Below are 72,089 nucleotides of genomic sequence, written 5' to 3'. Positions count from 1 at the left end.
AAAAATTGACTGAAGAAAACAATTCCTTAAAAAATTCATTTGGCCAAAATGGAAAAAAAGGTGTGTAATCGCACTGAAGAAAACAATGCCTTAAAAATTAAAATTGGGCATTGGAAGATAATGACTCCATGCAACACCAGGAATCAGTCAAGAAGAATCAAAAGAATGAAAAAATAGAAGAAAATATGAAATACCTCATTGGAAAGACAACTGACCTGGAAAACAGATCCATGAAAGGCAATTTGAGAATCATTGGACTGCCTGAAAGCCATGATCAGAAAAAGAGTCTAGACACCATATTCCAGGAATTTATTAAGGAGAACTGCCCTCATATTATAGAATCAGAGGATAAAATCATCATTGAAAGAATCCACCAATCACCTCTTCAAAGAGACCCCAAATGAAAACTCCAAGGAATATTGTAGCCAAATTCCAGAATTATCAGGTGAAGGAGAAAATACTCCAAGCAGCCAGAAAGAAGCAATTTAAATATCATGGAGCCACAGTCAAGATTGCATGGGGACCTGGCAGCTTCAACATTAAGGATCACAAGGCTTGTAATATTATATTCCGGAAGGCAAAAGAGCTTGGATTGCAGCCAAGAATCTATTACCCAGCAAAACTGAGCATTCTCTTTTTGGGGAAAAGATGGACATTCAATAAAATTGGGGGACTTTCAAGGTTTCCTGATGAAAAGATCAGAACAGTATAGAAAATTCAATCTTAACATACAAGACTCAAGAGAAGTTTAAAAAGGTAAACAGGGGGAAAAAAAAGTTACTCAATAAGCTTAAACTATATACATCCCTACACGGGAAGATACTTAAAACTCTTGAGAACTGTATATGTATTTGGGCAGACAGAAGGATTATACACAGAGGGTATAAATATAAATTGTCTTTGATGTGATGATATAAAGAAAATTAAGGGGTTGAGTTTATGGGGAGAAGAGGAAAGGGGAGGTGAATGGGGTGAATTACATCATATGAAGAGGTAAAAAAACCTATTACAATAGAGGAAAAGAACCTACTCTCACTAGATTGATTCAAAGAGGGAATAACATATATATATTAATTTGGATAAAGAAACTTAGCTTATTCTTTAGGGAAGTAAAAGGGGAAGGGGAAATGGAGGGACTGATAGAAGGGAGGGTAGAAGCAAGGGAGGAAAGGGTAAAGAAAAGGGAGGGGAGTGATAAAAAGGGAAGGAAGAATGGGGAGGCAGGGGTAAGAAGCAAAACGTTGATGAGGAGGAATAGGGTGAAAGAATGGGGGGAAATACAAAGGGGATAAATAGAATGGAGGCGAACAGACAGTAATAATAACTGTGAATGTGAATGGGATGAACTCTGCCATAAAACGGAAGCAAATTGCAGAGTGGATTAAAAACCGGAATCCTACAATATGCTGTTTAAAAGAAACACATTTATATATATATGTGTGTGTGTGTGTGTATATATCTATATGTATATGTATATAGATATAGATATATAGATATAACCTATATCAGATTACCTGCTGTCTAGGGGAGGGGGGAGGGAGGGGAGGGAGGGAGAAAAATCTGAAATTGTAAAGCTTGTATAAACAAAAGTTGAGAACTATCTTTACATGTAACGGAAAAAAAATAAAATACCTTATATGTAAAAAAAAAAAAAGAAACACATTTGAAGCAGAGAGATACACACAGAGTAAAGGTAAAAGGCTGGAGTAGAATATATTATGCTTCAGCTAAAGTCAAAAAAGCAGGGGTAGCAATCCTTATCTCAGACAAAGCACAGGCAAAAATAGATCTCATTAAAAGAGATAAGGAAGGAAACTACATCTTGCTAAAAGGTACTATAGATAGTGAAGTAATATCAATATTAAACATGTATGCTCCAAGTGGCATAGCATCCAAATTCTTAGAGGAGAAGTTAAATGATTTACAAGAGGAAATAGACAATAAAACTATACTAGTGGGGGATCTGAATCTTCCCCTCTCAGAATTAGATAAATCTAGCCACAAAATAAATAAGAAAGAAGTGAAAGAGGTGAATAGAATGTTAGAAAAGTTAGACATGATAGATGTCTGGAGAAAATTGAATGGAGATAGAAAGGAATATACCTTTTTCTCAGCAGTACATGGCACATTTTCAAAAATTCACCATGTATTAGGGCATAAAAATCTCATAGTCAAATGCAGAAAGGCAGAAATAGTAAATGCACCCTTTTCAGATCATGATGCAATAAACATTACATGTAATAAAGAGTCATGGAAAGGTGGACTGAAAATTAATTAGAAACTAAATAATTTCATTCTAAAGAATGAGTGGGTCAAACAACAAATCATAGAAACAATCAATAACTATATCCAAGATAATGACAACAATGAGACAACATACCAAAATCTATTGGATACAGCCAAAGCAGTGCTTAGGGGAAATTTTATATCTCTAACTGCTTACATCAATAAAAGAGAAAGAGGAGATCAATGAATTGGGCATGCAACTTAAAAAGACAGAAAAAGAACAAATTAAAAATCCTAATTCAGTATTTGACAAAAACTGCTGGGAAAACTGGAAGATAGTATGGCAGAAATTAGGCATAGACCAACATCTTACACCTTATACTAAAATAAGGTCAAAATGGGTACATGATTTAGACATAAAAGGTGATACCATAGGTAATCTAGAAGAGGAAGGAATAGTCTACCTTTCAGATCTTTGGAAAGGAGAACAATTTATGACGAAACAAGGGATAGAGAATATTATGAAATGCAAAATGGATGATTTTGATTACATTAAATTAAAAAGTTGTTGTACAAACAGAAGCAATGCATCCAAAATTAGAAGGGAGGCAGAAAGCTGGGAAACAATCTTTATGGCTAGTTGTTCTGATTAAGGCCTCATTTCTAAATATATAGGGAACTAAATCAAATTTATATGAATCCAAGTCATTCCCAACTTGAGAAATGGTCAAAGGATATGAACAGGCAGTTTTCTGATGCAGAAATGAAAGCTATCTATTGCCATATGAAAAAATGCTCTAAATCATTATTGTTTAGAGAGATGCAAATTAAAACAAATCTGAGGTACCACCTCACACCTATCAAATTGGTTAATATGACAAAAAAGGAAAATAATAAATGTTGCTGAAGCTGTGGAAAAATTGGAACATGAATGCATTGCTGGTGGAGCTGTGAACTGATCCAACCATTCTGGAGAGCAATTTGGAATTATGCCCAAAGGGCGATAAAGCTGTGCATACCCTTTTACCCAGCAATACCACTTTTGGGTCTTTTTCCCAAAGACATCATAAAAAAAGGGAAAATGATCCATATGTACAAAAATAATTATAGCTGTTCTTTTTGTGGTGGCAAGGAATTAGAAATTCTGGGGCTGCCCATCAATTGGGGAATGGCTGAACAAGTTGTGGTATAAGAATGTAATGGAATTCTATTGTGCTCTAAGAAATGATGAGCAAGAGGAGTTCAGAGAAACCTGGAAGGACTTGCATGAACCGATAATTAGTGAGATGAGCACAACCAAAAGAACATTGTACACAGTATCATCAACATTATGTGTTGATCAACTTTGATAGACTAGATTCTTCTCACCAATACAATGGTACAAGAAAGTTCCAAAGGACTCATGATGGAAAACCTCTCCAAATCCAGGAAAAAAAAAAACAACTGTGGAATATGGATGCTGATTGAATCATACTATTTCTTTTTTTTTTTTGGTGCTATTCTTTCTCTTTTTTGAGGTTTTCCCTTTTTGCTCTGATTCTTCTCTTATAACATGACTAATGAAGAAATATGTTTAATGTGATTGTACACATATAACCTATATCAGATTACCTGCTGTCTTGGGCGGGGGAGGGAGGGAGGGGAGGGAAGGGAGGGAGGGGAAAAATTTGAAATTGGAAATCTTATAAAGTCAAATGTTGAAAACCACCTCTACATGTAACTGGAAAATAATAAAATATAAAATAATTAAAAAAATAAAAAAATAAATATTTATCAATTAATGCTGAAAAAAAAGTATTTTGCTTTCTACTGCCCCTCCCCCAATCTGCCCTTCCTTCCTTCACCTCTCCCCCCCATCTCCTTCCCTTCCCACTTTCCCTCAGGGCACAATATATTACCATACCCACTTGAGTGTTTATGTTATTCTCTTTTTGAGCCAATTCTGATGAAAGCAAGGCTCACTCACTCCCCCACTCCTTCCCCATCTTCCCCTCCCCTCCATAAGCTTTTTCCTTGTTCCTTTTATATGAGCTACTTTAGACCCTTCCACCTCTCCCTTTCCCTTTCTTCCAGTGCATTCCTCTTACCCCTTAACTTTATTTTACAGATGTCATCATGGGTCAGCTAGGTGACACAGTAGACAAAGCACCAGTCCTGGACCCGGGAGGCCCCAAGACCAAATCCAGCCCCAGACATAAGCCACCCCACCCATTTGTCCCACAAAAAACAAGAATAAATGCTTTACAGATATCATCCCTTCATATTCAAATCACATCTGTGCCCTCAGTCTAAATATAGTCCTTTCAGCTGCCCAATACTGAGAAAGTTCTTATGAGTTGGGAATATTATCTTCTCATGTAAGAATTTAAACAGTTTAACCTTTCAACGTTCCTCATGATTTCTTTTTCCTGTTTACCTTTTTATGCTTTTCTAGGGTCTTGTATTTGAAAGTCAAATTTTCTATCAGTTCAGGTCTTTTCATCACAAATAACTGAAAATAACCAAAAGTCCTCTTTTTCATAGAAGTCCCATTTTTCCCCTGAAAGTTTATAATAAGTTTTGTTGGGTCAGTGATTTTAGATTATAGTCCTAGTTCCTTTGCCCTCCAGAATATCATATTCCATGCCTTCCAGTCCTTTAATATAGAAGCTGTTAGATCTTGTGTTATCCTGACTGTGGCTCAAATGGATCTTTCTAATGCACAGATGTGAGCATGTCACTCACCTGCTCAATAACCTCCTGTAACTGCTCATCAATCCTAGCATCAAATACAAAAATCCACTTGGCCTTCAAAGCCCCTCACAACCTGACCCCTCCTGCCTTTTCAGGCTTATTATCCCTGACTCCTCTCTGCCCCACACATGTACTCTGTGATGCAGAAAAACTGCTTCCCTGAAGTCCCACCTACTTGATGCTCCATCTCCCAGCTCTGGGCACTTTCTCTTGTTGGCCCCTATGTCTGTAATGCTCTCCCTAACCATCCCTGCCTTCTGACTTTCCTGGCTTCCTTCATGTCCCAGCTAAAATCCATCTTCTATAAGAAGCCATTCCCAACCCCCCTTAATTCTAGTGCTTTCCTTCTGTTGGTTATTTCCAAATTATCCTGTGTGTGTGTGTGTGTATAGTTTGTACAAAATTGTTTTCATATTATCTACCCCATTAGACCATGAGCTTCTTAATAATTAGGAATTGTCTTATGCCTTTCTTTCTTATGCCTTAGGAGTAATTAGCAATGCCTGGCAGACAGTAGGTGATTAATAACTGCTCATTGACAAACTGTCTAGAGGTTTCACTTCTTGTGAATAAAGTCCCTGAACCCTGAGGAAAAGGAAGCAAGGGCCAAAGGAAGAGTTGTTTGGGATAGTAGCCTGAAATCCACTTTCACCTGCTGCTCATTTCTCTGAGGACCATCCTGTCCAAAGCCCTTCCTTTGGTCTGGACCTAGAGAGGAGAGTGCTCCCCTTGGCCCCCACCGGGGCTCTCTGGTAAGCTCCTGCTCTGTACTTACCTGGGGTCTGTCTGACTGCAGCCACCTGGGAATTCAGCAAGAGCAGGGTCACAGCCAGAACTTCTATCCAGATACCTTTGGGGAGCAAGACATACACCATCCTGGAGCCAAGAAGAGGATAAGGGACACAGAGGGAGATAACAGCCAGGATGATCCTCCCTTATTGAGAACTGCCCCCCACATCTCCCAAACTAATTTATAGACTCAGTTGTCTGTCACATGGTTGGGCAACCTGAGAGTTGAGAGAGCCAATTAGCATTAGGGATGAAGTGCATCATTAGTTCCCAGACAGAGGTTCCTTTTGCAGGATCTGTTCTACTAGTTAAATATTTTTCTGCTGGAAAAAAAATGGTCACAGAAATCCTAGAATCTCAGGGAAGGAAGAAGCCCAGAGGTCATCTCTTGCCTGGATTATTCCAAAAGCCAAATGTTAGGGCACTGAAGCTCAGCTGCTAGTGCAGATCAATTGAAAGTCTTCACTACTATAGTGAGACCCATAGAACTACAGAAGGACAAATGCATTGTTTTAAAAAGGGAAGATAGAGAGTCTGCAATCTGTGGTTCAATGAATTTTACTTTTGATCCCCAGAAAAAATTTAAAACTCACCATATAAGATACGGTTTGTGAGCATTTTGAAAGGGAAGAGTGATCGTATAAAAGCCACCAAGGCTTCATCAAAAACAGGTCATACCAGTCAAACCTTCCTTTTTTGACACTGTAGCTGAACTGAGAGATCAGGAGAATGTTGCAGATGTATTTAACCTGGATTCCAGCAAAGAATATGACAGTCTCCCTTGCTACCCTTAGGGAGATGTATGGATATGGACTACATGATAATGTTAACTGGATATGAAAAATGCTTGAATGGCTGGGGCCTAAAGATTGGTCCATAATGGGTAAATGTCAGATCAGAGTATGTTCCCTAATAGAGTATGCCAGGGATCTGTCCCTGGTCCTTTTCTTTCAACATTATTATCAGTGTTTTGCATGAAGACATAGAAGGCATGCAAAGTGAATTTTCAGATGACTTGAAACAGGGGACACATAGATAATATATTGGGTGACAGAGCCAGAATCCAAAAAGATATTGACAAGTCAGAATCATGGAGAATTGACATTCAATTTAATAGAAATAAATGGAAAGTTCCACACTTGGGCCAAAAAAAGCCACTTTATCAGTTGGAATGACTTTATGTGATGAAGAAACACCATAATAATAGCATTTATAGATTTAAAGTTTGCAAAGTGCTTTATAAATGTTATCTTATTTATTACTCTTCTGGCTCTTGGTTGATACAAAGAATGTGCTAAGTACAAAGGTGCCCACTTGGATCATAGACTTACCTCAATGGCTTCAGAGCCTTTAGGAGCATTATTCAGAGAGAAGCATGAACAGGAAACTCCAGGGTGTTAATGAAGAAAGACTTTGGAATGGCATATATATATGGAAGAGTAGCCCTATCTTGTCTTTGTACTTGCTTGAAATTCCAGAGACTGCTAAGAATAGACTTTCTTTGAGGGAGATTGTTTGAGCTCATTACTTGTTTGAACTGAAAACTTAACTTACTCCCAGATGAAGAGCTCATTTACTTTTGTGTATTTATGTCATATTCTAATCTGACACCTCTGATTCCTGTTTTGCTGTTTTTCTTGGATAAGTGGGTTCATTCACTATTTGCTATTTATTATGGTCTTTTGTTAAACAGCATTTTTAGGGAAAGGAACCAAGCAGAGGGATGTAAGCTTGGGACTTACCCTCCCCCTTTGAAAGTTATGAGGAACCAACCATTATGGAGAGCAATTTGAAATTATGCCCTGAGGGCTATAAAACTGTTATACACTTTGATTCAGCAATACCACCGCTAAGTCTATCCCAAAGATATTCAAAAAAGAGTGGGGGAGGACCTAAATATTTATTATAATAAATATTTGTTACAAAAATACTTATAGAAGCTCTTTTTGTGGTGGCTAAGATTAGAAAACAAACATATGCCCATTAATTGGGGAATGGCTAAATAAGCTGTGTATATGATTGTGATGGAATATTATTGTGCTATAAGAACTGATGAGCAGAATTATTTCAGAAAAACCTGGAAAGTCTTACATGAACTGAAGCAAAGTGAAATAAGCAGAACCAGAACATTGTACACAGTAATAGCAGCATTGCATAATGATTAAATATGAATGACTTAACTATTCTCAGTAGTACAATAATCCAAGGCAGTCCCAAAGGACTCTGATAAAGCATAGGATCTGCCTGCTGAGAAAGAATTGATAATGTCTGAATACAGACTAAAGTATGCTATTTCTCACTTTCTTTCATTTTTTTTTACAATTCTAATCTTCTTATACAAAATGACTACAATGGAAATGTTTTACATGACTGCCAACATTTTAAACTATATCAGATTGCTTACCATCTCAGGGATGGGGAGGGGAAGAATAGAGAGAGAGGAGGATAGAATTTATAACTCAAAAGGTTTTTTTTTTAATGTTTAACATAATGGGGGAAAATATTTTTGTTAAATAAAAGTAATTAGGAAAGCAGCTTTTGTTGTGAAGCTGTCATTCTCTAGTCCACAAATATTTGGAGGGGATAGTAGCACCAATTGTGTGATAAGGAATGACAAGGAGAGAGAGAGAGAGAGAGAGAGAGAGAGAGAGAGAGAGAGAGAGATTGAAATCTCACCCAGAGACAGACAATTGTCAGAAGTCTCTGGAATTTTCACTAAGTTCAAGGAAAGCATGGATCCAGTTTCCCATGCCTGTCTGTCATTCCAAAAATTTTTCTCCAGCACCTCTCTGATGTCCTCTGTCCATATGTCTCTCAGGATAATATCTCCAAAGTCTCTGAAACTAAATGAAGTAAGGCCCTTACACAGTTATGCAACATTATACTCAGTATTCTTTCCAGTAATCAGGAGTCACATATCCCTCTCCATAAGCAGCATGCAGCACAAAGCTGTCCCTCCCACACTTCTCTTTTCATGTTCATTGAAAGCTTCTTCTACCTGGGTGGGAGCCAGGTCACAATTATTATTACTGGAGTGTGCAGCAAGATCTAATATAGGGATGAACTCACCCATTAAATGGAAGGAGACAGCAAAATGGATTAAAAATCAAAATCATTCCAATATGCTGTTTACAAGAAACACATTTGAAGAAGAGAGATGCACATAGGGTAAAGTTGGGAGGCAAGAAGAAAATCTATTATGCTTCAGCTGAAGCAAAGGAACTAGGGGTAGATGTCATGCCTTCTAACAAAGCAAAAGCAAAAAGTAGATATAATTAAAAGAGACAAAGAAAGAATTTATATCTTGCTGAAAGGTACCATGGACCATGAAGTCATATCAATACTTAACATATATGTACCAAATGGTATAACATCTAACTTTTTGAAGGAGAAGTTGAAAGAGTTACAGGAGGAAAGAGATAATAAAACTATACTAGTGGGGGACCTTAACCTTCCTTTCTCAGAACTGGATAAATCTAAACTAAAAAATAAATGTTAGTGAAATAAATAGAATTCTGGACAAGTTAGATATGATAGATCTTTGGACAATATTGAATGGGAGCGGAAAGGAATAAATCTTTTCCTCAGCAGTAGAAAACACACCTACACGAAAAATTGATTAGATATTAGGACATAAAAACCTCACAATCAAATGCAAAAAAAAACCCCAGAAATAGTAAACACATAATGTTTAGATCATAATGCAATAAAAATTACATTCAATAATGGGGCAACGGAAAGATAGAATAAAATTAATTGGATACTAAATAATCTAATCCTAAAATATAAGTGGGTCAAAGAACAAATCATAGAAACAATCTATAATTTCATTAAAGAAAATGACAACAATGAGACAATGCATCAAAATTTATGGGATGCAGTCAAAGGAGTACTTAGGGGAAATATATATCTCTAATAGCTTACATCAATAAAATAGAAAAAAAAAACAGATAACTGAATTAGGCATGCAGCTAAAAAAAAACTAAAAAATGAACAAATTAAAAGTCCCCAATTAGACACCAAATTGGAAATCCTAAAAATCAAAGGAGAGATTAATAAAATTGAAAGTAAGAAAACTATTGAACTAATAAATAAAACAAGATCTAATGAGGGATGAGGAAACACAATACAAGGAGTGCTGGGGACAGAATTCCAAGCTTCATTGTCTCTTAGAAGTCCATAACTAATGCTAGGGTCTCTTCTGGCTAAAAGCCTATAATTAGGTTTCAGAACAGAAAAATCTGAGAAAATCTATGCTGAGACCTGCCTCAATCATGTGTCCTTTTAATGAAACATCTCTGCTTGAGGTCTTAAATGAGGAAGAGAAAGATCTGATGTAGGGAAGAGGGAAGAGTGTTTAATATGGCCTCTCTCAGTAGGAAGAATGTTATGAGTCTTTGCTGATAGTTATATGAATGTATACTCATGTCCTTTTCTCTCACCCTACTCTATTTATGCATGCCCCACTCCATCTTTCTTAACTCCTCCCCCAAGCCTTATCTCTCAGTGTCCTGGGGCCAATCTACAAAGCCTTGAACCCCAGTTAGGAAGGAAAGAACAAAGTAGTTTTCATTCAATTGAAAGGAAGGGCTGTTGGATTCTATGCTTCCTGGAGTAGGGGAGAAAGTTGCAGATTGCAGAACAAGCTTTGAGGAAGCTGTTTGGGGAAACCCCTCCAGTTTTATAAGGATACTGTTGTAGCCAGTGGGAGTAGTGTAATGTGTATCATCTTCTGTTTCCAGCATATGAAGCCTAGCAATAGGTCTGGTCTAAGGCATTAGAAAAATCATCAGTGTAGAAAGAAGGTATTTGGGGTAGTTGATTAGGGGAGACAGAGAGAGAAAGACAGACAGAGACAGAGATGGAGACAGAGACAAACAAACAGAGACAAAGACAGACACAGACACAGAGCCTGTACGGAGAGACCTGGAAAACAGAGAGCTTGGGATATGAGAGGGATCGGGAGCAGTGCAGAATCAGAAGTTACATATGTATAAAACAAAGTATAGACTAGAGATAACGAGAGATGGGGAAAACTGGGGGCACAATATCTGCATTACTCTGGTCAGCTCCAAGGGCAGGATGTGACTATAACATGGCCAGCTCCTAGTTGGCTGACTGTACGCCAGTGCTTGTGACTGAGCTAATGAAAAGTGTAAGAAGGATGAGGGGGCAGCTAGGTGGAGCAATGGATAAAGCACTGGCCCTGGATTCAGGAGAACCTGAGTTCAAATCCCTCCTGGGACACTTGACACTTACTAGCTGTATGACTCTGGGCAAGTCACTTAATCTTCATTGCCTCGCTTAAAAAAAAAAAAAAAAAAAAAAAAAAGGATGAGTCCATGCTCAGGCCTGCTCAGTCATGAGAGAGAGCTGGGTCTGCAGCCTAGCTTGTAGCAGTAACAGCAGCAGAATTAGCCATAGATTTACTACATGATGGGGTTCAACGACTCAGTGAGTCAGTGTCACTTATCACTATGGTGACTAAGGACTGAGGACAAAGATGGGCAAATTCTGACCGAGGAGTGGCCTTGAGGACAGAAAAAGAAGTCCAAAACATATCAAGAGCATGATATCATTCTATCCCAGTGACAAATTGAAGGAGTCTCATGCCCATTGCAAGCTTTACCCAAAGACCTGACATTCTTAATAGCTTCTGATGCCCATTTGGTCCTGGGCACTTTCTTCCAATTTCTCTTCTCATCTCTTGCCTTTTATGCTCCCTCTAGACCTATAGAAAATCCTTGTCTCTCCACAACTTCATGTTCCTCCCAGAATCAGCCCCTATTTTCCAAGTCCCCAGTTCTCTTTTGTTCATGGCTCCCCAGCCATTCATTTCAGCCTCCATGCTTCTCTCCTGTCAGAGCTGTCTAATGAAGATCTCATGGTCTAGCTGCCTCTGCCTTAAATGTTATATTCATTAAACATGAATTTATTATGTATCTACTATGTGCAAAGCTCAGCACTAGTGACTAGATGTACAAATTTGGGAAAATAGTCCCTGCCCCCAAGAAGCTTACATTCTACCAGGAGATACAGAATTTCCAAGTAGTCCTTGTGGCAACCTCTCTGTCTCCCTTTCACATATGAAATCCTCAGAATAATTGCCTCAGGCTCAAGGTTCTCTATGGGTTGACATCTACTAAAAATATGGGGCAGGTAGGTAGCACAGTGGATAGAGCACTAGCCCTGAAGTTGGGAGGACCTAAGTTCAAATGTGATCTCGGTTCCTTACTAGCTATATGACCCTGGGCAAGTCACTTAATCACAATTGCCTTAAAAACAGCCAAGGCTATATCCGGTAATACTGATACACACACACACACACACACATGAGGGTGTGAATTTGCATAGCCCTGCCTCACTTAAATCCAATTTACTACAAATCATAACATCATCTCAATGTCATGGTCCTCTTTGAGAATGAAGAACAAAGAACAACTAAAAAATATAGCTCACAAACCTCCACCAATGCATCTCCTTTTTTGTCTTAGGTATTTAGAGAAATAAGGTCTAGATAGAAATAAAAAATTAACCTGTGGGAGTTGATGAGATCACTAAGAGAGAGGATAGAAGGAGAGAAAAAGTCTCAGGGAACAAGTATGATTAGGGACCAGGACATGGACAGTGATCCAGCAGTTTAGAAGTGATCAGACAGGTAGAAGCCCCTGAAGAGAGCAGTGTCACAAAACAAAGGGAGAAGAAAATATTCAGGAGATTGGTTAACAACATCAACAACTACAGAGAATTCAGGAACAATAAGTATTAAGAAAATCCTATACAATTTAGCGATTAATAATTGGGGGGGGGACAGCTAGGTGGTGCAGTGAATAAAAGCACTGGCCCTGGATTCAGGAGGACCTGAGTTCAAATCCGGCCTCAGACACTTGACACTTACTAGCTGTGTGACCCTGGGCACGTCGCTTAACCCTTATTGCCCTGCAAAAAAAAAGAAAAGAAAAGAAAAAGAATTAGTGTGATAAATTTATATTTTATTTGTTCTAAAGATTGGATCTCTCCATCTCACTGAGGCTAGAAATACAGGGGCTACTCCCCTGAGCATTCCCACTACTGATCTGCACAGTTGTGACTGGCTCCATGTCTGACCGAAGCTAGGTTACCCCCTCCTTAAGTAAGCAGGTGGTCCCACCCCCCAACCCCAATCCTGGGGCTCACCATATTAATGTTGAACTTAGTGTGGACAATGGATCAGTCTAGCTCTCTACAGCTCTGAACTCCCAAGCTCTAGAGGTCCACCAGCTTCAGCCCCGTTGTAACTGGGTTTACAGGTGTGTGTCCCCATGCCCAGAGATTTGATAACTTTGCAGAGAACAGTTTCACTTGTGCGGTAGAGTCAGAAGCCAGATTTCAAAGGATTGAAAAGTGGCCACGACAATGAAAGTAGAAACTTTTTCATAGAGTTTCACTGTGAAACAAAGTAGAAAAATAAGATGATAGTTTGAACAGAGACATGGGAAAGTCAAGTCATTTTAAGTAAAGGCATAATGGGGGAGACATAAGCATGTCTGTAGGGAAGAGGCCTGAAAATAGAGAAAAACTGAGGATGAGAAAAAGAGAAAGGATTTTTCAAAAGAGCCAGCTCCCAGAGGAAGAGGAAAGGAAGGAGCATTACACCACAAGAAGAAGCCCTGGCATTGAGAAGGATCACCTGAAAGGCTAAAGAAAAGAAGGGAAGAATGGAGGATTACCTAGAGGGACATTAATGCAAGGAAAAGGAGAGAAAGGAAGCTTACAACAGATTGTCTTCATTTTCTTGGTAAGGCAGGAGGCATCATCTTATAGGATAGGTGTAGGGGAGAGAAGTTATAAGGAATGAAGTGAGAAAAGGTTCAAAGTTTAAAATCAAATGAGATGATATTTGTAAAAAATAGAAAAGCATTTAGAATAGTGTCTGGCACACTAAGGGCATTATAAAATAGTTATTCTCTTCCATTCCTATCTAGTAGGACAAGTGAAATGAGGAAACATAGGCTGGGGGAATTGAAATATCAAAAGTCAAGGAGGATGTATAACAGTGGCTGGCACATATTAACCTGTTAACAAATGCTTGTTAACTGACTGGCTGATTGAATGGGGAAAATAAGTCTGAAATGTGGCAGGGGCACTGCCACTAAATTCCCTGGGCACAAAATACCCATCCTGATCCAGAAAGTGGAATTGAGAGAGACCCCTGTTTTTTCTTTAGGTGAAAAAGAAATGAGGAAAGAGTTCATTAAAATATTGAATGGATGAAATCCTGTAGACCAGAGGGAAAACACTCCCTTGCTGTCTATGATGTTACCAAAGTGCATGGGGAGGACATCGAAGGCTCAGAGAATTGGGTATAGAGCACCAGATTCCTGGACTGCAGGGTAATGGAATGTGCACTGAATTTGGAGTCAACAGAACCAGGTTCGAGTTGAGATATTTCATTTGTCAGCTTCGTGACTTTGGACAAGTCACTTCCTCTCTTCGAGACTGTTTTCTCAAAGTAAGATGAGAATACTTACCAGCCTCACAGGGAATGGTGAAGATAGAACAGCATAAGGAGAGTAAAGCTCTCAGTAAATTGCACAGTACCATTGTAATGTAAAACAGTCATCAACCTCATATCTGTGGGCTGCCTGTGACCTTCACAATTCCTTGGTGGAACCAGATCAGATTAAAATGTGATTGGGAAATGTTTAATAAAATAAAATAAAAATACATTGAAACATAGATGATGTTAAATTGTAGTTCTCTAAGTCAATATGCTGCCCCACAGTACCTCTCCTGGGGACAGGTCAGTGGTCTTTACAAAGAAGAAGAGTTAGAGCCAGGCCTACTACCCTGGTTGGGGTGAGGCATATAAGAAACTGAGAGGGGTGGAGAGGAAGGTAGGAAAAAATAATGTTGGGGCAGAAGCTTTTTACAAGGCTCAGCAGCCAGGTGGAGGAGAAAGGCAACCCAAGGTGATCTCTTTAAGTAGGCATTTTACCTAGTAATTAATGACATCACTTATTCTTTGGCTGCTGGTTGGCCAGTTCAGTCCTTTGGGGAATTGAGGTTGGAAAATTCCCACTGAGCTAAGTTATATGAAAGAGAAGCTGAAAGCATGTAACCTTAGCCCAGGCTAAGTGGAATGGATGGAAAGGTGGTGACTCAGGTTCCTCAGAAACTTACCCCAACTTCTCCTTAACCCTTCCCGTGCACTGCAGTGGGGGATTAGCCCCATGAAAGAATCCATTCCCTAAAGGAATCCCCAACAGCTGCTCACCATGAACTGCAGACTTGGTTCTGCCCATTCTCCTCCCTCCCAAGACATTTCCTTAAGAGAACTGTTGGCCTTCTCCCTTCCTCTGAAAACACCCTTCTCCTTCCACCTTTATTCTCTTCCTGGAAGGGCGATCTTTACTCACATCTTGGACATTAGCTTAGAGCATCCCTCAAATTTGGTGCTGACACTGAATGAAGCCAGGGCCAGCTTGAGACTTGAGATCTCAGAGTTTACTTCACTGTCCCACCCCTGGCCCCGCTCTGTCCATATCTCTGTTTCTGTATGTCTCTGTCTTTCTGTATCTCTCTGTATATGTGTGTCTGTGCCTCTGTCTCTGTCTCTCTGTCTGTCTGCTTGAGCTCACTCTCAGATCTGTTTCCTCTGCTGAGAGGGAACACATACTTGAGATCTAGGTTGGAGCAACTAGGAATTCTTTCACACAGTATATAGGGTACCATGGGTTTAGCTGTTTAGCCAGATCACACAAGGAAATCTGACCTCCCATTCACCCTGTTACATAAGAGGAGATATGTGTGCATGTACATCTTCCAAGCCCACTGCCATATGCCTGTCCTTGACAACCTTGGGGACTTTCTTATCAATAGTTTCCCAGGGAAGTACATATGTACACCTGGCCTATCTCCTGCATGCCTTGTGTGCTCTTCCCTATAAGAGGAACCCCTCAGGGTGGGATAGTATGGCAATAAGAAACAATCCATTTCTGTCACTGGCCATCATGGACTCTTGTAGGATGGGAATCAGGATAGATCCAGTTATTTTCTGCCTGCTGTCACAGACCTCTGCTACCCATGTGTGAGTCACTTTTAATAAATCTTTCTTTATTATTTGCAATACTGGCTCTCCCAGCATCATTCTTTAGTATCTCTTTTATATCAGCTGATGGGAGAACTTACTCCCCCAAGCCTTTTGTGGGATCCAACAATTGGTGTAGTCAGCAGGATATCTGAAGAATGATGTGAGAGTCAGGAATGGGTACCACTCCAGGGGGAATCCCGGGATGGTCCCAGAGCATTGTTGTGCTTCTTGATCTCTGGGGTCAGCAGAGTGAGTATGGAGATACCCCCAAAACACTGATGGGTTTGGACTAGCTAGTAGCCGATTTGAGCAAGGGTGGAAGAGAATAGTAGCCATCTTGGGATGGTACCTTCTCACTGCCTTGAGGGATATCCAGAAGGCCTTATTGTAGAGTAAAAGCAATTTACTCCTGTATTTACAGGAGGACAAAATAGAGGAAAGGGAAATGGAAAGAGTCTCTTTCTCTCTCTTTCTCTCTCTTTCTCTCCCTCCTTCCTTCCCTGATGTAAACTACAGCAGTGTCAGGGGGCTGGATGAGAGAGAGAGAAAGAGAGGCAGGGGAAAATATGTTCAGTGAAGTGAAGATTATTTGAGATATGATTGGTAAAAGCAATTATAAGGAAAGTTGTAACCTGTTTGCACTGACATTGTACAGAGAATTTGGGAGTAAACAGTTTGGAAACTTTTGAGAAAAAAAGAAAAAAATAAGCTTACTGTCACTTTAAAGCTCCAGCAGTAAACAGCCTGCAGTTGCATGGTTATCTAGAGGCAGCTTTAGAAGCTGTGTCAGTGAAGGTTTTCAAGGTGAAGAGGGGAAAAAAGGCTTCTACGTTGTAATAAAACTGGTACTTAACCCTTTCTTGACTCACAAAATGAGAAAAGGTTTTGTGTGAGTTGGGGAACAACAAAAAGTATTTGGAGGTTTGATTGAAACATCTAGTTAGATATTTGAGCATCTACAAAGTATACTTAAGGTACTGATCAATTTGTAAAAGTAACTTTTAAATTGGTGAATGTGTGTTGTAAATTATATGAGACTCCTACCCATTATTGTAATAGACTATGTTGTATTTGAATTTTAGAAACTGTTTGGTTTCCTCACTAAAACAAAAGAGGAACTTATTTACGGGAAAAGGAGGGGGAAGCCCCAGCCTTTCTGAGAATTCCTAGAGCTTCATAACTTGGGAAAAAATCCTACCAATTAGGGTCCATTACTGAGTGATGAGATTCAGTAAGTCCTGGAAGAATCAAGGAACTAAGAGGAAAGTTGTTAATTACTTTATGAGAAAAGGCACAACAAAAGAGACCTTATAGACTCCCCTTAATTTGTAAACTTTCCAGGTTTCTGAAACCATTTGTAGGTGCAAGATCATACACCCTGAGAAAAGAGCTTGTTATGGGTTATGAAAATTTTTAATGAGAAATGTCTTACTGAGAATTTATGTTTGCTTATTATATAGAAATAATTTCTTTTTTTCTTTTTTTTTGGGTGAGGCAATTGGGTTAAATGTCTTGCCCAGGGTCCACACAGCTAGTAAATGTCAATGTCCTGAGGCCAGACTTGAATTCAGGTCCTCCTGACTCCAGGGCCAGTGCTCTATCCACTGTGCCACAGAGCTTCCCCTTTACACCAGGATAAGTTTAAACTCAAGAAGATGAAGAAAAAACAAATGAAAGATGTTATGTGAAAACTCTTAAATCTGTGTGTATCCTGGTAAACATTTATAGCTTTTTGCAACTCCATGAGAGTAGAAAATAACTATATCCAGGCCTAAGCTGTGATTGGTAAAACATGCTATTTAAACTGATAAGAACAGATACTACACTTGATGTTAGCCAAAAGACCGAGTTGTGTAACTAGTTGTGTGACCCTGGGCAAATCACTTAACCCTCATTGCCTACAAAAAACAAACAAACCCACACACAAAAGTAAACATTTATTAAGCACCCGCTGTGTGTTAGGCAGTGTGGCAAATCCTGGCCATGCAAGAAAGGCAAAAGATCGGCTGCTTACAATCTAATAGAGAGAGACTTCCGGGGCAGAGAGAAGGATGGTCAGAGGAAAGGCAGTGAGCTCCCCAACTCATGACATGATCACTCCAAAAAACATCCAAATAATTCCATAGGAAAATGCCCAGAGCAGCAAAACTCACAGAAGAATGTGCTGAAATCATCCTCTAACCAAAAACATCTTGGAAGGTTAGAAGGAGGGAGCTGCTGTGCTGATACAGGAGTCAAGCCCAACCCCACAGTCACCCTGACACAGATCCAGTTCCAGGTAGGCCTCACTAGAGAAGGAGACCCCCAGAGCTCAGAATCAGCTGAAACACCAGTGGTCTTCTGAAAGTAAGCTCACAGTCTGGTGAGAGGGCTGAGCCCTGGGCAGGGGGGAAACTACAGGGGTCTATGCTGGTGCTGAGGCCAGAACTTGATTTTTCACCCCTGCTGAAACCAGAAGGTAGGCTTGAGTAGCAGTGGCCCAGGTGGGGGAGGGGGCACAGGCTCATCAGAGCTAACAGCCACAAACACACAAGAGCTGGTTGATTAGCAAGTTGGCCTGGGTCATCTACAGACCAGGGAACAGGCCAGGCAAGTGAAGAACCTGATCCTCCTTAAATCATACCACCTGGGACTTCTTAAGCCTGGGACACTGCAGCCCAGAAACAGTGCCCCACTTTAAGGAGCTAAAAGTCAAGTAAAAGAAAGGCAAGATGAGCAGACAGAGAAAGGTGAGGACCATAGAAAAAGACCAAGGTACACCCTCAGAAGAATATGTCAACATCAGGGCCCCTATATCTAAAGCTTCCAAGAAAAATATGAATTGGTCTCAGGCCATAGAGGTGCTCAAAAAGGACTTTGAAGGTAAAGTTAGAGAGGTAGAGGAAAAATGGAAAGAGAAATGAGGTTGATGCAGGAAAGACATGAGAAAAAAAATCAAACAGTTTGAAAGCCCAAATGGAAAAGCTCTCTGATGAAATAATTGCCTAAGAATGAGGATTGAACAAATGAAAGCCATGTGACTTTATGAGAAACCAAGACACAATAAAGCAAATCCAAATGAATAAAAAAATTGAGGGCAATGTGAATTATCTTCTGGGAAAAACTGCTGACCTGGAAAATAGGTCCAGGAGAGATAATTTGAAAATTATTGGTCTACCTGAAAACCATGATCAAGGGAAAAGCTTAGACACCATCTTCCAAGATATTCTCAGGGAAAATTGTCCTTAAATTCTAGAAGAAGCCAAAATAGAAATTGAAAGAATCTACTGATCACCTCCAGAAAGAGATCCCAAAAGAAAAACTCCTAGGAATATTATAGTCAAATTCCAGAGCTCTCAGGTCAAGGAGAAAATATTGCAAACTGCCAAAAAGAAAGAATTCAAGTACTGTGGAGCCCCAGTCAGGATAACACAAGATCTAGCAGCTTCTACATAAAGGACCAGAGGGCATGAATATGATATTCCAGAGGGCAAAGGAATTGGGATTACAACCAAGAGAAAAACCTGGAAAGACTAATGAACATTGTAGTATAGTGAAGTGAGCAGAGCTGAAAGGACATTGTGCATAGTGACAGCAGTATTGTTCAATGAGCAACTGTGAGTGACTTAACTACTCTCAGCATGCAATGATCTAAGACATCCCAAGGAACTAATGAGGAAGCTTACTATGCACCCCCATAGAAAGAAATGATAAAAGAACACTTGTGAATTGTACATAGATAACCTGGTTGCAATCTTGTGGAGGGGGAGGAAAGGGAGGGAGGGAGGGAGAAAAATTTGGAATCTAAATTTTATGACAAGTTAATGTTGAAAACTACCCTTACATGTAATGGGACAAAGTAAAATAAATGTTTGTTGCTAAAAAAAACAAAAAACAAAAAACAAAACACGTTGCTATTTAACGATAACTCATCTTAGGACTGTAACTGATATTGTTTTGAGTTTTGAATCAGGTATAGCTGTCTCATGGATCATTATTCCATAATCCACCATTTGAGAGAAATGCCACAAGTACTCAGAGGCAATGTGATCCTGACTTTTACAGGGTAGAGGTCTGCATCTGGGAAAAAGCCACAGAGGATTACCTTGGCCCTACCTAAGGTAGGTTCCTTCTGGCTCAGTTTCTCCATGTGTTCCTATTGATGGAAATGTTTCCCACCTGGCTATTCCTAAGCCTGGTTATGAGGTAGAATCATTACTGCATGACTGGTTATCACTTGTGACTCTTACCTGAAATCAACAGGCTAAGTATACTTTATCCTGCCACATATGTGTCCTTAGGATAAACCTGAAGGATCAATTTGATGCTGTTATAATTATGTCCCTGCTTTTTCTTTTATAGCAGATTTCTAAAATCAGAGCAAGTCGTCAGCACAATGCAAGTGTGTAAGATCTTACTGCTTCAGTTTAAATGTGTAATCATTCCATATCCCAAACAACTAAGTGAATTCATTTGTGTAACCACTGAATCTGGGGGTGAAAAGCCTCCCCCTGCAAGAATATCGTTCATGTTTTTAATGTATAGGATTGAATCCTCAATAGCATCTGATCATTTGACCTTAATGTTTTTTCAAATGTTTACTCAGTTCTTTACAATTTTTAATTGTTAAGCATTTTAGAAGTCCAAATACCCCTTATTTTAAAGTAATTCCAATTTAATTCAATCAATATTGCATGTTAACCTCCCTATGAGAAAACTGATTGCATCAAAATTCTTTTCTTCAAAGCAAATTTAAGATGGTTCAGATTCAGTTTTTTTGTTTTTGTTTTTGTTTTTTTGCAGAGCAATGAGGGTTAAGTGACTTGCCCAGGGTCACACAGCTAGTAAGTGTCAAGTGTCTGAGGCCAGATTTGAACTCAGGTCCTCCTGAATCCAGGGCTGGTGCTTTATCCCACTGCATCACCTAGCTGCCCCTTCAGATTCAGTTTTAATAATTAATAGAATAAATTTAGCCCCCAAACTATTGCATCCATACCCAATTATTCTTACACCAGGAATATATATGAATATATATAGTATATATATTCATATATATAGGGGTGTGTTTGTGTGTATATGTGTGTATGTATATATGTGTATATATATATATATTCATTTGACCTTAATGTTATATATGTATACGTATTTTTGTATGCATACACACATATGATTAGATAGAGACAAAAATAATATATATGGAGATAGAAATTGAGATAGGTAGATGTAGATATGGATACAGATATGGATGTAGATATGGATATGGATGTAGATGTAGAGATAGACATAGACATATCAACTTATGAGCTGGTTTTCACCATGTGAATTAGTTATTGGAGAAGTAAAATTTGAGAGACTGTACCAATTTATATTGAGATCTGTTTCTCAAAAGATTTTAACAGGAGTATTTGAGGAGTCTCTACAAGTAATTTGGAACCAGCAAAGTAAATCTACTGAAGAGGTGCCCTGAAGACAGGACATTTTCCAGATTGCCCCAAGAAAAGAGGTTCCAAAGACCACACAACTACATGGGACATCTGACATCTAAGATGAATTTGCTAATGGTGTGGTAAAAATTATTTGTGGTAAAAATTATTAGTGGAGTTTTAGCTGACTCATTTGGGAGGGGCCACACCTGGCCCACTCTGAAGTTACATATGCTACTGAGGTCAGAAGGAGAACTCTCCATAGGCAGTGTTTGAAGGATCTCCCCTTTTGGGGGGATGAAAGATTGAACGCTCCCTGAAGGGAAGTGGAGGCTTCTTGTGGAACGCGAACTCTCTCTGACTTCTGCCCTTCTGGTGGCATGAGCAGCTGTAGACTTTCCAGGTGCTGGTGAGTGAACACAGAGAACCCTAAATTCCTTTGAATTAGCTTAATTGGAAATGATCTGGGGATTGCATAGGCTAAGTTTAGAGTTAAGAGTATTTATCTGTATTTTTTTTCCTGTTTCCTTATCTTTGATTTTTATTAGTTTCACCTTTTTTTGTTTAAGTAATTCCCAAGTAATAAAATCTGATCCCTTCTGTGAATTAAAGCTGTAAGGCTCCTTTCTTATTGGCTGGGGAGAAATATCTAAAAAAGGCAGTTCAGAGGGGAAGGTGAACCTAAAAGGTCCCTCATTTCCAGGACCCCAATATTCTGGTGAGTCCACCCAATTAATGCTCCATATATCAAATTTTGGCCCTCACAATGGACATTGAGAATTGGTAACTAAAATTACCAAATGACTTGCTGTTTATACTCTTAGAAGTTATTGGCATTTGTTCTTTGTATTGCATCTGTGGCTTGGTATTACTATGTGCCCCCATCCCCTTCTGGTCAATGGCAACTAGGGAACGTCAAGGAAGATAGGTCAGAAAATATGTAAAGGCAACCCAGCCATAGGGTAGATTGTGGTGTACCATGGTTTCAGCTGTATGGCCAGTACACCCAAGGAAATCTGATCTCTCATTCACCCTGTTGCATAAGAGGAGATATGTGTGCATGAACATCTTCCAAGCACACTGCCATATCTTTAGCCTATCCTTGATAGTCTTGGGGACTTTCTTATCAATAGTTTCCAGGGAAATATATAGATATATACATATATATCTATCTATCTATATATGTACACCTGGCCTATCTCCTGCATGCCTTGTTTGCCCCTCTCTATAAGAGGAATGACCATAGGGTGAGATGGTACAGGGATCAGAGACAATCCATTTGTGCCCACTGGCCATCAAGGACTCTAATAGGACAGGGATCAGGATAGATCCATTTCCTATCTGTCTGCTGTCACAGATCTCTGCTACCCATTGTGAATTGCTTATAATAAATCTTTCTTTATTATTTGAAAAAAAGATTGTTCCAGCACTACTCTTCAGATCTCTTTTATATCAGCTAATGGGGGGAATTTACTCCCCTGAGCCTTTCCTGGGATCCAACACGGTGGACAGTGTGGGGTGAGGGTTGTTGGGAAAATCATGGAAGAAAGAATCTCTCAAGACCAAGATCTGTCACACAGTGAAAAGAGATGGGAGTGTTCCAGAGATGGAGCCAAGATGGCAGAGTGAAACCAGGAAGTTTCCTGAGCTCTCCCAAATTTCAGAAACAATGTTAAATTAAGCCTCTCAACAGATTCTGCCTGCAAAAAAGAAAAAAAAAAGTGAAAAAAAAGAATCTTCTTACTTAAGATAACCTAGAAGATCTTCAGGAAAGGTCTATTTCATCTGGGCAAAAGAAGAGCACAGGTCAGCACAGAGGGTGCCTGGGCAAGCCAAAGAAAGGCTCTTAGTCACAGCACAGATCAGTACCTGAGGATTGAGGTCCTAGCTCAGCAAGCTAATGGCACAGCAAGTCAGTTTTGAGGCCTCCATCCCCAACCCAACCACTGCTGAGCCTCAGAGCAAGAAACTGGTGACTCAGTCCCCAGGCCAAGCAAAAGAAGCTCTGAACAGTGCACGCTGTACCCCAGGAGCAGAAATCAATCTTAAAAGGCACAAAAGAGGCTAAAATAAAAATTTAAATATGAATAAGAAACAAAAAAGAACCCTCACCATTAACAATTACCATGGTGACAGAGATGATCAAAACATAAACTCAGAGTAGGACAACAATGATAAAACTCCTAAATGTAAAGCCTTAAAGGGGAAGAAGAATTGGTCTTGAGACCAAAAAGCCCTCCTGGAAGAGCTCAAAAAGGATTTTATAATCCAAATAAGAGAGGTAGAAGAAAAATTGGGAAAAGAAATGAGAGATATGCAAGAAAATATCTATAGCTTCAAAAAAGAAAATAATACCTTAAAAATACAATTGGAAAATAGGAAAAGGAGAATAATTCCCTAAGAAATAGAATTGAGCAGATGGAAGCTAATGACTCAAGAAGATGACAGGAAGAAGTAAGCTGAATCAAAAGAATATAAAAATAGAAGAAAATGTAAAATACTTCTTCAGAAAAACAGCAGACCTAGAAAATAGATCCAGGAGGGACAATATAAGAATAATTAGACTACCTGAGGACCATGATGAAAAAAAAATACCTAGAGAGCATATTTCAGGACATTATTAAGAACTTCCCCCAATGTCTTACAATCAAAGGAAAAATTAGTCTTTGAAAGAATCCACCAATCACCTCCTGAAAGAGGCCCCCAAAAGAAAACACCAAGGAATATGATAGCTAAATTCAATGACTATCAAGTAAGAAGAAAATACTGTAAGCAGCCAGAAAGAAACAATTTAAATATCAGGAACAACAATAAGAATTACACAGGACCTGGCAGCTTCAACATTTAAGGACAAGGGGGCAGCTAGGTGCGCAGTGAATAAAGCACCGCCCTGGATTCAGGAGGACCTGAGTTCAAATCCAGCCTCAGACACTTGACACTTACTAGCTATGTGACCCTGGGCAAGTCACTTAACCCTCATTGCCCCACAAAACAAACAAACAAACAAAAATAAACAACAAAAATAAACATTAAAGGACAAGAGAGATTGAAATATGATATTCTGGAAAGCAAAAGAACTGGTATTAAAACCAAGAATGTACCACCCAGCAAAATTAAGCATAATCTTTCAGAGGAAAAGATAGAAATTCAATGAAATAGGAGATTTTAAAACTTTCCTAATGGAAGGCACTGAACTGAACGGAAAATTAAATCTACAAATACAAGACTCAAGAGAAAAGGTAAAAAGAGAGGGGGGAAATATGTTATTCAATAAGGTTAAAATGTTTGCATCCCTATATGGGAAGAAGATACTTGTAACTCTTGAGAACTGTGTCTTTATTAAGGCAGATAGGAGGAGTACACACAGACAGAAGGTGTAGGTGTAAGTGGATCTTGGTATGATGATATTTAAAAAAAACTCAAGGGGAAACAAAAAGGATTACACTGGGAGAGAAGGAAAGGGGAGGCAAAATGGGGTAAATCACATCACATGAAGAGGCACAAAAGACCTATTATAATAGAAGGAATGAAGGGAGGGGTGAGCATTGCTTTGACCTTACTCTCATTTGATTTGGCTCAAAGAGGGAACAACATGCACACTCAATTGGGTATAGAATTCTATCTTACCCTATAGAGAAGTAAAAGGGGAAAGGATAAAGAAAAGGGTGGGGTATTAATAGAAGAGAGGGTAAAACTAGAAGGGGAAAGGACAAAAAGGAGATAAGGTTGATAGAAGGGAGGGTAGACTGAGGTGGCTAGAAATAAAACGCTAGTGAGAAGGAACAGGGTAAAAGGAAAGAGAAAAATACAAACAAGGAAAAAATAGGATGCAGGGAAATATACAGTTAGTAATCATAACTGTGAATGTGAATAGGATGAACTCTCCTATAAAACAGAAGCAGATAGCAGAGTGGATTAAAAAACAGAATCCTAGAATATGTGGTTTACAAGAAACACATTTGAAGCAGAGATACACACAAAGTAAAGGTTAAAGGCTGGAGCAGAATATATTATGAAAGCAGGGGTAGCAATTCTTATCTCAGACAAAGCAAAAGCAAAAATTGACCTAATTAAAAGAGATAAGGAAGGAAACTACATCTTGCTAAAAGGTACCAGAGACAATGAAGTAATATCAATACTAAACATGTTTGCACCAATTGGTATAGCATCAAAATTCTTAGAGAAGGTAAGTGAGTTATAGTAAGAAATAGATAGCAAAACCATATTAGTGGGAGACCTCAACCTCCCCCTTTCAGAACTAGATAAATCTAACAACAAAATTAACATGAAAGAAGTTGGGTAGATGATAGAATTTTAGAAAATTAAATATGATAGACCTCTGGAGAAAACTGAATGGGGATACCTTTTCTCAACAGTAGAAGGCACATACACAAAAAACTGACCGTGTATTAGGGCATAAAAACCTCACAGTCAGATGCAAAAGGGCAAAAATAGTAAGTGCAACCTTTTCAGATCATGATGCAATAAAAATTATGTATAAATAATGGCAAAGGGAAGATAGACCAAAAATGAATTTGAAACTAAATAAGCTCATCCTAAGAATGAGTGGGTCAGAGGCAGGTAGGTGGCACAGTGGATAAAGCATCAGCCCTGGATTCAGGAGTACCTGAGTTCAAATCCAGCCTCAGACACTTAACACATACTAGCTGTGTGACCCTGGGCAAGTCACTTAAACCCAATTGCCTCACTAAAAAAAAAAAAAATAATGAGTGGGTTAAACAACAATTATAGAAACAATCAGTAACTTTGTCCAAGAGAATAACAATAATGAGACAACATACCAAAACTTATGAGATACAGATAAAGCAGTTCTTAGGGAAAATTTATACCTCTAAATGCCTACATGAATAAAATAGAAAAAGAGGAGATCAATGAACTGGGAGTGCAACTAAACGAACTGGAAAAAGAACAAATTAAAAATCCCCAATTAAACACCAAATTGGAAATACTGAAAATTAAAGGAGAGGTTAATAAAATCGAAAGTAAGAAAACTATAGAATTAATAAATAAAACTAAAGAGTTGGTTCTATTAAAAAAAAACAATAAATAGATAAACATTGTTTACTTCGATTTAAAAAAGAAGAAAGCCAAATTACCAGCATCAAAAATGAAAAGGGTGAACTCACCACCAATGAAAAGGAAATTAAAAGCGATAATTATTTTGCCCAACTATATGCCAATACATTTGACAATCTAAATGAAATGGATGAATATTTACAAAAATTTAAATTGCCCAGATTAACAGAAGAGGAAATAGAATCCTTAAACAAGCCCATTTTAGAAAAAGAAATTCAATAAGCCATCAAAGAATTGCCTAAGAAAAAGTCTATAGGGCCAGGTGGGTTCACAAGTGCATTTTACCAAACATTTAAAGAACAATTAATTCCAGGACACCTAGGTTGCACAGTGGATAGAGCACTGGCCCTGGATTCAGGAGGACCTGAGTTCAAATCCAGCCTCAGACACTTGACGCTTACTAGCTGTGTGACCCTGGGCAAGTCACTTAACCCCAATTGCCTCACCCAAAAAAAAAAAAAAAAGAACAATTAATTCCAATACTATACAAACTATTTGGAAAAATAGGTGAAGAAGAAATCCTACCAAATTCCTTCTATGAGACAAATATGGTGCTGATACTTAAACCAGGAAGAAGAAAAACAGAGAAAGAAAGTTGTGTGTGTGTGTGTGTGTGTGTATAGTCAATGGGAAATTTTATGTATATGTGTATATGGGAAGGAAATTCCCATCACTACCCAGGGGCAAAGCTCTGGTTGCCCCACCCTTGTTATACTTCTAAGATATAGTTATGAAAGGAAAGAGTTAAGAGGATTTCTCCAGATCCATTTCAGCCCCTATAGTTTGTTATGAACAGCAAGAAACAACTGGGGCATCACAATATTACTACAAATTGTTTGAGTGACTCCTTCATCACTGTCCCTTGTTTTGTACTTGCTCCCTCTGGCCCCAGTTTCCTCCAATTCTTACAGGTGAGACAACCTTTCCTATCTGTAAGGTTTCCTCCAACTCTATCATTCTATTGAATTCAAGACTGCTTTAGAGTCCACTGTGTGAAGAGCACTGTATTAGTGTCTGTCTGGAATCATGTTTTATAAAGCTATATAGGATAATATGTCATGTAAACAAAGAACTGTATTTCCAAACTATGCCTGACAATGCATCTGAGAGGCTTGAAACTAAGTGTCAATCAGGAGAGGTCCAAAGGGAGGAAAAGTGATTCCTGATGTGGTGGATGGGAAGTCTGCCTACAGGAGATGGCATTTCACCCACCAGGATTTTTTTTTTTTGGCGTGGCAATGGGGGTTAAGTGACTTGCCCAGGGTCACACAGCTAGTAAGTGTCAAGTGTCAGGCCAGATTGGAACTCAGGTACTTCTGACTCCAGGGCCGGTGCTTATCCCACTGCACCACCTAGCTGCCCCTGCACCAGAATTTTAAAGAATGAAAAGAAATTGTGATGAATAAACCCCCTGAGAGAGCCAGTGTTTCCAGGTAATTAATTATCAATTTACTGATTGGACTAGCTAATAATCAACATTGATGGTCAGTGGGTTTCTCTCAGTAACCAAAGATGCCAAGGGAGACACCTTAAATCAGATATGTACCTTCTAGCAGAGAACTCCCCTGAGAAGTGAAACTCAGTACTGATTGGTGGACATTTAATTGGGAGGGGACTTCAGCTCCTCCTGATGAGAACAGGCTTGATCATGAGAATCAGCCACCTCCAGAAATCTGGACAGAGGAAGTAATCTCCATCTAGACCTCTCTGATTGGTATTCTCCTTCATAAGCTGAATCACCTAAATTCTAGGATCTAGGACAGGATAAGGGCTCACCCAAACTGGATTCTGTTTATAATCTACTTTGTTGGGGTCCTGCCCAACCTGGTTAATGAGCAGGTACCTTGGGCACCAGGAGTTATCTTATTATCACTCAGCCATGCACTTCAAAGATACTGGAATGGTTTGCCATTTCTCTCTCCAGCTCATTTTATAGATGAGGAAACTGAGGCAAAGAGGGTTAAGTGACTTCACCAGGGTCACACAGCTAGTCAGTTTCTGAGGCTGCATTTGAATCCAAGAAGATAAGTCTTCCTGATTCCAAGCCTACTGCTCTATCCACTGAACCACCAAGCTGCCCCAATAATAATTATAGGTAAAGCACTTACTAGGTACAGGACACTGTGCTAAGCACTTCACAATTATTATCTTATTTGATTCCCACAACAACTATGGAAAGGAGGTGCTATTATTATCTCCATCTTACATATAAAAGAAACTGAGGTCGAGAGTAAGTAACTTGCCCAGGGTCACACATCTACTAGTATTTCCGTCTGAAGTTGAACTCAGTTCTTTTCTGACTCTAGATCCAGTGCTCTATCCTCTGGGCCACCTAACTGCTTAACTCCTCTGAGCATCAGTTTTCTTATTTGCAAATTGGGGATAATGATATTTGTACTACCTATCTGACAGGACAGTTATACACTATGAAGTCCTATGTAAACCTGAGTTGTTTTGCTGGATAGCAACATACCCACATCCCCCACTGGAAGATTTATGGAAAGACATGCACAGCAGACACATCGAATGAAAAAGTAAAGGTAGGTTGCAATCTGCACTTTGAAGCATGGCATAGATCATTAAATTTTAAAACATTCAAATCCTGCAGATTCTCCTTTCTCTCCAACTCTCCTGCCTCTCTGTTGCCAAGGGCCAGTTGGATTCTCACACTTCTGAATTACTTCATGGATTGGGGAAGACCATTTGGAAAAGCAAGACAAACCCTGTTGAGTACTAAGTGAATAGGAACGTTTAATAATACCTGCGAAATTATTTTGTTAAATTTTGCATAAATTATTATTTAGGGTCAGTAGGGATTTTTACTTGTATGGTTGCAACTACATTAGATGATGCTACATTGACTGAGATTCTTTCCTGTATGGCACTGGGCATGCCAATGAAAGGACAATACATATATCTGTCTCTGGGAGCCCAGAGGAGGAGTTTTTGGGATTGGAGACACGGATTATGTGCTCAAAGTGCATCCTGGTAGATTTGCTGAGGGATGCCAACTTTTTAATCAGGGAGAGAGTATAATTTAGCAAGTTCAATTGATGCAGTCCCTCATATGGGAGTGGCCTCAAAGAGCCTGTATCCAGAAAGTCATGATGGTATGTAATGAAAGTGCCATGGGAAGACCTGGAGTGCATGCAGACAGTCTGTAACTAGTTTGGGGGATACTGACCACATGATGAAGAAGAGGAACATTTAGGATTGGTTGCCTAGTTAGAATTGGAGTAATTCCGAAGGAAAGAGTTAATCAGAGCTTGTCCCTCTTTTGTTCCCGCTCCTGGCCTGGTGAGGTTCTGGTGAGAGACAATTGTGTAAAGGAAAGGCCTCTGACCCTCACCTTCTGAGACTGACATGTGGCCTAGGACCACTGGCCTCTGCTCCTTGCCTCTTTGTATTTATTTTTCCTGCTTCTAGGAGAAAGACATTGGAGGCCACAAGTTTATGGTTTTCAAGATGTCAGAAAAGAGAGTCACCAGGTGATTCAGGGGTGGAGTCCATGCTGAGGTTTGTGGGCAAATAGTCCAGCACAGAGACTTTGCAGAATGACCTTCGGGAAGTCAACCCATCAATAGCTGAGATGTGGAATTATCCAGAAGAAATGCTATATTTGGACATCAACTTGGTGGGACAGATACTATGTAGGAATGGTGAGACTCTCACCATACAACAATAATAACTATAATTGCTAGCATTTATACAGTATGTACAATGTGTGAGACACTGTGCTAAGCTCTTTATAAATGTTATACAATTGTTATCCTCACAACAATACTGAGAGTTATGTGCTATTGTTCTTCCCATTTTACTATTGAGGAAACTGGGAGAAACAGGATAAGCACCTTGCCCAAGGATACACATTTAATTAAGTGTCTGAGGCTGGATTTAAACTCAGGTCTTGAATCCAGACCCAACTCTCTATTCACTTCAAAATCAAGCTGACTGAAATGGCATATGGAAGACTGCCTCTCTCTATATTTTTTCCTATATTTTTGAAATAAGTAATATTTTGTAGAAAGCTAATAATCAATGTTAATAAGTTAGGTGGAACTGAAGGATAAATCACTAGAAGCTAGCAGCTGGGGAACACAGAAAAATGGGGGTTTGAGTTGAAAGCATTAAAGAGATACTGTAGAACTCTAGTAGAATTGAGGAGAAGGTAAAACCTTCTTACCTCTCAATGACAGAATCCAGATAATAAATACAAGTTAATCAAGAGGAGAGGGGATCAGGTAGCAGGTGATATTTGAACTGAGTATTAAATGAAGAAAGGAACTGTATGAGACCAAGGTGAGGAGTGAGGAGACAGCAAATTTTAGGCATGGGGGATGGCCATTGGAGAGGAGGCAGACCATCAAGTACCCTGTGTGAGGAATAGAGAGAATGTCAATCTGTGTGTGTGTGTGTGTGTGTGTGTGTATGTGTGTGTGAGGGTAGATAATAGGTCACAGGCAGTGGTAGGATGGCTATTAAACAATGAGGCTGAAAAGAAAGGTGAGACCAGGAGTGAAGGGCTTTAGAATCTAAACAAATGAGTTTGATTTTATCCTACAGGCCATTGGGAACCACCATAGTTTATTGAGCAGGAGAGTGGCATGTTCTGCTCTGTGCTCAAGGAAAATCCCTTTTGTGGCTATAGAGGATGTATTAGTGTAGATATTGACTTGAGGCAAGGGAAGCAGGAGGCCATTGCAATAATGTAGCTGAAAAGTGAGGAGAGCTTGATTAAGATGGTGTTTGTGTGAATGGAGGAAAAGGATAAGCCATGGAAGAAGTAGAAATGGTAAGGAATGACAACTGATTAGATACATGGAGTCAGGAGTTTAGAATAATGCCACATTCTAACTTGGGAGTCTGGAAAAATAGTGATTGCTTGGATGGATAGGTTTTGGGAAAGATAATGAGTTCTGTTTTAGTCATGTGGACTTGGAGATGTCTCCAGGACATTCCTTTTGAAATGTCCAAAATGTACATGGTAACATAGGACTGAAGCACAAGACAGAGAATGGGACTGGGGATATAGATCTGTGGTTACCCATATAGAAATGATGATTAAACCCAAGGGAGATGATGAAAGATTATAGGAAGAGAAGAAAAAGGGAATAGGAATAAAACCTTAATGAACTCCTAAATTTTGGGGATGATGTGTCAGCAAAGGAAACTAAGAAGGAGCAACCAGACAGAGAACCAGAAGAGAGCAGTGCCATGAAAACACAGAAAGAGGAACTCTCCAGAAGGAGAAAGTGGTCAACAGAGTCAAATAGATCAAGAAGGAAAAGGACTCTGGAAAGACCATCAATCAAGGGACACTGGTAACTTTGCAGAGAGCAGTTTTATTTGAGTGAGCCTGATTACAAATGGTTAAGTAGTAAGAGGAGAAGAAGTGTAGACAGCTTTTTCTAGGAATTTGACTTAGAAAAGGAAGAGAGAAATAAGAGGGTATGGTAGGGTCTACTGAAAGTTTTTTAAGAATGGGAGGGGCGGGGCGGCTAGGTGGCACAGTGGATAAGGCACCGGCCCTGGATTCAGGAGTTTCTGAGTTCAAATCTGGCCTCAGACACTTGACACTTACTAGCTGTGTGACCCTGGGCAAGTCACTTAACCCCCATTGCCCCACAAAAAAAGAGAAAAAGAATGGGGGCAACTTGGGCCTCTTTGAAAGAAGGCAGGAAAGAAATGGTAGATAGTTTAAGGGCCAAATTTAGTATGGGGATAGTTAATTGGGTGGCTTGCCATAATATTTGGGGTAAGAAAGGATATTAACAGCCTCTTTTAAAAAACAAACAAACAGGTTTTATTAATGGGAATTAGACTCTAAATCTCTGGGGCAAAAAGGCCCCAGGCACCCTGAACCTGCCTCCAGCCCAGCTAGCTCCAAAGAGCTAGCCTCACCTCAACAACGCAAACTCACCACCACCCAGAATCCATAGGTCCAAGGAGAACCAGCTGTGCAGTGTTTCCAGCCCTGTCTGAAGGTCCAACACACCAGCATCTCTCTCCCTCTCTCACATGAGCAAGAGTGAGTTCTCTCCTCCCTGACTTCCTACCGAAAACCTCCACCAAACCAGAAAACATGGCTGACCACACACACAGCCCCAATCTAATTGACTGGCAACTTTGACAAAACTAACAGGTGGCAGGGCAGCTAGGTGGTGCAGTGGATAGAGCACTGGCCCTGAAGTCAGGAGGACCTGACTTCAAATCTGGCCTCAGACACTTAACACTTACTAGCTGTGTGACCCTGGGCAAGTCACTTAACCCCAATTGCCTCACCAAAAAAAAAAAAAAATACAAACAAACAAAAAAACCCTAATTCACATTATGGTGTTACAATGTCAAGATTTCCTTTAATCCTCTTTTCAATAAAATAAATATTAAAAAAAAAAAACCTAACAGGTGGCTCTACGATACAAGCCAGCCAACTTCTGGACACTGAAGACCACCTGACTTGTCCTCATTATAATTTGGCCAGGCCCATGTAGGTGTGCAGGTGTCTGGCATGAGGTCAGCGTGCACAGGCGTGTGCCAGGGTTTCTAATTTTAGCCAAAGATGGGGTCATAGAAACCCCAAATCACAATTAATTCCTTACATTCCCCCCTGATCTTCATTAAGAAACATGGGTTGTTTCCTTGATGAAGCAGTAAAAAATAACAGAATATCATAACCCATGCTAACAAACAATATGCTAATAACAATATAGTAGGGGGAGAAAGGGAAAATTTTGTCCAGAGGGGCAGTTCCTCATGGATTCATGCTTTGACAGTGTCTACAGAGGGAAAACCTCTGCAGAAGACCCCATATTACAGATGGTGTATATAGTAACAAAAGGGAAAAAAAAAAACAAAAATTTTCATTTGGAATCCTTGAAATCTTGTCTTCTTTGAGTATTAAGATGTCATCAGAGATTCTGGATTCTGGTTGTCTCTGGATACTTTTACTTCTTTAGCTGTTTAACTGCTGGATTTCCACCAATCTTTAGTATAGCATTGTCAGTGATCAAATTAAGCAGTGAGAGTTCTTCAAAATATAACCCATATAGAACAAATTTAAACTTGATACATACAGCATATTACATTCCCCCCGTGGAGGATACTTATACCCATATGCAGTATAGAGTTGAGGCAGCTGGGATATCAATTAAGACAAGGATTAATATCCTGATTTTTAACAATTTTTACCACCATGTGTCTGGATCAAGGCCAAATTTAGTATTGTGTGATGACACCTGAAAATGTTATGGGAAGGTTACCATACCACATCTCATGGTTCTGTAGACATTCAGTAATTGTGCTAGGCCCCAGGTGGTTGGATTCCGACCATGCCACCAGACAGAGTGACAAAGTCAGTCAAGTTGAACCAAGTGCATGTGTTGGAGCTTCCATGACACCAGGCCATTTTTGAAGGGAAAGAAGAAGAAACTGAACTATGTCCAGAGATTGTGCTCTACATACCCACTATCATCAGCAAACTATGGACTTCTTGAATGGATTCAGACCAAGGGAATCCTGCCTCCAGGTTTCACTGAATGGCTGTTCTCTCAGCCTCCATCAGGGCATCTTACGTGTACCTGTCTCTCCTCCCGTTGTACATATATCCTGTTCAGGGCCTTCATCATGGAGTTGAACCGTCTCTGTTAAGCTCAGTGTAAGAGCAATTAGTGTCTTAAATGGTAAGTTTCCATAATTCATAGATCCCATGTTAATTTCATCAAAGACAATATGATGGTAAAAATGCATGTTATGCTGAATAACTCAAGATATACTTGTAATTTATACAATAATCCCAAACCATAGCTAGAGTCACAATGACATATAAATGATAAATGAATGTAAATGGATGATGATATTAAACATTATTACAGAATCTTCATTAAGTAAACCACATCATCTTGTCCATTAATTCTCTATCTAGTGTAATGACAATAACAGATACTTGAAGTAATAATCAATTTATAAAAAAGGAAATAAAACCTCAATCAGGGAGAGAGCCATGTGCTCTTGGTGGAGAAGGTTTTGTTTTTTTTTTTTTTTTTCCTGTAGAAGGAAAAGCTTGTTTAAGGTAAGAGCTTATATTGCTAGAATTTGGGGTATACCACATTATTAAAACTGGTTCCCCAATTCTCTGTATGCCAAAGTGGCACGGTTTCTGAATTACCATTGATTCTTCTAATGCTGTCCAAAATAATTCTTATGGTAGAAAATATGGAGTTCTTTAGCATTGGCTTTGTCTGTACCGCAAATTTGCCACAGGGTTTATTCAGCTGATGAATGGTTACATTCAGTTGGTTATGTTTTGCAAAGGTTACAATCACATCGTTCCCAACAAAAGTACCAGCTTTTTTCAAATCAGCAATATATTTTTCAAAGGGAATATCATTGCCTATAAAAGGCTCAAAGTCTTTTTTTATGACTGAGCATATAATTAGCAGTTTCTTGTCTGTGTTTGATATGGTTTTTAGATGACCTTCTAACTGGTCTCTAGGGGCTCTGAAAAGACAATTTCTATGTCCTGATACCTTATGGAGTTTGAGTCCCAGGGTTTTCAACTGAGCGATAAGGTTTGCAAATTGGGACTGTCTATTACCTCTAGACACTATTTGGCTTCTTTACTCTTTAGCTTCTGGTTGAGTTTTATATGAAATTTCTTTACCTACAAGTGGTGCAGGCTTTACATGGGAACAATGAATTCGAGATTCTTTTTCTCCAATTTTAATAGCAGTAGGAGTTGTTAATAATACTTAAAAAGGTCTCTCCCAAGCAGGCTGGGTCCCACTAGTCTGTTGAAAATTCTTAATATATACATTGTCTCCAGGACTTAAATCAAGCAAGGAAAAATCTAAAGGCCCAGCTTGGAAAGCAACTCCTGCCTCATGGAGATCACGTAGCCTAGTTTGTAGTTCCTGTATATAGGAAGGGTAAGGGCCAAATTTAGTATGAGAAGCGTTTAATTGGGTGGCTTGCCTTAATATTGAAACAGCCTCTTTCAAAAACAAAACAGGTTTGTTAATGAGAACAAGTTTAAAACAATATCTAAATCACACAAGTGAGATTAATAGAACTAGAAACAATGTATAAATCTCTGGGGTAAAAAGGCCCCAGGCACCTGAACCTGCCTCCAGCCCAGCTAGCTCCAGAGAGCTAGCTCTGCCTTTAAAAAAAAAAAAAAACAAACTCACCAATACCCGAAATCTGTAGCTCTAAAAAGAATTAGCTGTGTAGTCTCTTCTGTTTTTGTCTGAAGGTCAAATACCAGCAGCTCCTTTAATTGTCTGCCTTCCTTCCTTTCTCTTCTCCCTCAAAACACACACTAACTGCCTTCTCCTCTCCCTCTCTAACTGACTTTTTTTTTTTTTGCAGGGCAATGGGGGTTAAGTGACTTGCCCAGGGTCACACAGCTAGTAAGTGTCAAGTGTCTGAGGCCGGATTTGAACTCAGGTACTCCTGAGTCCAGGGCCGGTACTTTATCCACTGCGCCACCTAGCTGCCCCTCTAACTGACTTTTAACTGTAGCTAAGTGTATCTTAACTGACTCTCTGACAGGAAGGGGAGGGACAGTTCTTAGTCCTGCTGAGTCTCCAATTGGCTTAGCACACCCACATGGGCTGTCCCCATCATAATCTGGCCAGACCAGTTGCTTAGTTTCAATAAATGTTCTGTGGTAAAAATTATTTGTGATAAAGTTATTACTGCAGTTTTTAGCTGACCCATTTGGAAAGGGCCACACCTGGCCCACCCTGAGGTTACATATAGTACGGAGGTCAGAAGGAGAATTCTCCATAGGCAGTTTTTGAAGGACCACCCCTTTTGGGGGAGGAAATATTGAATGCTCACTGAAGGTAGGCAGAGGCTTCTTCTGGAATGCTAGAGGACTTCCAGAACACTAGTTCTCTCTGTCTGGTGACTCCCCTTGCAGTGGTGCGAGTTCTCTTTGTCTCGGGCGGCAGCTTTTCCTGGTGGTGTGAGCAAATGTAGACTGTTCGGGTTTTGGTGAGTTAATTACAGATAACCCTAAATTCCTTTGAACTAGCTTAATTGGAAATGGTCTGGGAAATGCATAGGTTAAGTTTAGAGTTAAGAGCATTTATCTGTATTTCTATTTTCCTATTTCCTTATCTTTGATTTTTATTAGTTTCACCTTTGTTGTTTAATTAATTCCCAAGCAATAAAATCTGATCATTTTGTGAACTAAAGCTTAAAGGCTCCTTTCTTATTGGCCTGGGAGAAATATCTAAAAAGGGCAGTTCAGAGGGGAGGATGAACCTAAAAGTTCCTTCTGGGACCCCAATATTAAGACGAGTCACCCAAATAACACTCCATATATCAAATTTTGGCCCTCACAGTTCCCTGTGGTCAGAGTTCCTCTTGTTTCTTCAATTATCTCCCAAAGTACACACCCAAGCTTACATTTTTTTTTCAGTCTGACCATAATAAAGCAAAGATAGGGTTATGAAAACCCCAAATCACAATTAATTCCTTACAGAAGTATCACCTCCCACCAGTGATGTATAGACTGGGAAAAAAGTTTTAGCTTGGATAGGAGGGTGACCAAAAAGCAACTTTCAGTTCTCCTCTTGGCCTAATGAATAAATAGAATAATGCCAAGGGTAGAACATCAGGCCATTTTAAATGGGTTTCAGTACATAATTTGCCAATCATGCTCTTAAGCTCTTTATTCATACGTTCAACTTGGTCTGAGCTTTGAGGGTGATAAGGGGTATGAAATCTAGGAGTTACTCCCAAGAAAGGATAAATCTGGAAGAGAATTGAATCTGTAAAATGTGTACCACTATCAGAATCAATTCATGCTGGTGGCCCAAAGCATGGGACAATCTCTTTAAGGAGCACTTTGGCCACAAAGGTAGCAGTTGCTTGTGGGGCAGGAAAAGCAAGTGAGCTGGTCAACAATAACAAGGAAAAATTTATAATGTCCTGCTTTCATCATAGAATTAAAGTCAATTTGTCGATGTTCAAAAGGTGTATATGCCAAAGGGTGTCCTCCATATGCTTTAGCATGGAAGGCATGTTGATTGTAAGATTGACATGTGGAACAGCCCGAGCAGATTCGAGATGTTGTGTTAGTTATACCTGGTGCCATCCGGGTCCTCCTAACTGAGTCCACAATGCCTTGTGTGCCAAAATGGCCTTTCCTGTGAATAGAGAGGTATACCTGGTGATGGAATTTCCAAAGGAGAAGTGGTTTTCCCTCCGAAGACATCCAGGCTCCACTGACCTGTTTAGCCATAAATTTCTTTTTCTACTTTTCTACCTCAGAATCATCATAAGTTAGGTGGAGAGAACCATCCTCAGAAGGTGAGAGGTTAAATACATGTTCAGGGGCTTCTAAAGCAGCAAGATTGGCTGGAGAATCTGCTCATGTGTTCCCCTTTGAAACAGGATCATTATTCTCTATGTGGGCAGGGCAATGTACAATGGCTATTGCAGAGGGAAGTTTCAGAGCAGATAGGAGGTCCTTGATAAGGTCTCCATTAGCAATAGCTTTGCCTGAGGGTGTTAGAAAGCCTCTCTGTAGCCAAAGCATGCCTACATCATGGCAGACACCAAATGCATATCTGGAGTCAGTATAAATGGTAGCACTCTTTGGCCATGTTACTAGCTTGTGTGAGAGCCACAAGTTCAGCAGCCTGTGCATTAAAATGTGAAGGCAGAGAAGCTGCCCAGATAGTATCATAATCAGAAACTACAGCGGCCCCAGTGTAACAGGTACCCTCTTTTATAAAAGAAGATCCATCAGTATAGAGGACAATATCAAGGTCCTCTAAAGGTGTATCCAAAAGATGATCATGGGGTTTCTCAGACATATCACCTAAGGAAGCACAATCATGCAAAGGCTCCCCCAAGAGTGGTAAGTTAGGGAGCAGTGTTGCTGTGTTAAGGACTGTACAGTGTTTTTAAGTAATATTCTCATGGCCTCGCAGGGTTACTTAGTCAGCCTTTGATCTGAAAAGGCTTGTGTTCTATGGCATAGTAAGAGGGCCTCTACTTCCTGAGGACATTGTATTGTAAGAGGATTACCTAGGACCAAATCAGATACTTTTTCTACCAAAAGGGCTGTAGCTACCAGTGCCCTGAGGCAAGGTGGCACCCCAGAGGCCAAAGAATCTACTTGGCTGGAATAATAAGCTATTGGGCACTGGACAGGTCCTAATTTTTGAGTCAGGACCCTAGAAGCCAATACCTTCTGTTCATGTACCAAAAGGGTGAAGGGCTTACTGTAATCTGGGAGGCCTAGAGTGGATGCTGATAATAAGGCCTGCTTCAATCCTTTTAGAGCTAAGAGATGTTGGGTTACTAGCTGCAAAGGCTCTGGGACATTATTTTTTATTAAAGATATCAGGGATTTAGTGAGCTCCCTGAAAGACGGGATCCACTGTCTAGAGAACCCCATAGCCCCCAAAATGGCTCTTAACTGCTTCTTTTTTTTTTTTTTTTTTGGTGCAGCAGTGGGGGTTAAGTGACTTGCCCAAGGTCACAGAGCTAGTAAGTGTCAAGTGTCTGAGGCCGGATTTGAACTCAGGAACTCCTGAATCCAGGGCTGGTGCTTTATCCACTGCGCCGCCTAGCCGCCCCTTAACTGCTTCTTAGTAGTGGGGGCAGAAAGTTGTTGAATAGCCTGGACTTGCTTAGGAGAGACAGAGTGAGTTCCAGCAGCCAGAATGAAGCCCAAATATTCTATCTCAGGTAAGCACCATTGTACCTTTGACATAGAGACCTTGTGGCCTCTCTTGTGTAGTTCTGATAATAAATGGCAGCTGTTTCCCTGACAGGTTTCAGCATTAGGGGAGGCTAAAAGTAAATCATCAGTGGGCAGCTAGGTGGCGCAGTGGGTAGAACACTGGCCCTGGATTCAGGGTGACCTGAGTTCAAATCCAGCTGCACACACTTGACGCTTACTAGCTGTGTGTCCGTGGGCAAGTCACTTAACCCCCATTGCCCTACCAAAAAAAAAAAAAAGTAAATCATTAACATACTGTACTAAAGTGAAGCCTTTAAAAGTAATAGAGGGGGCAGCTAGGTGGCACAGTGGATAGAACAACAGCCCTGGAGTCAGGAGGACCTGAGTTCAAATTCAGCCTCAGACACTTAACACTTACTAGCTGTGTGACCCTGGGCAAGTCACTTAACCTCAATTGCCTCACCAAAAAAAAAAAAAAAAAAGTAATGGAGACCAGATCCTGCTGTACAATTTGAGAAAATAATGTATAAATAATGTATAAATCCCTGTGGGAATCTAGTCCAGGTCCACTGTGTATTTTTCCAAGTAAAGGCAAATAAATATTGGAAGTCCTCATGCACTGGTATGGAGAAAAAGGCAGAGCAGAGGTCTATCACTGTGAAGCATGTAGCCTCACATGGGATTGAAGAAACTATGATGGCAGGATTAAGTACTGGGGCTTGTCTAGGTATAACATAAGAGTTAATTGCTCTAAGATCCTGTACAAAATGATAAACAGGTTTTCCATCTGGCCCAGGCTTGGGTTTTTTCACTGGCAAAATGGGAGTATTACACGGAGAATGATGGCATGGAACAATAATACCCTAGCTTTTCAGAGTCTCAATTATAGGGGTGATTCCTTCTATAGCTTCTTTAGACAATGGATACTGTGGAATGGATGGAGGTGGTCCCCCTTTAACTTTAAGAGTAACAGGCATAGCAGACTTAAGAAGCCCTAGAGGGACTCAGGAATGTCAGAGGGGATTTTGGTTGTATCCCCTACTGTTCCTTGAGTGTCTGTAATCAAAATTGGTAATGAATGAACAGTATCCTCTGGCATTTGTAGGGAGACAGCCCCATCTGGAGCACAAGATATGGTTGTTCTAAGTTTACAAAGGAAATCACGACCTAATAAATTTACAGGGGCATGCAGCATAAATAAAAATGGATGTTCTACTGTTAAAGGCCCGATAGATACCAATATTATGCTATTTTTTTTTAATAATTGAGGAATTAATATTCCTAGCCAAGGAATCTTAGTGTACTCCTTTATTGATGTCTGTTTTGCAAGGAGTTTTGAAGAGCTTACTGAACTTTCACCACCTAGTACCCTAGTCTAGATCTTAGAAAAATATGTAATTATGCATCGATTAAATTCTGGTTCATTTCTGTATATAGTTTTCTCTCTGTGTTCTGATGAGTAAGGGGAATGTAAAATAGCATGGTCTCTGTAGACATCTAGTGGACAACGTGAGAATAGCAACACCTTTATGTGTGTCGGATTTTTTGTTTTAACATGAAGTCAGTCAGTGGTGCTTAATATCAACATCTCTTTACAACCAAATAGGAAATTGAATCAGTAAACGATTTCTTTCAGAAGTTTGTTAAGTGAAGGAAACATCTTAGATGAAATCCCACAATTCTGTGTTTTTCTTACACTTCTGTGTATTTGTTCTGTTTCTGTAAGTCAAACTAATTTTTTTCCTGCAACATGATTGGCCAAAAACATTTATTCCCGAGGCAGTTAGGTGGCACAGTGGATAAAGCACCCACCCTGGATTCAAGAGGACCTGAGTTCAAATCCAGCCTCAGACACTTGACACTTACTGGCTGTGTGACCCTGGGCAAGTCACTTAACCCCGATTGCCTCAAGAAAAAAATTTTTAAAAAACCAAATATTTATTTCTTCTGAAAGATTAAATCAATCTCTCTCTCTCTCTCTCTCTCTCTCTCTCTCTCTCTCTCTCTCTCTCTCTCTCTCACTCTCTCTCTCTCTCTCTCTCTCTCTCTCTCTCTCTCTCTCTCTCTCTCTCTCTCTCTCTCTCCAGTCAAGTCAAAGAGGAAAATAGGAGAAATACAGATAAGAGGGAGCCTTTGTTTTACAGTGTTGTAAACTAATTCAAAACTATATTTATGACTGAAACATAAATTCTTTACTGTGAATTTCCAAAAGGTGTTTTGAATGTTTTTTTAAAATAAATTCTGAAATATTTTGGTGAATCTAGGGTTAATATTCTTTGGAATTTCTGTTTCTTTTGCGGGACAATGAGGGTTAAGTGACTTGTCCAGGGTCACACAGCTAGTAAGTGTCAAGTGTCTAAGGTTAGATTTGAACTTTTGAAATCAGGTCCTCCTGAAACCAGAGCTGGTTGGTGCTTTATCCACTGTGCCACCTAGCTGCCCCCTTGGGATTTCTTTTAAGGGAATTAAGAAAGTAACTGTGATTGTTAAATACAGATTTATTGGTGTACAGCTAGGAGAGTAAGGTCATTTCATAGATTAGAAAGAAGCAAATTTGTAACTGATATCAATGAAGTTTCGAAATGAGAAAAAAACAATTGAAGTAGATTTTTGACAATTTGTCAAGGAGAAACTGAAACTCCTACCCATTTTTATGATCAGTTATCAATAAATCAATATAGTATGATTGTTAAAGGTAAATTAATGGCAAAGGTGCGAGAGTTAAAATAAACCATACAACTTAGAATATAAAAGTTTCATTATGTCATTGATTTTAATTAACAAAAAGGAATACAACAATTATAAGGAGGAATTGAGTAGAGTGAAGATTAGTTTTATAAATAATATGAGATATTATTGAAATATAGAGCATTTAGGAATTTGGCAAGTAAAGACAATTAGGGAAAGATATGAAAGAAATTAGAAAGATGCGGTTTTCAAAACAACTGGAAAGATGTTTATGTAGAGAAATGGAGTAGTTTTAATATGTTGGGAAGAATAGTTTAAGGAAAGTTTTTAGCTTTGCTCAAGTAAGAAGGATGTGAGGAACTTTATTGTTTGTTTTATGGGAACTATAGTAATAAAAAAAATTCATGAGTCAGGGAAACTTGAGTTATATTCTAGTCCCAGAAAATTTGTTAACCACATGATCTTAAACATGCTACCTCAGTTTACTAATGTGCACAGGAGATAAAAATAGCACCTGCCTCCCAGGGTTCTTGTGAGGATCAAAACTGATATAGTAACTGTAAAATGCTTAACACAAGACCTGACATCTGGTGAGCACTGCATATTATAGCTATTTCTTTGATTGAATGCAATGATTCCATACTAGATTACTCTATATTGGGTTCTAACTTTAATTACTATAACATGCTAAGGGTGGTAAAATGAATAATTTTCTATGGAAGATAATTTGATATGAATGTATATGTGTATATAGCTGTATGTTTAGGTATCTACATATGTGTATATATAACCAAGCTTAATTGTAGCTTTCTTTAGGGCAGGGGAAACAGGGGGGAGGATAAACTAAAAAGTGAACATCAGAGAACAAAAGAAAACTTACAAGGAAACAAAGGAAAGCTGGGCAGCTTTGAAAACAATGTGTAGTATTTATTATGTAGGTTTTCTTAAAATGGAAATTTATTGTTTTATAGTGAATCCTCTCATGTTCTTCTACATAAACAGCAATGTTTTTTCCTTTTATCATTGTGTATTAAAGTTTCAAATAAATAAGTTAAATTGCAAAAAAGAAAGATAATTTGGAGATGCATTCAGCTGAATTGATGTCAGCTGACCAGAAATAAATTCTCTTTCATGCTTTAAATGCATAATATTGCATGTATCATTGTTGTTTCTAATTTTTGATTGTGAATTCTGAGAAACTATTATATATGAATTACTATGGTTGATGATGATTGCTATGATGATGAAGACTCTTTTTTTATTTAGATACTATGACATTATTAATTAAACTATTAGAGGCTATTATAATGTTAAAGCCTATCATGTATGTAATTGGGTAAATTTTAAAGGGGAAAATAATAACTACTTACTTCGTGATAAAGAACATATGAGGGGCAGCTAGATGGTGCAGTGGATGGAGCAGTGGCCCTGGATTCAGGAGTACCTGAGTTCAAGTCTGGTCTCAGACACTTAACACTTACTCACTTACTAGCTGTGTGACCCTGGGCAAGTCACTTAACCCCAATTGCCTTTCTTAAAAAAAAAAAAAAAGAACACATGATAGGGAGAAAAACTTTGTGAAACTCTCCTTATTTGTAAACTTGCCAAGTTTCTTGAGGCCATCTAGTTGATTAAGATCATAAAAACCTTATCTACCCTTTGAAGGAATATGTGAGTTACTTAGAAGAATAGGATCCTCTCCTCCATTCCTTGGCAAATGGAGGAGCATTTAAAAGTTTGTTTATAGTATGGAAATACCTTATGTAGTGATTTGTGATTGTGAAAATTAAGAAGTTATACCTGTATATTTACTGGTTTGTTTTTGTTTTTTGTTCAGGCAATTGGCATTAAGTGACTCGCCCAGGGTCACACAGCTAGTAAGTGTTAAGTATCTGAGGCTGGATTTGAACTCAGGTCTTCTTGAATCCAGGGCTGGTGCTCTATCCACTGTGCCACCTAGCTGCCCTGTTGTAGATTGACTGTTAATGGGGGCAGCTAGGTGGCACAGTGGATAGAGCACCAGCCCTGGATTCAAGAGGCCCTGAGTTCAAATCCAGCCTCAGATACTTAACACTTACTAGTTGTGTGACCCTGGGCGAGTCACTTAACCCCAATTGCCTCACCAAAAATTTAAAAAAAAAATTTTTTAATTAAAAAATATTGACTGTTAATATGATCATATGGATCACCTGGATTTGATGGAGATACCTTATTATCCAAGGGGAGTTTTATGAAACCCTGGATTAATAGGATTAATAAGAGTAAAATGTCCTTCAACTGAACTCTAAACCTGAACCCAGATAGCTAGCAGATAAAATACCCTACCTAGTGACAGCTTTTCCTTCAGCATGGTAAGTCCCTATCTTATGGTAACATCTGGGTGTCCTCATCCTTGCCAAACCCTTTTTGGAATCCTGTAGTCTTATCATGATGCTTTTGTATTTCCTCCATACTTGTGAAACGTAAATAAATATTAGAAGATTATCCAGGTATAGACCTAGCTCACAAACCTGTGTTTGCCCCCTCTATGAACTCCCAGATGTTTTCTGTGAACTCTAGCTATAGTTTCAAGTGGGAAATCGCCCCTGTTTTGACCGAGAGTGGGAACGTAAAGGAGGATATCCTGCTGGGATCTTGGCCAGGTCCCTTCTAGGCATATCTCACTGATTAACTGCCTAAGATTCCTAGCAACTAGCCATTCCTAGGGACTATAAACAATTCCAGGAGTATGTCCTGAGAAACTAAAAGTTTATTCCAACTTCTCTGGCAGTGATCCTAGGCAAACTCACTTGGTGTCAATCATAAAGTTAGCTCATCATACAAGCCGCTATTGGTGACTTCAAGCCACTTTTGTTTAAGGTACTATATAAGTCAAAGTAAGCCCCCACCTCTTTGGAGTCTCACCCGTGGAGAGGATGCATTGCCCGGGATATTCCCAATTGGGACTCGGGGATGCTGTACTGGGACCCCCAGACAAATGGACCCAGGAGTTGTTGCTTCCCTGATTTGATGATGTATTTCTCTTTAAATCTCTATATATGTTATAATTTCTCTGATCTGTTTATTAATTTGTAGGATAAAGTAAACATTATTTCTCTGATCTGTTTGTAGGAGACAGGCAGATGCAAAAAGTATATTTTAATATTCAACATGACATTACACCTCGAAGGAACTTAGTCTTAACAGACTCCAGTCTTACGGATTTAATTTTGTTCAAGGAGTTAATAATGTAAGTTATATTAAGGGATGAGAGATTAATGTCAGTGTTTTCTGAGGGACTCTTTTTAAGTAAGATTATATTCACTATATTCGTAGAATTACAGACTACAATTAGTTTGATTTCTAATGCCTGATTTTTTTCATACCAGGTTGAGTTTAACCTCAAGAGGAAGGAGGAACAAAAGAAGAAAAGGGTGTTACGTGGAATCTTTTTGTCTTCTTATGAGGTCTGATACATGTTTATGGTTAGTTAATTTATTGAAACAGTTTGAGGATGTTAACAATCCTGTCCAGCCTTATGCTGTGATTAGGGAGATTTTGCTGTTTGAGAAATCTCAGATATGCACATACATCATTATATTCCTAGCAACACTTTGTGGTAGCAAAGAAGTAGAAACAAAGTCAGTGCCCAAGAAAGCTGGGAAACAATTGTTATAGCCAGTATTTCTGATACAGGCCTCATTTCTAAAATATATCGGGAACTAAATTCAATTTATAAGAATCCAAGTCATTCCCCAATTGAGAAATGGTCAAAGGATATGAATAGGCTGTTTTCTGATGAAGAAATCAAAGCTATTTAATACCATATGAAAAAATGCTCTAAATCATTATTGTTTAGAGAAATGCAAATTAAAACAACTCTGAGGTACCATCTCACACCTATTAGATTGGTTAATATGACAAAACAGGAAAATAATAAATGTTGGAGATGTGGAAAAATTGCAACACTAATGCATTGTTGGTGGAGTTGTGAACTGATCCAACCATTCTGGAGAGCAATTTGGAACTATGACCAAAGGGCTACAAAGCTGTGCATACCCTTTGACCCAACAAAACCGCTACTGGGTCTTTTTCCCAAAGAGATGATAAAAAATTCCATTTTGAACTTTATTTTCAGTGTTTCATCACTTCCAGAAAAATGTCAGCAGCTCAAGGGGAGTGTGGTTTGTGACCTACTGTTGGTGGATAGCTCTCCCTGGGAAACAGTTGAAAGGGCAACCTTGGGAAGACAGAAGTAAGACCCTCTTCACTCAGGTTGCCTTTCAAGACATGTCCCCACCTGGTTAATTCTGAGCCTGGCTGTGACATCCTGAAATACCATTGACTACGTACATGACTTTTTTTTTTTTTTTTGCCTCCATGACTATTTTTTTTTTATTTTTTTGCGGGGCAATGGGGGTTAAGTGACTTGCCCAGGGTCACACAGCTAGTAAGTGTCAAGTGTCTGAGGCCGGATTTGAACTCAGGTACTCCTGAATCCAGGGCCGGTGCTTAATCCACTGCGCCATCTAGCCACCCCCTCCATGACTCTTAAAATTAACTCAAATATAACTGAGGATACTTTGTCTTATTATACAGGTCTGTGCTCTTAGGCTTAGGAGGACCAGCATCAATGTCTTGTCCCTGTTCCTTCCTTGCTTACCATGGCAGTTATAGCTGTAATTGCTTTAGTATAATGAATCTTGTTATTGTAATAATTTAGCACCTTTGCAATTATATAAGATCTTACTGTTTTTCATATGAAATTATGGTAGTTTCCATATCCTAATCAACTAAGTAGATAAGTGTTTGGGCTTGTCATTTGCCTGCTAATAATTACATATTACCATATAAGATAAAGTCCTTGTAATCTCTTGAAATTGAATGATAATGATTAGACAATGATGCAAAAGTTGTGGGGCCATTATATAAATGTATTCATCAGTAAGGTTGGAATTTTAAACATCTTCTGCTTTATTTTGAAGATAGGTACTTAGTCCAATCAGCTATCTTTGGAAGAGAATAACTTACACACGGTCTTGCATTACCTCAAAGGGAAATCTAATTTTAGTTAGGTTTATTATTTATTTGGAGATTGACACCTCTGTGTAGGGCATACCCTGACGTGCAAGCTATTCAAATGTACACTGCTCCCTAGTGACAGCTTCCCTCCTTCCCTCTGTACAGGGGTAGACCAGAGCCTAGGAATGTGACCTCGAGTCTCACAGAGAATGTAATCTACCTTGAGGAAATGTAAACAGCAAAAGGAGCTTTAACTATCCCATGGGAACACTTGAACATGACCCTGGCCATCCCTGGCACTGTGCCTTCTTTGCTCTGTTTCTATATGATACCTGCTCTGGCCTGGGGTTGGTGCAAGGATCCATTATGTCATTGTGTTCTCCTGCCACCAAGGACTGGGTCTCATGAGTAAACTCCCTTACACAACCTAATTAACCTAAGAAATCCTAATAAATATATATATATATATATATATATATATGTATGTATACACACACACATACACATACACACACACACACACATACATACATAGTAATTTCAATCTTACTGCTTCAGTTTCTGAATTGTCATTAAATGAATAAACCATCATTCAAAGAAAATGTCATGTGCTGCTCAAAAGGAATGCAATGTGAGAACTGCTGCAAGTGAATGTCTACATCTGGGAAAGGTGAGAAGGCCTTATGATGATAATGACTGGATCTCCTTGAGTTAATTTCCTCTGTTCTATTTACTCTCTGAAAAAGATATTTTCCCACCTAGTTAATTCTGAGTCTTGCTAAGGTAACTTGTGAATAATGTGGAACTTTTCTGAATGACTTTTTTTTTTTTTTAGAAAAAGGCTAACTAAAAAAAATTTTTTAAAGGCTAATTATGATTCTTATCTGAAATGAAACAGAATTAAAGAAGCTTTATCTTATACTTCTGTCAGGTTAGTCTGTGCTTTTGAAGAGACAGTCTTGATATTATTATAACAATGTCTCTATTTCTTCCTTCCATAACAAATGTCTGTAATGATGCCAGGTCAAAAACCAAAAAGTATATTTTTAATATAAATTAATCTTGTTATAATACTCAAATATGTGAGTTGCTTTAATAGGATGCAAATGTGAAAGATCTTACTGTTTTTATTTTATTTTGTTTTGTTTCTTTCTTCTAAATTGGTTTCAAGTTCCTATCCTAAGTAACTAGGTAAATGAGTTCTTAGGTTTGGCATCCATCCCTTTGTTAATGATTATATATATTGTGTATATATATATATATATATATATATATATATGTGTGTGTGTGTGTGTGTGTGTATATTCATGTGTAGCATCAGTTCTACAAGGTATCACTTCTTTTCTAGATCATGTGATGAAAAAAACCATGTTTATTGTAAAAGGGAAGATAGGCCAAAAATGTGACAAAATAAAGATGTAGAAGTTTTGAGTTTCATATAAATTTCACTTTGAAATAAGCGACAAGAGTAGACTGTTTTCTCAAAAAGAATTACAGCTTTGATACACACACACATATAGCTTCCAAATATTTCTGTTAATAACAATGATAGTAGTACAAGTAAATATGATGTTCCTGGATGAATTTTTAAATTTTTTCTTTTAATCCTGAAGGTAAATAAAAACAAGGTTGAGAGAACAAAGTGTCTAACATTCTTCTGATCCAATAAAATATACAGGTGAATTTTTTTTATTGTAAAAAAAACAATTCTTGGGGGCAGTTAGGTGGTGCAGTAGACAAAGCACTGGCCCTGGATTCAAGAGGACCTGAGTTCAAATCAGGCTTCAGATACTTGACACTTACTAGCGGTGTGACCCTGGGCAAGTCACTTAACCCTCATTGCCCTGCAAAAAAAAAAAATTCTTCCCCCTGGTATATGCAAGATTTAATTAGGTTTTAGTAATTAATTCTCAAAATTTTATAAAGAATTTTATATATAAAATTGCATTAATAATTGTAAAGAAATTTTTAATGATCTCCTACCCCCCTGCCATTTTTAAGCCTTTCTCTAATAATATCATGAGACGGAAGGGCTCATCTTACAAGTCAGGACTTCATGGATCCTTTTAAAAATTCCTCCTTCAATGCTTAGATAGTATTATCATATCAGGTATAGGGTTTAGGTAAAGATAGAAAAAGTAAGTTGTAAGTAAAAATTGAATTTCTCTGAACTCTCAGGCAAATTATGGGTTCCTCATTTGAGGTTCTTATAGCTCCATTATTAATAAGATTTGAACATGTTATTATTATTAACAAGATTATTAATAAGATTTAAACATGAACTAGTTACTGATAGACCAAATTTAGGAAGTGGTATCAGGCCTTACTGTGTTGTATTATATCTTATCACTAGCAGGTGTTAGCAGCATTATACAGGGAACTTCTGCAAGAGACCTAGAGTTAGGAAAGCAATTGGCTAGGAGGATCTCTGTCCAGAGCTGCCCTGGCAATGAAACCTCCTGCAGAATTTCTTTCTTTCTTTTTTTTCTCCTGCAGAATTTCTAAGGGAAGATGCTAAGGGAACAGCTGAGACCCAAGAGGAAATAAGTGGATTAAATGGACATTTGGAGTGGAGAAATCTGGATTAAAGAGATCACTTGTTATTTAGTATTGGTGATCATTATTATTTTACTGGGGTTTTTTTTTTGTTTTTTTGGTGAGCAATGAGGGTTAAGTGACTTGCCCAAGGTCACACAGCTAGTAAGTGTCAAGTGTCTGAGATCGGATTTGAACTCAGGTCCTCCTGACTCCAGGGCCGGTGTTTTATCCACTGCACCACCTAGCTGCCCCTATTATTCTACTCTTGCTTTATTGTTCCCTGGTGTTTTTGCCTGACTAAGTATGTGATTCTTTAGGTATTACAAACCTTTCTAATATAAACAGGAAAAAAAGCATTCATGATAACCTTTCATTTTCTTTTTTATTACATTTTATTATACCCTTTCTTCTTGAATATCTGACTGACTCCTGAGCCCTGTTTCCTGTTAACCTCACCTGCCTAAAACCAAGCAAACAAACCTGACTTATGGAATAATAGCATCAAGGGAAGACTTTTGATATTCTCAAGAAATAAAATGAGAGGGAAAAGGGAATGCAACATCTTTAAACATCCTCCCCAAAAAATGATTTTATTTGTGGAAGAATTTTCCTAATACTTAGTCTAGTGATACGCAAATTCCTTCTTCTCAATTAGCCCACCATGACTTCTTTAATATGTAAACCCTGTAGTTTTTATAAGTGTAAGATTTTGCAACAATCAGTGTTTAATCTTAAACTTGATTTAGTTTACATAAAGATTCTGTTTAACCAAGTTTCTTCCCTTATAGGATGTATGAGATAGATTCTATTCAATCAAGTTGGTTCAACTTTTATGATATTTTCAGTAGAGCAGGATTAGGAATGGCTTTTTAAAAACTTTTCTGGCTCAAAAGAATATGTGAAATTGTAATGTGTAAAAGGATTTATTTGCCTCCCTGTCTGACAAAATTTTCTCCATAAAGGCTTATGAGTAACTCCAATCCCTTGTTCAGGGTTAATTTTTTGAATCCTAAACCTACCCTTGAGCATAATAAAACCTAGGGTTTCATGTCTATAATTCCCGTGTTGTGGTAGATTTATTTCAGCAGCACTAAGTCCTACCCAAGCTCAAAGAGGAGATATTTCTCTCATAACTGGGTCCACAGGCTTCACCAGGTTACCAAGGAGTCCTGGACAAAAAAAGAGGTTAAGAACCCATTGCCTACAAACAAACAATAGCTGCTGTTCTCTGCATTTCAAACTCAACTTCTCCAAAAATGGGCTTATAGTATTTCTCTACAAACCTTCTCTTCCTTCCTGGCTGGTCACTCTGCTTCATTTTTCCCCATCCTCCACTCAGCTATCAAATTGCTCTTCCTCAAGCAAGTTTATGTCATCTCCTCTATTCAATGAACTGCAGTGGCTCCCTACTGCCTTTATAATCAAATAGAAAATTGTTTGTTTGGCTCTAAAAGTCCTTCACAAACTGACTTCGTCTTCATCTTGCCTTTCCAGGCTTCTTGTACCTTACTGCCCTTCATGTACATCTCCCCACTCCGGGCATTTTCAGTGGCTGTGCCCCATGCCTGGAACACATTCCTCTTCCTCTCCTCCTCCCAGCTTCCCCAACTTCCTTCAAGTCTCAGCTAAAGTCCCACCTTCTGCAAGAAGCCCTTCAGAATCCTTCTCCATCTTCTTGCCTCCCCTCTGAGGTTACCTCCATTTGCCCTGTAGAGTTCTTGTTTGTAGCTGGCTGTTTGCAGGCTGTCTCCTCCCTTACACGGTGAGATTCTTGAGAGCTTGAACTGTTTTTTGCCTTTCTATCTATTCTCCCAGCATAGCCGACTGCCTACCTCGCAGCACACTCTTCATTTTTTTTTTTTTTTGGATGTGACAACTTAACTTGGGATTTCACTGTCTTCATCAAAACCACTTCCATTCACTCAGCCTCTCACGTGGAAATCCTGTTGTTAGCTTGGATTCTTCCTCTCCCATGACCAGATACAGGGGCTGCTATATGTCTTCTGGGCATCCTTCATATGTGTCCTCTCCTCTCTCTTCCTTATTTTCTCTACTACAGGACAGGTCCTTATTCATACCCACTAGGACAACTGTACTGTCCTCTACTATGCACTTCTTCCTCTACGGAGGCTAATAGCAAGTGCAGCCTTGCCCTTGATCGTCCTACTGGTGCTTTTCCTGGTGGACTCTTAGGATCCTCTAGTTTTATTTCTCCTTACAGATCTCCTAGTGTCATCATTCAATATGCTCCTGACTTGTTACTAACATCCCATTTCTCTTATGTGTCATTACCATTTCTCCCAAATCCACTGTTCTTAATGAGGGCACCAACATCCTTCCAGTCAGCCAGGTCTGAAACTTCAGTGTCATCCTCACTCTCTCTACAATACCCACTAGGGGCAGCTAGGTGGCACAGGGGATAGAGCACTGGCCCTAGAGTTGGGAGGAACTGGGTTCAAATCTCACCTCAGTCACTTACTAGCTGTGTGACTCTGGGCAAGTCACTGAATCACAGTTGCCTTAAACATCCCAAACTGTCTCCAGTCGTCCTGAGATTTATCTGGCCACTTGACCCAGATGGCTCTGAAGAAAGAATGAGACTGGTGACCTTGCACAACCCTCCCTCACTTAAATCCAATTCACTGCAAGTCATGACATCACTTCAATATCATAGTCCTCTTTGAGAATGAAGCACCGCCACCAACATCCAGTTGTGTGTGTGTGTGTGTGTGTGTGTGTGTGTGTGTGTGTGTGTGTATAACATCTCTGTTATATGTCCCCTTCTAATTCAGGCCTTCCTTCATCACTTCATGATTATTGCAACAGCTTGCCAATTTTCTCCTCACACCAATCCATTCTTCACAGATTTGCCAAGTCAATTGTCTTAAGGTGTAGGTCTGACCCCAACATATTTTCAGTAAACTCTAGTACTTCCTACTACCTCCTTTTTCAAAACACAAACAATAGTATGTTTATTATTTACAATTTTTCTATCTGCAAATATCTTCTTTGCTTTTTCTTTTTAAGTTTTAATATTTTGTTTTTACATGAACTTCATCTGTAAATACATCCCTCCCTTCCCCTAAACTTTTAAACAATTATTTGAAAAAATAAAAACTTTCAAAAACACCCAATACAACTAGCTATACATAGTTTTATATATATATATGTGTGTGTGTATATATACATATACATATACATATACATATACATATACATATACATATACATATACATATACATATACATATACATATACATATACATATACATATACATATACATATACATATACATATACATATACATATACATATACACACAAGTTTGGCTATAAATAAATAGTATTCGGTTTCGGTATATATTCTTTCCATTTATATTGTTATAATCACTATATATCATGTTTTCCTGCTTTTACTTCATTTCATAAGAGTTAACATCTTCCAAGTCTCCTCAGAATTCTTCCTCATTATATTTACATAAGACAATTAGTGTAGCCATTAAGGAATCAGTGAGCACTCATCTTGTTTCTACTTCTTTGGTGCAACAACAGGTGTGCCATAAATACTTTGACCTATATGTACATACAACTTCTTTGACACTTTTAATGACAAAAGTACATATCTAAAGCTGAAAGCCAGCATTATTGGCAAAGGGGTAGGAATACAAGACATTTTCCCAATAAATAATGGAGTAAAGCCAGGAGCTTCTAGGCTCCACTGTTCTGGGCTCATGCTACCCAGTGTGAAGCAGCTTGGAAAGATGTCTGACTCTGGAATCATAGAAGTTCAAGTCTAGCCTCTGAAACCCACTACCCATGTGACCTTGGGCTCTGTCCTGGGCCCTCTTTTTTTCCATCTTATGTAGCCTGATGATCTCAGCACCTCCCATGGAATCACACATCATCTCTAGACTGAAGACTTTCCTATTTGTCCAAACCTCTTTCCTGACCTCCATTCTCCAATCCGTGTATTGGACACCCCTAGACTGGATGTACTCTAGATATCTTAAAGTCAACATGTTACAAACTGAACTTGTTACTTTTGCCCACCTCCAACCCCACCCTCTCACTCCCCTAGGGCTGTGGAAGTTACCAGCATCCTATCAGTCACTCAGACTCACATCCTGGTCAGCCCTGACTCTACACTATCACCTCCCATATCCAATCATGTCAAGTCCTGTCATGTCTTCCTTGGTAACATCCCTCACACATGCCCACTTCTCTTCTCTAACCCTGCAATCATCCTGGCCCAGGCCTTCATCCCCTCAGGCCAGAACTACTGCAACAGTTGCTGAGGGGTCTCCCTGCCTCAGTCTCTCCCCACTCCAGGCCATTCTCTACTCAGCTGTCACACTGACCTTCCTAAAGTGCAGACTTGAGCACATCATTCAATAGACTCCAGTGGCTCCCTGTCACCTACAGGAACAAAACCCCAAATCCTGTTTGGTTTTTAGACTGTGAGCACCTGCAAAGCCAGGACCATCTTCAGCCTTCTTTTGTATCCTCAGCACTTAACACAGTGCCTGGCATATAGGAGGCACTTAACTGATGCTTAAAGATTTCAAGTGACTGATCTGATGGGGCCTCACCCTCCTCATCTATAACATGCAGTCATTAGACCAGATGGCCTCTCAGATCGCTTCCAGCTCAAGGCAAATGATCTCTAATCAAAAGGCATTGATCGGGGCAGCTAGGTGGCACAGTGGATAGAGCACCGGCCCTGGAGTCAGGAGTACCTGAGTTCAAATCCGGCCTCAGACACTTAACACTTACTAGCTGTGTGACCCTGGGCAAGTCACTTAACCCCAATTGCCTCACTAAAAAAAAAAAAAAAAAAAAAAGCATTAAATGATCTGTAGTTGTATTATTAAACTATATTAAAAAAAAAGGCATTGATTGTTAGAAAATATATCAAAGGAAGCAATGAAGTCCTTGAACCCAGGGCCTATTCCTTTCTCACCAAAGAATATGGCAGAAAGACAATTCCCTTGGAATTGCACAAGGTACTTGTTTTTGTTGCTCCTTTATTTTTGAAGAGGACCAATGACAGCAAGAGAGAGATGTCCTAACTTGGGAGTGAATTGGATTTAAGTGAGGCCTCACTCTCTCCTCCAGAGCCATCAAAGTCCAGTGAGACTGAAGAGACCTCCCTTGGGATGCACCTGTTCCCAACAATCCTTGCTTCTCTATGTGACTCATTGCTTTTTCCTTCTTTACATTGTACCCCTAAATTCCTGAGATCTTTGTTCCCAAAAATGATGATTTCATAGTTATGACTCATATCAGCCCAAATAAAAGAATTTGGCAGCCTACATGGTAAGAATAGACACAAATGTTTGTATCCTTCCACATGTTCCTTAGTGGAAATTAGAAAGATAAACATTCCAATGGATTAGAATCTTTTGTGTGGGGCAATGAGGGTTAAGTGACTTGCCCAGGGTCACACAACTAGTAAGTGTCAAGTGTCTGAGGCTGGATTTGAACTCAGTAGGATTGAACCACACTATTTCTATTTTTTTGTTTTTCTTTTTTGAGGTTTTTCCCTTTTGCTCTAATTTTTCTTTCACAGCATGACTAATGCAGAAACATTTAATGTGATTAAACATATATAACCCATATCAGATTACTTGCTGTTTTGAGGTGGGAGGAAGGCAGGGAGGGAGGGAGAAAAATTTGAAACTAGAAATCTTATAAAAACAAATGTTGAGGGTCAGCTAGGTGGCACAGTGGATAGAGCACTGGCCCTGGAATCAGGAGGAGCCAAATTCAAATCTGGCCTCAGACACTTGAGACTTGCTAGCTCGGTGACCCTGGGAAAGTCACTTAACCCCAATCGCCTCACCAAAAAAAAAAATGTTGAAAACTATCTCTACATGTAACTAGAAAATAATAAAATACTTTGATGATTAAAAAAATCAGTGCCCAACAACTGAGAAAGGGCACAGGAAATTGTGGCACGTGATGGTCATGGAATTTTGTTGCATCAGAAGAAACAAGAGATATGAGAAATTCAGAGAAATATGGGAAGACTTAAATCAAGTGATGCAGAATGTTCTAAGCACAATCAGGAAAGAAACATATCCAAAATAAAAAATGGTAAAAAAAAAAAAAGATGCTGAATATTATGTACTAACAGTCACCAAGCTTGGCCACAGAGTTGAGAAAACAAACTCTTCATGGCAGATACAGAGATGCTATGGGCATGGATTGTTGCATATGGTGTTGGACAGACATGGTTAATGTGATGGTTACTTGGGGACTTTTAAATAAATATTTTGTTATGAGGGAAGGCGAATGGGGGTAGAGTATACATTAAGCAATGAATATCATGCAAATGCAAAAGGTTTTTACTAAAACTTTAATTTTAAAAAATACAACAGAGAGGCCCATGATAGACAAGCACATGCAATAGCAATAGATCATCCAGGAAGAACTGAGCAGAAGGGACAGAAGCAAAGGCATCAGAGAGAGGGATGACCAGAGTGAGGAGGGCCCATCCCATGGGGAAAGGGAAAGACTCCTGGGCAGGAAAGCCTGTGAGGCCCATTGACATCTACATCATATCAGGACATGGCCAGGAAGGCCAACAAGATGCTGGGTAATGGAGGGGCCTGGACAAGAGGCCATGTGGATGCAAAGGTGTGGATAGATCGCACTCTGTACCTCTGGAGGCCTTTCACACACTGAGAGGTTACACAAATCCCTCTGTTCCCCAACCTTGTCTCCGTGTCACCAAGCACCAGGTGATTCTCACTCTTCTAATTATTGGGGTGAAGGCTCAGGAGAAAAAAAAAGGATAAAACACGGGTGCAGGAACATAGTAAGGAGGAGGGGGGTCATTGAAGCTCTGTTGGGAAATGCCAAAGAGTCCAGACAGAGACCAAGGCACAGGCAAGGAGCCACTCCAGGGAAGGGGTCAGCAGGGCTAAGATCCTGGAGAGCCAGGCACAAGCAGGGGCCTCCAAACGTGGGAGGGAGGCTAAGGGGGAGGCAGCAGCTGCAGGGGACACAGCCTCAGGGATCAGCTCAGGAGCCCTGCAGAGGACACAGAACAGCCATGTGAGAGTCTACATGTGGGTCTGAAGCCACAAATAGAGGCACTTCTTCCCACTAAGGGCCCCCAAGTCTCTCCTTAGCTTCAGGCCCCACTGGGCAGGGACTGTAGCTATGAGAACCCTGATCCCACCTGGGCAGAAGGATCTTACCTGCTGCTGTGAAACCCGAGTTCCTGGGAAAGGAAGGAAGAGAGACAGATGTACAAATACTTATAAATTCCAGAGTCACAGAAGCAAAAGGAACCAAGGCTCTGAGCACTGTGGAACAGGAGGCTCCTAACACTGCTTAGCCTAGTACCTGACCCCACAGAGGAAGCACTTCATCAATGCTCTATCCATCCACCTACAGCTGTGGGAGTGGGGGGGGGGGAGATGGCAGGGGGAGGAGCTAAAGGCTGGAGTCTTAGACCCCTCCCCAGGCTGTCTCTATTAGTGAATATGGGATTCCCTCAGACCCCTGAGGCCTGGGATCTGGCCCCTTCACCACCTTGTGTAAGTTCCAGGGTAGAAAGAGCTGAAGCCAGAGCCAGCCCAGCCCTTCCTCCCTGACCTGGGGCCAGATTTCTGGCACCATCCAACACCCTCCCTCCCCTGGAGACCATGGAGCGGAGGGGCCTCAGGGCCTCCCCAGACTATCTCACCTTTCTGACTCCTCCTGTGGACAACGAGGCCAACCCCAAAGAAGATCAGCCCCAGCACGAGGCCCCCGACTCCACTCAGCATCTTGCTCTGGGCAGATCCAGACTGTGCTTCTGGGGACAAGAGACACCAAGGATCAAAACTTTCCCTCCAGGAGCCAGCCTTGGGGGGCAGACGGGTCTGAGGGGATCTGGAAAGTGGCTAAATCCTATCTAAGAAAGGAAGGGACAGACTTCAAAGGGCCTTCAGGACTCAACCAGTGAAGGCTCATCAGGGGGCACTGACATCAATGTGTCTCAGAGCCAGCTCCCCCACCCCAGGGGAAAGGCCTATAGGCTGGTCACTGAGTCCAGAGGGAGGCCAGCTCCCAGGGCAGGGGCCAGTGAGGAGCCTGACAAGGTTCTAGGTCTCCACAGCTCTTAGGTCAGTGAGGCCATTGGGGGCCATGCTGGGGAAGGGGGGTAGCACCACATGGGGTTTGTATTAGCCCAGGACTGGACACACTCTGGGGGTCTCAGAGCTGGCTCCCTGTCCTGAGCAAGGTGAGAACTGGAGGCTGAGGGAGCTCTGGCTCACTCCAGTCCAAGGTGACAGGTCTCTGCAGGCTGGAGTGCTCCACGTGGCAGGTGTAGACATCCCCACGCCTGGGGGTCATCTCCAGCATCACCAGGACCTGGTAGGTCCAGTCTCCATTGCTGATCAGGCCTGTGGACACAACCCCAGCTGTCTCCTCCTGCCCATTCAGGAGCCACCTGACCTCAATGTCCCCAGGGTAGAAACCAGTGACAGAGCAGACAAGCAGGTTGTGGTGTCCCAGGGGAGCCATCTTGGATGGATACACAGTCACCTCGGGCTCAACTGGAAGAAAGAAGAAGGATCCTGAGTGAGGGGGCCAGGGCAGGTCTTCCTAGTCCAGCCCCCACCTCTGTCACCTGATACCTCACCAGGTTCAGGCCTCCCCTTCTCCCCAGGACCTGAAATGGGCATCTTGGGGACATTTAAGCTCCCCCAAGACTAGAAATCTGAACTAGCAGGAAGCAGCCCCAGGGGTCTATGGGCTGAATGACCCCAGCCCCAGCTCAGAAGGATTCAGGGATGGGGGAAGAAATGGGCAGGCAAGTTTTCTCATTACAAGTGAATTATTTATAATGGATTCTTTCCAAAAGCAGGTCACAGGTGTAGACAATGAACTGTTTTTAGAAAGACTTCCAGCTCAACCATTAAGAGATGCCATCAATACAGTGAAGGAATATTGACTCAGGGGCTTGTGGGGAATGTCTAGGCCCAGGAGAAACCTGAGCATCCTGACCCAGAGTCCAGGGGCCCTGGGAGAAGCAGAAAGATGTCTGGGTGCCTGGAGAAAGACAAGTTCAGTGATGAGGCCTCAGTTGTAGGAGTTTGTGTCACCAGAGAAGACTGGGAGGGGGAGGGGGGAGGGAGAGAATGGAGGAGATGGGAGGGAGCAGGGCATGGGAAGCCTCTGCTGAGCTTAGCTTCAGGGATAAAAAAGGAAAAGTTTTATTTAAGATTTTAAAAGGTTCATGGCACCTGGGCACTGAGGACTTAGGGGAATGAATTCCATATTAACCACTTGTGTCTGACTCTTTGTGACCCTATTTGGGCTTTCCTGACAGAGACACTGGAGTGGTTTTCCATTTCCTTCTCCAGTTCAGTTTACAGATGAGGGAACTGAGGCAAACAGGGCGAAGTGACTTGCCCAGGGTCACACAGCTAGTAAGTGTCTCAGGCCAGATTTGAACTCAGGAAGATGAGTCTTGCTGACTTTAGGCCTGGCACTCTACCCTCTGTCCTACCTAGCTGCCCATTAACCATTGTAGTCCTGTATAAATGTGCGTTATTTGTTGGTGATGGGTTTTGGCTTGTTCCCAGTGCAGTTTTTCCCCATTAGAATTGGAGGGGGTAAAAACATCCGAATTTGACTGAGGGAAAAGGACTCCAGGCCCCCAAATCCCAGCTGGTAGAAGAGCTTCCTCCCCCTCCCTCTCCAGCCCCCCTCCCCCCTCCCTCTGTCCCCCCCCCTCTTTCTCCCCCTTCATTTCCCCCTTTCTTCTCCTCTCTTCCCTCCCATCCTCTCCATCCCTCATCTCCAGTGTTTCTGCCCCTGATTCCTCCCCATCATCTCTGCTTCCCTCCCTCTTCTCCTCCTCCTCCCTCTTCTCATCCCTCCTTCTTCATCCCTGCATTCCCCCCCTCCCCCATTCTTCCTCCTTCCCCTTCATCCCCCTCTGGCCCCAATCTCTCCCCCTCCCCCAACTCTCTTCCCTCCACTTCCCCTCTTAGTCCCCTCCCTCCTCTCTCCCATCCATCATCTCCCCCTCCTTCCATTCCCTTCCCCCCTCGTCTCTCCCCTGTTCTGGGGGCCCCTGTCCCTGCTTCTGTTCCCCCCTTCTCTCCTCCCCACCTGCCCCCTCCCATCACAGCCTCCTCCCCTCCCCTCCCCTCTGGTCCTCCCTCTGCTCTCCCTTCCAGAACCTTCTCTTCCCTCCCTGCTCCGCCCCCTCTCCGGCTCCCTCCTCTCTCTCCCCGGGTCCCTCCCTCCCCTCCGGGGGCGCTCACTCACCGCGCCGGGGCACCAAGAAGGGCTCAAACACCTCGTAGTTGTGCCTGCAGTAATTGTCCACCTGGGCCCGTCTGTCCTCCAGGATCTCCTTCTGGCTGTTCCATTTCTCAGCCTGAGGCCGCCCCAGCTCCGTCACCGCCACGAACTCCCCGACGTCGCTGTCGAAGCGCAGAAACTCCTCCCGGTTGTACACGTGTCTCTCCACGAGCCGCACGTGCTCCGTCCCCTTCTCAAAGTAACATTGAGCCTTACCCTGCCGAGTGAAGTGCTCTGAGGAAACAACCAGGAGCGGCTCAGCCCGCACCGACACCCCCGCCTTCCAATCGCTGACCACAGGCTGGGCCTGACTAAGGAGAACATGGCCAACATATGGCTGCCCTTCCTGCGCATGCTCAGTCTCGCCCCTGTGAAGCCCAGAGAGGTCAAGCGACTTTTCCGAGGTCACACAGCGCAGATATGCGATGGAGGTAGGACTAGACTCTCAGTTCTCAGACTCTCTGCCTCGTTATAGCTGCCTCTCAACTACACCCAGCCTGGAGCAAACACTCCCAGGAAATGTTACCCAACAACCTCCCCAAGTCCTTCTCACCCCAAAATTAAACTCACTCTCTGATCCTCCTCCCTCCAGTGCACCTTTGTATCCCCCTCCCCAGCCCCTCTGCAGAGATCCGGGCAGGGGACAGACCTCACCACACTCCCATGACCCTAGAGGCCACACCCTCTTTCATCGAGGTCAATGATCCAATCAGTGTCACCCTGGGGATCTTCTGGGCTCTGTCTGGCTCTGCTCAGGATCCCTGTAACTGCTGGTCCAGGGCCCCCTCCCTGGGTCAACCTCCTGGGCATGTCCTACATCCTCCTCCTCCTGGAATGGAAGCTGCTCCAGGGCAGGAAATGACTGATTTTATATATAACCCAGTGCCCAGCACAGGGCCTGATACAGGGTAAGCACTTATGAGGCTTCCTGACTGGTTGATATCACTCATCTCTCCAGCCCACAAATGACAAAATAAATCTTAGAAAGTCTAAGTCTGACCACTTCACTCACCTCCTCAAAAACCTGTGGTGGCTTCCTATGGACCCTTGGAGAATTTCCAAACCCTAACCTTAGAGCCCTCCCCATTATGACTCCTGCCACCCTTTCCAGCATCTCCTGTTACTCTCTCTCACACACAATTTACATTTCAAACTGGCCTCCTTGTGGCTCCCCAAACTCAGCCTTTCATCTCCCACCTCCACACCTGTGAACAGCCTCCAGGCCTGGACTGACCTCTGCCCCCCCCCAAACCCCAGTTCATGGATTCCTTGCTTTCTTTCTACTTAACTGTCTTTCCTTCTCTGTGCACTGCTGTGCTTCCCCAAAGAATCAGTCAATCAACAAGCACTTAATAAGTGCTACTGTGTACCAGGCGCAGTGTCAGATGCTGGGAATACAAACATGAAGATTGCAACAGTCACAGCCTTACATTCAAATAGGAGTGAAAAGTGCACACAAAAGTATAGGAAGCATGAATACAAATAAGTAGAGGGCGGTGGGCATTGGCATGTGGGGGATCAGGAAAGGCTTCACCTAGAAAGTGTTGCTTGAGGGAAGCTAGGTGGCACAGTGGATAAAACACTAGCCCTGGATTCACAAGGACCTGAGTTCAAATCAGACTTCAGACACTCGACACTAACTAGCTGTGTGACCCTGGCAAGTCACTTAACCCTCAATGCCCTGCCAAAAAAAAAAGGAAAGGAATTAAAGAAAAGAAAAAAGTGGTACTTGAGCTGGGCCTTGGAGGGAGAGAGGATCCATGAGGCAAAGGAAAGGAGGGAGTGGAATCCAGGCATGGGGGATGGCAGGGGCACTTTTTCTTGTAGCAGAGACTTGGAGACAAAGTGTGTGCCTCCACTTGAGAAATGACTGAGCAATGACTGTGCTAAGAGAATGAAAGTGTGTCCTTGGGCTGTAAGGAGTGAAGAAAGGCATAGATCCATTGACTGGCAGAGAACATCATCTGAACTAATGCAGAGGGAAGGGAGCAGAGCAAGGAGACTCCCACACTCCCACACTGACAACAATAACCTCAAGGAAAACACCCTAACAGACTTCAGACCTCAGCTCAGTGCAATGACCCATCCAGGCTTCAGGACACACAGGCGGAAGTGCTTCCCATCTCTTGGCAAAGAGCTGATGGACCCGAGGTGGGGGATGATACAGACATTTCAGTCTCAGGCCAAACACAGAGGGCTTCTAATTGAGGGGGTGGGGAAGGTTTGGTTTGGGGCTGGGTGACTGATGGGTAGTGATAGTGATGCAAAATGAGGAAGAAAAGGGCAGCTAGGTGGCACAGTGGATAGAGAACTGTCCCTGGAGTCAGGAGGATCTGAGTTCAAATCCATCCTCAGATACTTGACATTTACTAGCTGTGTGACCCTGGGCAAGTCACTTAACCCCAATTGCCTCACCCCCCCCCCAAAAAAAAAATGAGAAAGAAAAGAGCATAAGTGAAATGTTTTTAAAATACAGAGAAAAGAGCAAAATAAATTGCAAAAAGGGTCAGAGACAAGCAAGGCAATTTGGATCCTCTTATGTTAAATTTAACACGAACTTTAAAGAACCAAAAACATGTAAGAGGAACTCACAGCACAGTGGATAAAGCACCGGCCCTGGATTCAGGAGTACCTGAGTTCAAATCCAGCCTCAGACACATGACACTTACCAGCTGTGTGACCCTGGACAAGTCACTTAACCCTCCTAGCCCCACCAAAAAATAAGAGGAACTCACAGTGTTATCTCAAGTAGAATTTTCCTGGTTTTGAAGGGTCTCTTGCAGGAAGTGATCACAGGCTGAGCCTTGAAGGGAGAATGAGCTCCTCAGAGAGAGAGAGAGTTGAGGAGTTGGGAGGGTGCTTTACTTTGTGGGAGACTGGGGAAAACCCCCTAATTGTACAATACTCAGATTCTAGATGCAGAGCTGGAAGGGAAGCTAGCAGCCATCTAGCTCCACCTCCTTGTTTTACAGATAAGGATGCTGAGTCCCAGAAGAGTGATGTGACTTGCCCAAGGTCACTAAACTAGTAAAGAAGGGATCAAGCCTTGAACCCAAGACCCCTGACCTCTTTTCCACTGGACCACACTGTCTCTGCAGGCAGAACCCAGGGCTTCCAATCCCAGCTGTGCAGCTGACTCTCTCTGAGGCCTTGTACTAGTCACTTCTCTCTAAACCAATTTCTTCATCTGTAAAATGGAGTCAATAACAGGGACAGCACCTGCTTCATAGACTTGTGGTGAGGATCAGAGAGGACTGTGTATGGGAAGCACTTTGTAACAACAGAGCCTGTATCAGCATAAGTGACTTGGATTCTCTCATGCATCTCTGACCTCCTCCCAGTGGGTCTTCCCTCTGTGAGCACAGAGCATAGCCTGTCCACACTGGCTCCTCTTGGGTGATTTTCCCATAGATCCTCTATAGAAGGCCCAGCCCCACATTTGGACATTCTGAGGTTACCAAGAGGACCCATCCATCTTTCTTTCCAATCAGGCATTTCCTGCATGATCTTTCTTACTATCACTTGTTAGAATGGGTTATAACAGGAATAAGGTTACAACTAATAAGTGCATATAAAACCTTGACACCCAAGGGCTGTAGTATTCCCAGATTCTAAAGCAGAGAAAACATTTGGGCTAAAAAAGTATCTGAACTGGGATTTCCCAAAGGCAATCTAACCAATTCCATGGCTCCTTTTCAATTCTGGGCCCAATTCATTATCCACCTGCAGAGCCTCCTCCAAATATGCACAGGGATGCATTAATTAGAATGTCATCATTTGAACAATGGGCATTTTTCATCCTTTTCAGACTTTCTTGAATTGATTATAAGGCTGGTCTCTTTTCCATATAAGTGTAAATTAATAATATGACTATTAAACTTCTTCTGTGTCCCTGGGTGTTTATGATCAGAGCAGCATTAAATAAGGTTATTTCTGGTTTTTCTATCTTTCAGGGAATTTTGAATGATTATGGAATCAAAGATTTCCTTGTAATTAACAACCAATAAGCATGAGGGGACCTTATATTCTATAAAACTTTTATTTTTAAATGGTAAAGATGTGGTCCGTTGCTGAATTCCTCTTGTGAAAGCCTGTTTGTTCCCTACCAATACTCTGATCAAAGAAACTCAGTTCAGATATAGATGAGTCTCATAAAGATTTTTAAGAGATGAAAGAATGGGCACTAATTCAGTGGTTAGTGATATTCTCTCGGTCACCCTGCCTCTTGCTCTCAGTAAGGTCCAAGCATTTCCAGTCTCTTTCCCTCCTTCAGATCCCTTGAATACTGGTCCCTTAATACCCTCACACTTGTGTCATTTCCAGCATAAATCTCTTCTACAAACACTCAGGAATCCGGCTGCTTTTCCTGTCTTTGTTCTCTTTGCAGTCATTTTTACCTCCATGTTGAGCCCATTCAGGACTGTGTTGTTAGGGTCCAAGTGCTGGGTGGTTGCTCTATCCTTGAGGGAGAAATCCCTGAACTGCCTATTTGCCAAAGATATTGGCCATGGTGAAGGAGGAGATCCAGCATAGAGTCCAGACCAGAGAAGAATTCCCAATGGACAGGGAAGTTCCCTAGAAATTTTTTCTTGTGGAGGACACTGGGTTGACTCCAAGAAGACCTAGAACATTGGAGAACCTTCTAGAAGAGACCTGTAAGCACTCAGAGGAGTTTGGCCTATTCATGCACCTGGGAAAGACCAAGTGAATGAAGAGTCTCTGTTTCACAGATTTCAGCATCCACTTGGATGGACATTCTATGGAGCTTGTCCATCAGTATGTCTGTCTGGGGTATTGGGGAGGAGTTGGGGACAGAGCTGATCAGAAGGAGGAGAATGGTTTGGATTTCAGCCAGGAGGCTTTTCATGAAAACAAAGGCTCATCTTTTCCATACTAACATTCTCCTGATATAGTGATATGGCAGTATGATGTGGATAACAACTGCCTCTGAAGAATTAAGCTTCACACAAAAGGCACTGTCAAGGCATATGGTGGGTGTAAGCATGTTGAAATATATAAACATTCCAAATAGGGAAAGGGGATCAAAGACATCTTTGAGGAAATGCATGATAGGAAGACAAAGGGGCTGCATGCATACAAAGAAAAATGGATGATGGATGGACAAAGCGTGGCAACCACAGATACCCTCCCAATGTCAGGAGAGAGTAAGGATGACTGCTATGAACCTGGGTGGACTCCATATGGAAGTTTGTGGGAGAGTGTGGACAAGAGTCACATGGAATGGGCAGCCATGGATGGGTTGAGATCTGCACCTGGAAAGGAACTTTGGAATCAATGAGGTCATAGATCCAGTTGAGTGGGACTGCTGAAATATACACAAGTATTCAATGCATGGAACTGTCCTTCACTCAATTCTCCATCCCTCACTAGATTATATCCTATTTTTCTGTTTCCTTTTACAGACACATCTCTCTAAGTAGTCATCTGGATTCAAAGTCCTCTTACTTAAAGGTCAGTAATATAAGTTTATAACAATACTCTTGAATGAATAAATGAAAAAAACACTGACTAATTGATAACTATGTGCTAAGCATTGGGAATACAAGTACAAAAATAAAGAGACTCCTCTTTAAAGAAGCAGGCATTCTAAATGGAGAAAGAATATTCATAGGGCAGAGGTGGCCCAGGAGGGACACTTTGAGCTAAAGGTGGTGAGTGGGGCCACAGGGGAGTAGATAGACACAGCTCATCCAGGAAAAGTAGATTTTGTCACAGTTCTTGGATACAGATTGTCCTTTTGGGTGGGAGGAGAAGGAGCTGTGAGGAGAGGGTAGGTGCATCTCTGTGAAGACCTTGGCAATGGGGTTGAGGAGGAAGTTGCTGCAGAGAAGGGAATGAAATGAAGCCTGACAGGACCTTTTCTGAAATAGTACTCAGGGTTGGGGGCAGCCAGGTGGTGCAGTGGAGAGAGCACTGGGCTTGGAATCAGGAAGACCTGAGTCCCAATCTGGCCTCAGACACTTACTAGCTGTGTGACCCTGATCAAGTCACTCACCCCATTTGCCTCAACTTTCTCATCTGTAAATTGAGGTGAGAAAAATAAAGCAAACCTTTCCAGGATCTTTACTGAGAAAACCCAAATAGGGTCACAAAGAATCAAATGGGACTGAAATGTCTGAACAATAACAACACTCAGTCACTAATGAAAACAGCAGGCCCCAGAGCAGGAGATCCTCCAGGGCATAATTGTTGGTGTGGGAAGCAAGATGACATTAAAGCCTCAGAGGCAGCGGTGCCCCCTTTACCTCCCTCCACAAATTACAACAATTTTGCCTCCAAACTCGTCCTTCTGTCCCTGCAGCCTTTGACACTGATGGTCACCTCCTTGAGATCCTCCCCTCCCTAGGCTTCTGTGACACCTCCCCATCCTCCCTTTTTTCTCACCTCCCCAACTCCTGCCTCCCTGCCTCCTGAGCTGCCTCCTCTTCCTCTTCTCAATCACTAAACAGATTCATGACCAAAGTCACCTCCCTCTGTCTCCTCTCTCTCTGCTCTCTCCCTCAGATGTCTCTATCCCTTCATTTCTCCCTCTCTACAGCCACCTCCAGAATCTGGACCTTGGTCCACCCTCCCTCATAGTCTCCCTTCCTACATTTCCAGCTCCTGCCAAACATCTCCTCCTGCATGTTCCCAAGCACCTCAAACTAACCATGTAGAAGTCATCATCTTGTCCCTGAAATCAAATCCTCCTCCCGACTCCCTGACTTCTATTAATGGCACGTCCACTGCCTCACACCAGCTCTAGGAAACCTGGAGCAACTGGGGACTCAGGGCTCTCTCTTTCCCTCACCTCCCACAGACAAGTCAAAAAAACCTTCCTGATTCTTCCTCTCCAGTGTCTCCTCTCTGCCCAAGTTTTTCCAGGTACACCATGACCCAACTTAAAACCTTTTACTCCTCAAATATCCTCCCCCACACTAATATAGCCATTTTCCATACTAGCTACATTACCCTGCTGATTACTGGTGTCACCTTGGTTGAGTCACTAATTGGGGGGGCCTCAGTTTCCTCATCTGTAAAATGAGAGAGGTGGTATGGGTGCTCTCTAAGGTGCAAATCCTGGGATTCTGTGCAGATAAGGAGATAGTATGAGGGAATCACCCACAGGCAAAGCTCCTTCAGAAGAAAGGGATTGGGGGCAAGGGAGATCCTTGACTTCTGACATTGGGGCTCAGAATGACACGAGACACTCCAGCGAGCACCCCCCTCCCCAGCCACAGCGCTAGGTCAGCTGGTGGATTAGCTCAGTGTGTGGGGGGGCACAGGAAGCCCTGAGACTTGAGTGGAGAGAAAGAAGATAAATTGACCTGGGAGTTAGGCAGCAAGGGGGGCTGACAAGATTAGAAGAACAGAGAGGGGACTGACAAGATTAAGGAGGACTCCGGACACTAGAGACCCTGAGACAACAGAACAGAGAAGGATGAAGGAGATTAAGAGGACTGGGGAAGGAGAAAAAGCTAAGAGCAAGAAGGGACGGAGGCTGATGCGGAGCAGGGGGCTTTTCTGTGAGGAGGAGGCTAAAAAAGTTCCAGGCGCAGCAGGTGGAAAGAGACGTGCCGGAATGCAGTCAGGTTGTACATTTTATTTCCCTGTATTTTTATGTTTAAATTGTATCTCATAAATAAAGTCTGCTTTGATTATTTAGTTAAGAGGCTTCTTAATCTTTTGCTTATCAATTTTGGAAATGGAGCAGCGTGGTAGAACTTTATAACAGCCCATATTAAAATGATAGCAGTCAGATAGCCAGTGAGTCAAAAGTCCCCAGATTAGTCCTCCAGTCAGATTAGTCCCCCCAAATTAGCCTTAGTCATTTAAAATATTTTTACATTTGAATGGCAACCCAGATGGGACTTATGGCCCAATTATAATTTTTCTAAACTTATAATTTTTCATATAGTTATAATTTTTCATAAGTCTAATTATATAATTTTCAGACTAGATTAGTAAGCTAATAATTAATTTTTTTTACAGACTGCCCTGCTAAGCTCAGTCCTCCCTACCAGGATCACAGCCTACAACATGGCTCTCTGCCAAGCCCCAGGGGCCAGGCATGAGGGTTCAAGCTTCAACATCCCCATTGGCCTCCTCACTGTTCTTTGTGCTTTACCATCTTCTCCTCTCCATAGCCCCCAGCTCACCCCACGACTCTCCATTGCCATTAGATAAAGAACAACTCTGTTAGCCCAGAAACCAAGGCCTTCTCCACCTCTGATTCATTGCCCTTTCTAGCCTTCTTTTCCACTGTTGCCCCCATGACATCTCAGCCCAAGCCAAAGTCTAGTGACAATCCCTTAGTGCCTCCCTGTGCTTGCCCTTTTCTGTGGTCATTCTCCCCCAGATGTGGATTCTCTCCTGTTACTGGTGAGGCACCACCATCCTCCCAGTCACCCGGGCCCACAGCCCTGGGGTTATCCTCACTGTCATCACCCACATTGAATCTGTTGCCAAAACCTGACAATTTTACCTCTGTAGCATCTTGAATAATGCCCCTTTTCTTCTCTGACCCGGCGATGGCCCTGATGCAGGCCCTCATTGCCTTCTATCTGCACTATTTTAATAACCTCCTGGTGGGTCAGCCTGCCTCTACTCTTTCCCTATCAAATGAGTCTTCCTAAAGCACAGATCTTACCATGTTACCCACCTGCTCAATAACCTCCTGTGGCTCCCCATCACCTCCAGCATCAAATACAAAAATCCCTTTTGGCCGTCAAAGCCCCTCACAACCCGGCCCCTCCTGCCTTTCAGCCTTCTTACCCCTGATTGCCCCTCCCCCACCCATGTACTCTGTGATGCTGAGACACTGGCTCCCTGCTGTCCCTCCTACTAGACGCTCCATCTCCCAGCTCTGAGCAGTTTCCCTTGTTGTCCCCCATGTCTGAAACACTCTCCCTCCCCCTGCCTGCCTCCTGATTTCCTTTAGTTAAAATCTCTTCTACAGGAAGACTTTCCCAGTCTCCCTCATCCCTAGTGCCTTCCCTCTGTGGGGTATTTCCAAATTATCCTCAACATCACTTGTTTGTACACAGGTGTTTTCATGTTGTCCTCCCCAGGGACTTTGACCTCCCTTTGTATCCCCCTCAGTTAACACAGTGCCTTGCCCATAGTAAGTGGTTTGTCTATCTACTGACTGGGAGGTTCCTTCAATATTGTGTAGTTTGCATTATTGTCCACATGGGGGCATCCCCTGCTCAATACACCCATGGCTGATACCAGGGTGTTCCTGGAGATGTCAGTTGGGTTAAGCAGCCATCACCCTGCTAGGAGTGGGAGATCCCACTGCCCTTGGGTTTCCCTTGCTCAGGCCCCGACCGACTGTCTCTAGAAGGCCCCTCCTCTCTTGCCCAACCCTGGAGAATGGGTGTTACACATGGCAGACTCTCCCTCCAGAGGTAGTGCAGGTGACAAAGCTCAAAAGTGGGTCAGATTCCCAGTGGATGGCTCTAGATCAGGTGAGGAGCCCAAAGAGGCCGTGACTGGCCATGCCAGGTGCCAGGCCAGGCTGCAGGGGAAATAACACAGACTATGCCAGAGGGGCTTTTCTCTGCTCCCCTACAATACTTACACTGGCTGGGAGAAGCCTGTGGCCCATCCCTGGGGGTTCCCTCCCTGTCGAGGACAAATGGTCTCCCACTCATGCGGTGTCATGGCAGAGGCCCCTTGATCCAGCCTGGGGCTTCAGAGAGAGCAGCAGCAGTGTGGAGACCAGAGATGACACTGAGAGACTGGGGATAGAGGGTGCAAGTCCTGCCTGCTCCAGGGCAGTGGGGATTGGGGAACATGGGGCTCCCACCTCTGTTTTCAGCCCATTAACAAGGATCAGGAAGGTAGGAGAAGAGCCAGCCTGGGTCAATGCCCTTGGTCTCTCCAGCCCAGGATCTGCCTCCAAGGGATGGAGGGGGAGACCTTCCCCTACTCCACCAGGATGTCATTAGTGAAAACTGGGGGCTCCCACACACTGTAGCTTCACTTATGGCCATGAAATCCTGCCTGGGAAATTAAACCAGGAAAGTCCATCCCTCCCTCCCCCAACAATGGCCAAACTGAAACCTCTCCAGCAGCTTGGGCAGACTCTGTGAAGATGCTTAATGGCACAGAAAAGTTCAGATGGGGGTGGGAGACCTTGGCAGCTCTGACCCTGTCACCCCCTCCCCAGTCAACTCCACTGACTCCCTATCAGCTCCAGGCTCAAATATCAAACCCTTTTCTTGGCCTTCAAGGCCTCCACAACCGACTCCCTCCTATCTCCCCACCCTTCTTATACTTTACATTCCCAGGCTCCCAATCCTCTTCCATCCAGTGACACTGACCTTCCTGTTCTTCCTCCCACAAATTTCTCCATCTCCCCAGTCTGGGCACTCCCTGGCTGTCCCCCAGGCTGAGGACACTCTCCCTCCTCACCTCTGCCTCCTGACTTCAAGTATCAGTTCCAATCCCTCCTTCCACAGGAAGCCTTTCCTGACCCTCTTCATGCCAGTGCCTTCCCTCTCCTGATTCTGTCCAATTTACCCTGGATATGTCTTGGTTGTACAGAGGTGTCCGCATATTGTCTCCCCCTTTAGACTGGGAGCTCTTTGAGAGCAGGAACTGTCCTTTGCCTTTCTTTCTGTCCTTAGCAGGAATTACACAGAGCCCAGTAGACAGTAGGTGCTTAATAATTGCTTATTGAAAAACTACCTGGAGCCCTCACCTCTCCAGGGGGCCTCCACAAAGTCCATGAGCACTGGGGAAAAGGAAACAAAGACCAAAGGAAGGGATAGGTGGAGGGGAGCCTGAAATTCAGTTTCACCTGCTGCCCATCTCTCTGAGGACCATCCTGTCCCAAGTCCCTCCTTTGGTCTGGGCCTAGAGAGAAGATTGCTCCCCTTGGGCCCCCACCTGGGCTCTCTGCGGAGCTGCTGCTCTGTACATACCTGGGACCTGTCTGCCTGCAGTCACCTGGGAATTCAGCATCAGCAGGGTCACAGCCAGAACTCCTATCCAGATGCCCTTGGGGAGCCAGACACACACCATCCTGGAGACAAGAGGAGGTTAAAGGAAAGAGGGAGATAACAGCCAGGATGGCCCTCACTTCATGGGAACTCCCCCCTGCATCTCCCAGACTAAGAATTTAGAGACTCCCTTTTCTGCCCCATGGTTGGTCAGCTTGAGAGATGAGAGAGCCAATTAGCTTTAGGGACGAAGTGCATCATTAGTTCCCAGGCAGAGGCTCCTTTTGCAGGGTCTTTACTAATACTTAAACATTTTTCAGGTGAAAAAAATGATCCCAGAAATACTAGAATGTCAGGGAAGTAAGGGGCCCCAGAGGACATCTCTTGCTGGACCATTCCAACAGTCTCAGGCCTGGTCTCCCTCCTCCCAGCCTCTTTCCTCTCATTCCCCACAACTGCCAAAGGAATCAGCCTCAATCACGGGGCTGATCATGTCACTGGAGGCTCCATTTTGTCTCTAGGATCAAAAACAAGCTCCCCTGTTTCGCATTTCAAGCCTTTCATAATTTGTTTTCAGTCTCTGTCCCCAGGTTCATTCTATTCCCTATTGTGAAGGGACTATTCTAGTCCCTTCACAAACTACAAACCAACCGAAGGTGCCTACTTGCTGTTTGTGACACAAAGTATGACACTTCCTGTCTCCACACCTTTACAAAGGATGTTCCTCAGGCCCAGAAGGTGCTTCCTTGTTCCCCCCAACTCCTAGAAACCCTGCCTTCCTGCCAAACTCCCCCACAGATCCAGCTCTTCTAGGAATCCTTTGCTGATCCCCACCTGCTGCTATGGCTTCTCCTCTCCATGGGACCTGGCAGTCATTTTATTTGTACTTGGTATCCATTGTTGTGGACATGTTATCTATGCTGATAGAATGTGAGCCCCTTGAGGACAGGGACTACTGAGTTTTCTCTTTGGTGAGTCAGTCAATAAATACCTAATAAGCACCTACTATGCGCCAGGCCCTGTGCTGAGCTCTGGGGATACAAAAAGAGGCAAAAGACAGTCCCAGTTCTTCCTCAATTCATCAACAAGTCTTTACTGAACAGCCCCTCTGTCCTCAGGACCAAATCCCATCCCAGCCATGCCCTAGTCCCACTCATCATGGCTGCTGAGCTCTCTGACTCTGTCATTTCCATGACCTTAGAACCTGGGGCATGAAGCCCACTGGGAGAGACAATTGAGTCTATTGACTTTGCCCTGAGCCTGGCTGTGGACCTAGTGTCTACACAGTGATACTACCTCAATCACCCTAGCCTCCTAGCATAATTTTTGGATACTTTCTTAATCTGGACTTTTGGTTTTATCTGAAGAATGGCCTGGAATGATGAGAGGCTAGAGGCAGGAAGACCAACCACCAGGTTCTTACAGCAGTCCTCATGTGAGGGGGATGGGCATATAAGAAGAAAGGAAATGTAGACATGGAACATACTAGAGAGTCTATGAAGGCAACAGTGTGAATCCCTGATCCTTCTCCCAGAAGCAGGGCAGGTGTCTCTCTCCCTCAAGATTCTAGAGGATAATA

At 41.6% G+C, this 72,089-nt stretch overlaps 2 protein-coding genes across 2 annotated transcripts in view; both read right to left on the bottom strand.

Moving 5' to 3' along the window:
- LOC122726122 (H-2 class II histocompatibility antigen, E-S beta chain-like) overlaps positions 1 to 5,834 on the bottom strand; it is an 11,585-nt gene extending 5,751 nt beyond the window's left edge. Inside the window, exon 1 of the mRNA XM_043963645.1 lies at positions 5,735 to 5,834. Coding sequence (XP_043819580.1) covers positions 5,735 to 5,834 — 100 coding nt within the window. The remainder of the gene's footprint in view (positions 1 to 5,734) is intronic.
- A 49,273-nt stretch (positions 5,835 to 55,107) lies between these two features.
- LOC122725398 (H-2 class II histocompatibility antigen, E-S beta chain-like) lies at positions 55,108 to 70,665 on the bottom strand. Its single transcript, XM_043962500.1, has 6 exons — positions 70,493 to 70,665; positions 59,526 to 59,795; positions 57,521 to 57,802; positions 56,947 to 57,057; positions 56,456 to 56,478; positions 55,108 to 56,285 (listed from the first exon to the last, which is right to left on the bottom strand). Exons 1-6 carry the CDS (start codon positions 70,590 to 70,592, stop codon positions 56,277 to 56,279), a joined length of 795 nt encoding a protein of 264 aa, XP_043818435.1. The 5' UTR covers positions 70,593 to 70,665; the 3' UTR covers positions 55,108 to 56,276.
- Between the last annotated feature and the right edge of the window lie 1,424 nt (positions 70,666 to 72,089).

The sequence above is a fragment of the Dromiciops gliroides genome, chromosome 4, assembly GCF_019393635.1.
Source record: "Dromiciops gliroides isolate mDroGli1 chromosome 4, mDroGli1.pri, whole genome shotgun sequence".
In the NCBI taxonomy this organism is placed as follows: Eukaryota; Metazoa; Chordata; class Mammalia; order Microbiotheria; family Microbiotheriidae; genus Dromiciops; species Dromiciops gliroides.
The sequence above is the reverse complement of the archived record's forward strand: the minus strand, read 5'-3'. Positions and strand labels throughout refer to the sequence as shown.

What these genes read in the sequence shown, in the direction of transcription:
- LOC122725398 (XM_043962500.1), bottom strand. Translation starts at nt 70,592, where the DNA reads ATGGTGTGTGTCTGGCTCCCCAAGGGCATCTGGATAGGAGTTCTGGCT. An exon ending in TGCAGGCAGACAGGTCCCAG is followed by an intron (nt 59,796 to 70,492) that starts GTATGTACAGAG and finishes TTGTTTCCTCAG; the next exon opens with AGCACTTCACTCGGCAGGGT. An exon ending in CTTCTTGGTGCCCCGGCGCG is followed by an intron (nt 57,803 to 59,525) that starts GTGAGTGAGCGC and finishes TCTTTCTTCCAG; the next exon opens with TTGAGCCCGAGGTGACTGTG.